This window comes from Panthera onca, chromosome Y, assembly GCF_046562875.1.
Source record: "Panthera onca isolate mPanOnc1 chromosome Y, mPanOnc1 haplotype 2, whole genome shotgun sequence".
NCBI lineage: Eukaryota > Metazoa > Chordata > Mammalia > Carnivora > Felidae > Panthera > Panthera onca.
Genome location: NC_138358.1, coordinates 8,035,512 through 8,101,905, shown reverse-complemented (window position 1 = coordinate 8,101,905; position 66,394 = coordinate 8,035,512). Strand labels below are relative to the sequence as shown.

General features: G+C 55.3%; 4 protein-coding genes across 4 annotated transcripts; all 4 read left to right on the top strand.

The window, feature by feature from the left end:
• The first annotated feature begins 19,000 nt into the window (after positions 1-19,000).
• LOC145715018 (testis-specific Y-encoded protein 2-like) lies at positions 19,001-19,746 on the top strand. Its single transcript, XM_081794605.1, has 2 exons — positions 19,001-19,698; positions 19,731-19,746. The coding sequence occupies exons 1-2, from the start codon at positions 19,001-19,003 to the stop codon at positions 19,744-19,746; spliced, it is 714 nt and encodes a 237-aa protein (XP_081650731.1).
• A 14,532-nt stretch (positions 19,747-34,278) lies between these two features.
• LOC145715017 (uncharacterized) lies at positions 34,279-43,335 on the top strand. Its single transcript, XM_081794604.1, has 3 exons — positions 34,279-35,530; positions 36,223-36,353; positions 43,269-43,335. Exons 1-3 carry the CDS (start codon positions 34,373-34,375, stop codon positions 43,333-43,335), a joined length of 1,356 nt encoding a protein of 451 aa, XP_081650730.1. The 5' UTR covers positions 34,279-34,372.
• Positions 43,336-43,768: 433 nt separating this feature from the next.
• Positions 43,769-44,514, top strand: LOC145715016 (uncharacterized). Its single transcript, XM_081794603.1, has 2 exons — positions 43,769-44,466; positions 44,499-44,514. Exons 1-2 carry the CDS (start codon positions 43,769-43,771, stop codon positions 44,512-44,514), a joined length of 714 nt encoding a protein of 237 aa, XP_081650729.1.
• Positions 44,515-59,143: 14,629 nt separating this feature from the next.
• Positions 59,144-61,568, top strand: LOC145715015 (testis-specific Y-encoded protein 1-like). Its single transcript, XM_081794602.1, has 5 exons — positions 59,144-59,434; positions 59,906-60,274; positions 60,967-61,044; positions 61,189-61,300; positions 61,393-61,568. Exons 1-5 carry the CDS (start codon positions 59,144-59,146, stop codon positions 61,566-61,568), a joined length of 1,026 nt encoding a protein of 341 aa, XP_081650728.1.
• The last annotated feature ends 4,826 nt before the right edge of the window (positions 61,569-66,394 follow it).

Here is a 66,394-nt window from a genome sequence, read left to right as displayed (position 1 = left end):
ACGCGGCCACCGTCCAGCATGAGAGGAAAGGCTTGACGGTGTCCCAGTACCGCTGGTCATGTGTTGGCTGCTGCCAGCTGACAGCATGGAGACCCCATGGCCCAGTGGAGGATGTCCGACCTGTCCTACAAGGAACTGGGGACGACTGTACGGATGCATCAGGTCCCATGCAGTAACCTAGGCCTGACTTTATCCGCCTAGGGGGTGATCGAAGAGCCTTGGGGTCCCAGGCCTGGCATATGTGTCGGTGTGCTCCCTCCTGGATGGCGCTGCCGACACAAGGCTGGCTGGTCAGGGGTCGCGTGTGAGGCCCGTTGGGTCCCGGCCTCTAGGTCCGATACTGCCGTAGGTGTTGTTGAAAAGACAGAGCACGATATGACCATCCCTTGGGTGTCGCTGCACCGGGCATCCCGTCGCTGCTCCCAGGTTCCCACTACCGAGTCTCCCCGGGAGGCCTGGGAGGTTGCCAGGCTCCTTTTGCAGGGACACAAAGGCTTGTGAGAGCCCATCCGCAGGGTCCGGTGCTCATTGCGGATGACTTGGGGGCAGTGCGAGATCTATTGCTCCCGTCCTTAGAGGAGATTGTGGTAGTCTTAAGGGACAAAGATGTGCCTGGAGAATAGAAGGATGTCCAGAGGAAGCATTGGAGGAGGAAGAGGACGAGGAGGAGTAGGAGGATGAGGAGGAGTTGGAGGAAGAGGATTGGGAGGAGTTAGAGCTGGAAGAGAAGGGTGAATGATTGGGTGCAGGAGAGGGAACAAGTGGAGGAGGAGGATGTCCAGGATGAGGAGGAGCACGAGCCAAAGGAGCAGGAGCAGCTGGGGGAGGATGTTGAGGAGGACGAGAGCAGAGGGAAGAGGGTGGGGAGAAAAGATAGAGCCAGGGCTCCAGAGCATGAGTAGAAGTGTAGGAGCAGAAGGAGGAAGAGCCCGAGGAGGAAGAGGTGGAGGGAGAGGAGGAGCAGGAGGAGTTGGAGGAAGAGGATTGGGTGGGGTTAGAAGAAGAGGAGGAGGAGAAGGAGCAGTGAATGACTGGGTGCAGGAGAAGGACAAATGGAAGAGGATGATGTCCAGCACCAGGAAGAGGCGGATTACGGGCCAGAGGAGCAGGAGCAGCTGGAGGACGGAGTCGACTAGGACGAGAGCAGAGGGAAGAAGAGGTGAAAGGTCAGAGGTAGGGCAGGAAGGGCGGTAGCAGGAGAGGACCTGGAGAAGGAGGAAGAGTCCTAGGAGGAAGAGTTGGAGGAGGAGGAAGAGGTGAAGGACGAGGAGGATCAGATGGAGGAAGAGGACTGGGAGGAGTAGGAGGAGGAGGAAGACGAGTGAATGATCGGGTGCAGGCGAGGGAAGAAGTGGAGGAGGAGGAAGTCCAGGACGAGCAAGAGGAGGAGCACGAGTCGAAGAGCAGTAGTAGCTGGGGAGGAAATTGAGGAGGACGTGAGCGGAGGGAAGAAGAGGAGGAGGAGGAAAGGTAGAGCCAGGGCTGGAAGAGCAGTAGCTGCAGAGGGGGAGCAGAAGGATGAAGAGGCCCGAGGCTAAGACTTCCAGTACTGTGTTGAATAACAGTGGAGGCGGTGGACATTCCTGTCTCGTTCGTGACTTGAGCTGAGAGCTTTTGCTCCTTGAGATGATATTCACGTTGGGTCGTTCATACATGGCTTTATGATCTCGATGTGTGCTCCTTCTATCCCTACTTTCTTGAGGGGTTTTACCAGGAAAGGATGCTGTATTTTGTCCATCACTCTGTCTGCATCGATTGAGAGGATCCTGTGGTTCTCGTCCTTTCTTTTATTGATGTGAGGAATCCCGTTGATTGTTTTGCAGATGTTGAACCAGCCCTGCGTCCCAGGTACAAATCCCACTGGGTCGTGGTGAATAACATTTTCATGTATTGTTGGATCCGAGGGTCTAATATCTTGTTGAGGAGTTTTGCATCCATGTGCATCAGGGAAATTGGCCTATAGTTCTCCTTTTCAGTGGGGTCTCTTTCCGGTTTTGGAATCAAGGTAACGCTGGCTTCATAGAAAGAGCTTGGAAGTTTTCCTTCCATTTCTATTGTGAGAACAGCTTCAAGAGAATAAGTGTTAACTCTTCCTTAAATGTTTGCTGGCACTCCCCTGGAAAGCCATCTGGCCCTGCAGTCTTCTTCCTTCGGCAGGTTTTGGATTACTAATTTGATTTCTTTACTGGTGATGGGTCTGTTCAAATTTTCCTTTTCTTCCTCTTTCAGCTTTGGTAGTGTATATGTTTCTAGGAATTTGTCCATTTCTTCCAGATTGCCCATTGTATTGGCAAATAATTGCTCCTAATATTCTCTTCTTATTGTTTGCCTTTCTGCTGTGTTGGTTGTGATGTCTCCTCTTTCATTCTTGCGTTTCTTTATTTGGGCCCTTTCCTTTTTCTTTTTCATCAAACTGATGACTGGCTTATCAATTTTGTTAATTCCTTCAAAGAAGCAGCTTCTGGGCTCATTGATCTGTTCTCCTATTTTGGTTTGTTTCTTTGTTTGTTTGTTTGTTTGAGGTTGTTTTTGTTTTTGTTTTGTTTGATTTTTGGTTTCAATAGCATTAATTTCCGTTAATCATTGTTATTTTCTGTCTCCTGAATGTTTTGGGTTTCGTATGGTGTTCTTTTTACAGCCTCTTAAGGCGTAAGGTGAGGTTGTGTCTCTGAGATCTTTCTTTCTTCTTTAGGAAGACCTGACTTGCTAGATAGGTCCTCTTATAACCGACCCTGGTGCGTCCCAGAGGTTTTGGGTTGTGGTGTTATCACTGACTTCCATATACATTTTCATTGACTTCCGTATACTTTTTATATTCTCTTTCAACCCTTGCTTAGCCCATTCAATCTTTAGTAGGATGTTCTTCAGTCTCCCAGTATTTGTTACCTTTCCAAATTGTTTCTTGTAGTTGATTTCGAGTCTCTTAGTGTTGTGGTCTGAAAATATGCACGGTGTGACCTCGATCTCTTTGAACTTCCTTAGGGATGACTGTTTTCCCCAGCATATGATCTATAGAGGAGAATATTCCATGAGCACCGGAGAAGAATGTATATTCTGCTGCTTTATTATGAAATGTTCTGAACATATCTGTGAAGCCCATCTTGTCCAGTGTGTCATTCAAAGCCCCCGTTTGCTTGTTGATTTTTCGTTTACATGATCTGTCTGTTGCAGTGAGTGAGTGCATAGAAGTCTCCTCCTATGATGGCATTACTAAGAATGAGGTTCCTTATGTTTGCGTTTAATTGGTTTGTATATTTGGTTGCTCTCAAATACGCCACATAAATGTATCCATTTGCTAGGTCTTCTTGGTGGATAGACCCCTGAATTATGACATCATGCCCTTGTGTATCACTTGACACAGTCTTAAATTAAAGTCTAGATTGTCTGATAGAAGTATGGCTACTTTGGCTTTGTTTTGTTGACGGGTAGCAGACAGATGATTCTCCATCCCCTTCTTTTCACTCTGAAGTTGTTTTCACATCTAAAGTGGGTCTCTGGTAAACAGCATATCGATGGAACTTGTTTTCTCATCCATTCTGTTCCCCTATGTTTTTTGATTGGAGCATTCAGTCCACTGACGTTTAAAGTAGTACTGAAAGACACGATTTTATGGCCATTATCTTGTTTGAAGAGTTGGAGGAAAACATATCTATATATCTTTATATCTATATCTACGTCTCCATCTCCATCTGTATGTGTATGTGTATGTGTATGTGTATGTGTATGTGTATGTGTATGTGTATGTATATGTATATGTATGCGTATGTATTGTATTAACTGTATCTATATATCAATATCTATATCGATATGTATATGTCTATATACATCTATATATATAATTCTATATCTATTTGTATATATAAATATAATTATAAAGATAGATAGATAGATAGATAGATAGATAGATAGATAGATAGATATCAATTTCCCTCTGAGTGTCCCCCCTTAAAATTGCGTGCAGGTGTGATTTAGCGGTCACAAACTCCTTTAAATTTTGTGTATCTGGGAACCTTTTTCCTCTGTTTCTATTTTGAATGACAGCCTTGCTGGATAAAGAATTCTTCACTGTGGATGTTTCTAATTCAGCACTTTGAACGTATCCTACCACTCCTTTCAGGCCTGCCAAGTTTCTCTGGATAGGTCTGCTGCAAACCTGATCTGTCTTCTCTTGTAGTTTAGGGACTTGTTTCCCTTGCTGCCTTCATGATTCTCTTTGCCTGAGTACTTTGTGAGTTTGAATATGATAGGCCTTGCTGAGGGTCAGTTTTTGTTGAATCTGATGGGGTCCTCGGTGCTTCCCGGATTTTGATGGTGTGTCTTTCCCCAGGTTAGCAACATTTCCCACTATGATTTGCTCACATAACCTTTCTACCCCTTTTTCTCTCTCTTCCTCTTCGGGACCCCTATGATTCTGATGTTGTTTTTCGTTCTGCATGAGTCACTGATTTCTCCAATTCTTCAATCGTGCTCTTTTCCTTAATCTCCCTCGATTTTGCTGCTTCCATAGTCTCCTTAAGTTGGTCCTCTGAATCGCTGATTCTCTGTTCTGTCTCATCCATCCTTGACACCGCTGCATCCATCCGTCATTGCAGCTCAGTTATATCATTTTTAATTTCATTCTGGCCAGTTTTTACTGCATTTTGTCTCTGCACAAAGGGACTCTAATCTACATTGGACTGCAGCTAGTATTCTCATAATCGTGCTTCTAAATGCTGCTTCAGACATCTTGCTTGTGTCTGTGTTGGTTGAATCCCTGGCTCTCGTTTCTTCAGGCTCTTTCTTTCTGGGTGAATTCCTTCCCTTTGTCATTTTGAATGGAGAAAAGGAACTCATGAGGTAGAAAATTCAATGAAATATTCAAATTATAAAATGTTAAAAGTAAAAACTTAAAAACACACATGTGAATAATGGAATGAATGATGCTAGATTCTAGGCATGTTTCACGTGGGTGTTGAAAGTGGTTTTGACACAGGAGAGAAAAAAACGTGGGAGTGGAGAAAAATTTAGAAAATACTAATAAAAAATATTAAAAAGGGAAATGTTGTGAGAATTTGAAAAATCAATACACTGAAGTAGACTAAAAGGAGAAGATGGGAGTAAAATAGAATCTGTGAATATAGACACAAAAGGAAAGAATAATGTAGAAGAGTATTAAAGAAAGTTAGTAAAATTTCCACCTGCCCAGTCTCCTTCGCCTCTCCGCGCACAAAAGCACCTCCCTTCCCATGCCTCCTCGCTCTCCAAGTTCACTTCTGCATGCCACGTACCTGCTGAATTCGGTGGTTCAGGATATGCAGATTGCTGTGCTAATCCTCCAGTCAGTTTCCTGGGTGGGTAGGATGGTTTAGTGTTGGTCGGGCTGTATCTCATGCACGCGAGACACTTAAGAAGCTTCCATGCTGTCTGCCATCCGGGCTCCTCCCCAAAGAGGTGAGATCTGTAGCACCAGTTCTCCGATATGAGACATCCCACAGGAAAGTTGCGGTCGGTGACAAAGCGGAAAAGGGCATGTACCAAACAGGGAGGTCACCCTGGAGGGGGAGGCAGAGAACCTGCTCCAGACCTGGGAGGGGAGGCAGGGGCTCAAATGCTGGAGCCACGCCCACTGCCCTCCAGCTGATTGTTCCTGAACAGCAGCCAACTGTCTGGGTCTGGCCTGGAGCGCCTTCACCCCAAGGACCCATGGTCAAAAAGTTCACTGCCTCTGCCTCTGCCTCTCCCCCACCTCCACCGCAGCCACAGCCACAGCCACAGCCACAGCCACTTCAGTGTCCGAAGGGCCACGGGGCCGTGGGCGTGCTTCCCAAATGCTGGTGGGCTCCAGAAGGAGGCGGCAGGCATTTAAAAACCTTGGGCCTTGACACTCCACCTGCTGGGCCTAGTCTGGAGCCTCATGCCTCAAGTTCCCACTCCTTCTGCCCTATGGCCCTAGCCTGAGGATGGGCTAGGGCCCCAAAGCAAGGGAGTCCTGTTCCGGAAAACGCTGAGATTCCTGACAATACCGGGCCTCCATTCTGCTGGAAGAGGGCGTTCGAGAGTCCAGGAATCGTGGCAACACCCCTGTCTCAGTCCCAGACAATTTCACTCGTTCATACGCACGCACACGCACACGCACGGGCACGGGCACACACACACACTCCCCCTCTGTGGCTGTCTCTAGTGGTGACTTACTCTCCTTCTTCGGCCTCCTTCCATGTCCCTCTGGCCTCTGTCTGTCTCTGAGTCCCTGTGATCATTTTCTTGAGGGAACGCTTCCTCCCTCCCGCACCTCCATCTCTCTTTCTCTGTCTCTGTGCTGTCCTTGCACAGTATCAGTGCATCTGGGTTTCCGTGAGCTGTGCGTGTCCATAGGGACGTAGTAGGCTGCTGATGGCACAGGGCTGCAGGGGAACACACAAAGGAACGCACAAGTACCAGGGGTCAGAGCACATCCAGACCTCCTAAGCCGTGACTGCCTCCAGGCAGCCCACACAAGCTGGGTATACATGTGAACTGAGAAAGGTCAGTCCCTTGGCCCTTGCCCTGTAGGTTGCAGCCAGCTGGGAGGTACTGAAACCCAAGGGACTGCCCAGTGTTGAGAGGGTCTGAAGAAAGGGCAGGAGCCGAGGAGGCAGGGAACCTAGTCGTAGCTGGTGTTTCTCCACATGCCATGTTCCGGTGCCATTGGTACTGGAAGGTTGGTATCAGTTGTGGCTCTCTTTCCTTGGCATCTCAATGCAAGCTTCCGTGACCCAATGGAGGTCCTGAATCTGCCCTAGTTTTCAGCCAGGTTGGGCCCCAGGACAAATGCACGTGCTGTGTGAGGGGGGAAAGCAAGTGTGAGTCGTGAGGAGGAGCTAGCCTCGTGAGTGGGATGTGGCAGAGGGCATGAGTGAGTGCACAGGTCCACTAGAGTGTGTCTGTGAATGTATTGTGGCTGGCGCCTGTGAGTACTTTTGCCTGAGACCTAGCGTTTGTGCTGGCAGCGTGCACGTGTCTGTGTCCACGTGCCGCGTGGCCGTGCATCTTTGTGCCCGAGTGAGTGTGTGTAGGCCGTTGGCAAGCGAAGGAAAGAGACTGGGGGCTTTCCTGACTTGGTGAGTAAGGGGGGGCTCCAGTGCCCAAGTGCAGCGAGTGCAATCCCTTCGCGCCTGGGATCGACACGGAGCTAGCTGATCACCTTTCATGACGGGAGGAAAGCCCGGACTTTGCCTGGGTCCGCTCGTCCTGTGTTGCCTTGGCCAGGGGCAAGTTGGGGTTGGGCCACCCATGGCGCAGTGGAGGAGGACCAAAGTTCCCTGCAAGGAAGTGGGCGTTAGTGGAGGGAGGCAGCAGAGAGCATGAGTAAGTCTGGCCCTGCTCCTGGAGCGGCCTAGGGGATCATCGCAAGGCCTTGTGGTCCCAGCCAGGGCATGTGTCTCGGTGAACATCCTCCTGGATGACCCTGCAGAGACAGGCCTGGCTGGTCTAGAGTCCCTTGCGAAGTTGGGGCCCGGCCCCTGGACCCCAATACTGTGGTAGGTGTTGTTCAAACTGAAAGGCATTGCCTGCTTGTCCCAGACAGTCCCTGCACCTGGGACCCAGATTTGTTCCCACGTTCCTGCCACGGGGTCTCCCGGCGATGCGTGGGAGTTTGACAGGCCCCATTTCTCTGGAGGGAGTGAGTTGCATAGGTCAGGTGCACCAGGGTCTGGGCCTGCTTTCCTGTCTTGCCCACCCGCTACGTCCTCTGCTGAGGGCAGCTTGAGGGCTCACCACTGGACCTGTTCCTCTCCCTTTCTGGGTAAGAGTTTGCCTCTCTGTCGGTCACACTGGCCACCCCCTCTCAGCCCCCTGCCACCTGTTCAGCCTCCCCCCATCCACCTGCGTTTCTATGCATTGCTGTCACCTGAAGCGGTGGTGTGCTGCCTCATATATCACAGCCACCCTGGAGCATTGCTGTACCCCGTTCGTATCCTGACATAGCCCAGCGAGTCTGGAGGAACCTCTTCTGTGTCACGGAAGCAACATGTTGGCCAGAGGGCCCGGCACACGAATTTGGAAATCCTAGAATCCCCCGCCTGCCTGGCAGCCTCCTGGTCCCATAAAGAGGTAGGGGAACACTGCATTCCACCAAAGGGAAAAGGCAATGCATGAGTGTGGTGCCTGGCCAGGCAATGCATCTCGAGCCTCCAATCCTGCAGTGGCTCTGTGTGGTGTGTGTGTGTGTAGCTTATGCTGTCTGACATAGACCGGCAGGGAGTCCACATCACCACTGCCCTGACAGGGAGGGAGACCACATCATCGCCCTCACTGCACACCGTCTGCAGCTTATTGCTTCCCCAAAGTGGTCATGTGGCTTCATGTAGACCCTGGGGCGTGTCCCTCACTTGGGTCCCAACACTGCATCCCCCAACCCCCCGATACCTCTCGGAGACCCTTGAAATCATGCTGCCTGTGGCACAGGGGGACAGTGTTTTGAGCCAGCGCCCACGCTCATGGCAGCCTGCCGCCTAAGTGAGTGGTAAAGGAAATGGGACCAGGATGAACAGACATACGGCCAACGAAGGCCTGGGGAGGGTCCCTGTGAGAAGATGGCCAAGCATTGTGGGAGGAAGGGGACCGCTGTCTGTGGGACAGACACAAGCTCCAGGAATCCCAGGGCCCACGGTCACGGGTCTTTCCTGTGCACTGCCACACACGGGAGCAATGGGCAGCCCGTCATGAGAGGGGGGGTGTGTGCTTGCCAGTGTGTCACTTTCCAGGCAACGGGGACAAACGGCAAGAGCGGCGCGCATGATACGCAGCCTCCCCTAGTGTGGCGTCCTCTCCACGTCACACACCTCTGGTCACCGACCTTCCCTAGCCGGTGCACTGCTAGACTGCTGTCATGACATACATGTCTTCTGGGAGCAAGGATGGACGTAGAGAGTATGCAAAGGAGGCTGAGCAGATGGAAAACCGGGGTGCACAGACAGCAGGCGCACAGCTGACATGCGTCTCCCGGACAGCCAAGGTGATCCGCTGAGTGGATTTGTCGGACTAGGGGCACAATGAACAAAGGTGGCGGTGTAAATGGGCAAAGCGGGGAGGTCCCCCTTTACCCGTGTGTGTAGATAGCCGCGTGCCCAGCGCAGCGTGGAATGCAAAGGTCGCTTTCGCATGGCCAGAAGCCAAACAGGGCACCCAGAGCGCACAGAGGGCCGGCTGCAAGCCCCCCGGAGGAGTTGCACTGCACGGGGCCCAGAGCCTTCCTGCCTATGCAACAGACGCGCCCCAGTTTCCGGGTGACCTAGGGGCGGGACCGCCGAAGCCACGCACGCCACCGTCCCTATGATTGGTCCTGAAGGCAGTGAAGCGGCCTGGGCGTGGCTTGGAGCTCCCTCAGCCTCAAAGCCGCAGGCGCACACCTCTCCCCACAAAGGCCTCCGAGGCAGCATCGGCATAGCGATAGCCACCGCCGAGGCATCCTGGGTACAGCACCATGCGCATGCGCATGCGCATGCGCATGCGCCCCCTCGACCTTTGGGCTCTGGGAGGAAGGGGGAGCGAGTTGCCAGCCATTGCCCTCAGGGCTCCGCTCACTGGGTCTGGGGAGGGGGGCCGTGCTTTCACCTCCCGCTTCGTCGTCGGTAGGAGCCACAGTTGGTGTCTCGGGCCGGGGCCGCATGTTGCGCGACTCGTGTTTCCGAAACACTGGGGATGCCCGGAGGCCCCATGCCGCCTTCGACCGGGAACGGGGCGGTCGAGAGACGAGGGCCCGTGGGGACACTGGGTCTCCGGCAGGGCCGGAGGTGCCGCAGGCCGAAGGCTTGCAGGCCACAAGCGAACAGCCTGTGCAGGAAGGCCAGGCCCGACCCGAGAGGCAGGTGGGCGGCCCCAGCGAGATATCGGTGCCGCTGGTGCATGACATAGTGGCGGTGGAGGCGCTGTGGGGCCTGGCGGAGGAGGAGGTTGAGGTGGCGGCCGCGGAAGAGGACGCGCCTGGGGAAGAGGGGCATGAGCAGAGGAAGAAGGGGGAGGAGGACGAGGAGCAGGAGCCGGGGAAGGAGAAGGTCCAAGTTCACGAGGAGGAGGACCTGAAGGGCGAGGGGGAGCAGCAGGACCAGAAGAGCAGAAGGAGGAGGAGGAGGAGGAAGAGGGGGAGAGGCAGCAGGAGTAAAAGATTAGAAGGAGGAGGAGCAGCAGAAGCCCAAGCAGAAGGAGGAAGAGCGGAAGGAGGAGGAGTTGGCGGAAATGAAAGGGGAGGAGCAGGAGCAGCAGGGTATACAAGCGGGCGCGGCGGCGGCGGCGGCGGCGGCGGCGGCCACGGCCACGGCGCCGGCCGCGGCGGTGGCGGTGGAGGCATTGGCGGCGGCAGTGGCAGGGGAAGGGGACCAGGAGGAGGAGCAGGAGGAGGAAGGGAAGGCGTGCGAGCCATTAAAGGGAGAGCAGAATTGCAAACGGAGGAGGAAGAGGAGCAGGAGAAGGAAGCGCTGGAGGAGCAGCAGCAGGGCGAGGAGGAGGTGGAGGGCAAGGAGGACAAGGAGGAGCGGGAGGAGGAGGAACAGAAGCCGAGTGAGCAGGAAGGCCGATGGGTGGAAGAAGCCCAGGAGCTGCAGGTGAAGCAGGATAAGAAGGAGCAGGTAGAGTCAGGCCTCCGTCCTTGCCCTTCCCCACTGGAGGCTCTGGAGGCTCTGGAGGCCCTTCAGATAGAGCTACAGCCGGTGAATAAACAAGCCAGCCGGGAGCACGCTCGACTCAAACTCAGGATGTGGCAGAGGCGGCAGCGACATCTGCAGCAGAGAGGTGCCCTTATCCAGGGCATCCGTGGTTTCTGGGCCAAGGCTGTATCCTTCCTGCTGCTGGTGGAGGGTCCAGAGGGGGCTGGGCTTGCGCAAGAGGAAGGAAAGGGAGGTGACATTTAGAGGAACCCAGGACAGGGACTGGAGCTACGCCACGCTCCAGTGGCCGGGAACGTGCAAACGTGATCCCATCCGGTGGTCCTGGCTCTGCAATGAGTGTGGGAGGAGGGCAGTGCCGGGGTGGGGGAGGCATGTGTGCTTTACGTCGCACCTGGCACGGAAACAGCGCTGGGAGAGTGGGGAGTGGCGGTGGAGGTCCAGGCCAGGTCGGGGAAATGACCGAGGGCTTCTTCCCACACAAAGCCGCGTGGGGGCACGTTTCTGGGTCCCGCTAAGCATCTTGCTGCGGGGAAGGCGATGTGAATGCCCACTGGTCGGCGCGAGACCGGATGTGTGCTGTCTGGCTGTGTGGAAGTAAGCGTCCTCAGTGTCCTCACGAGCACACAAAGCTAGGCGTGGTTGCGGGCGTCTGGGCATGCACAGCCTCCTGTGCGTGTCTAGCAGAGCCCTGCGCGATCCTGAGACCCCGTGGGCCTGGACGCAGCCTGCGGGGAGGGCTTGAGACCCTGGGGGAGGACGCCAGTCCCGGGGGGAGGACGCCTGGATGCTGTCCACACTGGTTCTCTGGTTCGAGCTCTCTCACGCCCAGCACCTGAAGGCTCTTTGACCTGCGGCAGTTTGTGAACCACCCTCAGATGTCAGCCCTGAGTAGTAAGCCCGATGAAAGCATGCTTCGCCACATGACCAATTTGAAGGTCGGCCTGGGAGTGGGAGGTGGTGTGGGTGGCTGGCTGTGTGGGGAGGGGAGGTGGTGGGGAGAAGTGATGTGTTCCTTCCTCAGGGGAGGGCGGGTCTCCTGGAACAAGATTTCACATTTCTGCCCCACTGTACCACGGCAGGTGGAGGAACACAAGTTTCCCAGGGAATGCCGGAAGATCCTGCTGTTTTTTGGCAAGAACTCCTACTTCCAGAATGAAGTCGTTACGAAGGAGTATGTCCTAGGCCTTGATGGTAAGTGTCCACTGACTGCATGGGCGGCAGTGGGTGGAGGGTTGAATGTGATAAGTTCTCTGGCGCCTTCTCACATACGCGTCTTCCTGCAGGGTATAGGGCGTCTCATTCCAGTCCCATCCAGTGGTACCCAAGGTACAGACAGGAGGCCTACAGACGCAGGCATGACAACAGCAGCCTCAACTTCTTCAACTGGTTCTCTGACCACAGCTTTGCCGGCTCTAGCAGGATTGCTGAGGTGGGGCCCTGTAACAAGGAAGGGAGGTGATTTTCATGGGTTCCCCCACTGCGTGGGATAGCTACCTGAGGCCTGGCCTGTCTCCCCTACCAGATAATCATAGAGGATCTTTGGCCCAACCCCCTGCCGTATTTCAAGATGAAGGAGGCCCCAGGAGAGAGAACTGAGAGGGAAAGAGGTGAGCAGCCAAGGGTGTGGGCACGGAAATGTGTGTCGTGGGGTCCAGGGCACAATTCTCTTCTGCATGGAGGCACCGAGACTCACAGCGGCACAGGAGGTGACCCCAGGTCAAAAGGGCATCAGCCTGAGACAGGGAGTCTTAAGAAGTAACGTGTCCCAGAGGCTTTGCCCCTTTGGGGAGCCTGAAGGTGGGAAGGGGGCTAGACAAAAAGAATGAGCAAAGCGGGACAACCAAAGCTGGCTCATCACATAGCACGGTGACAACTGTCATTCCCGGACCATGAACCCCACCCTCAGGCCTCCTACCACCATCCCACATGTTGTCTGGCTTCTGGATCCCCTTGTCAGCTTTGGCACAGCTTATCACACCCTCCCATCCTACTTTCCGTTTGGAAACATTCAAGCAACCTTACTCAGGGCCAAGATAAGACTCTCACCGTTCGTGTGTGTGTGTGTGTGTGTGTGTGTGTGTGTGTGTGTGTACACCCATATATCCCAGGGATATGCACGATCTTGAGAAGAGTATGAAGGAGCGTCGCACTTCATCGACCCCAGTGGAAACCCTTCCGATGCTCACCGATGGTCCACAAGATTCTCCTGGCCATGAAATAAGGACAAGGGTGGTGGTGACACGTGGCGCAGGGCGGGGGTCCAATACATTGGAAGAAATATAGAATGGGAGATAAACAGCATGAAGTGTTTGTGTGTGTCTTCCTCTCAGGTTCGCTCTGGGGCGTGTCCATGTATACATGCGGCTGTCCAGAGGTGTAAGTGTTCTGTGCCTGCACATTGGAGTTCCAAGGAAGGGCGGGACGTAGGACATTGTCCGTAGGGATGGGTCACACATTGGGATTGCATGTGAGGTCAGTAAGATTGAAGCAATGGGGACTTGGGTGAGGGAGGCCAGGGCACAAACCTGAGAGAAAGGCCAGTGCCCAGGTTCATAGCTTTCCTGTGAAAATGAGGAAATTCAAGGAAACGGAGAGGCCAGCACAGGCCAGGGATGTCCAATATTCAGGGTTTGGGCATGTCCATGATGGTGCCCCCAGAATCCCGCATGGGGACACCCTCAGTCATGTTGACTGAACCGCCACACAGGGAGGAATTCCCAGGGTTGATTACCCTCTGGTTTTCAGACGTCTACCAATGCAGACTGTCTTGTGGACAAGGTCAGGATCTCAGGACCAGCCACACATATTTGAGGGATTGTGAGCAGGTTGTAAGATTGGTGTCCAGGGGAAGGAACCGAGGGACCAGAGGCAGAGTGGGTGGGTAAGACCGAAGAAGTTCTGCTTCAGGCAGAGTTGACAGGGACAACATACACACTGCAGAGAAAACAGCCCACTACAGTCTCACGCAACTCCAAAATCACAGCCAACTTTTCTGGTTCCACTTCCTGAAGCTGAGCCTCCCAAACACCGCTTCACTTGTGTGAACTTTGCTGTTTCTGAAAAGACCTCTGGTTACGAATGGGTGGCCCAGATTGCAAGCCAACAGAGGGGAGGGTCGCGGGGAGGTGGGGCTCTTCAAGGGCACGAACACGCCAGCCTCTCCCGTGTGCCCTCTGCCCTCTCATCATCAGCCGTGATGAGTCGGGTGATGCTCTTCCTCTGTGTCCACAGGCTTAAGCCGTGTGTCCAACACGCCATGTGAGACTTGTGAGAAGACTCCCAAGTGCAAACACCAGCAGGCGCTCAGGGAGGTCGCCTCGTCCCAGGCAGCCTGTGTTCCTTTGCCTGAGTGCCAGGACAAAGGCTGCCTCGGCCACATAGGGAACGATGGACTTGTGAGGCCTTAGCATTCTGTGCAGAGGTCCCCGGCAGGCCTGGGGCTTAGAAAGGACTGGGACGAGCCTCACCTGCGAAGACGTGAGTGCTGGGATACTCCTTACACAGCAGATGGCTGCTTGCCAGAGATGTCTGTGCTAGGGATGGGGCAAAAGCTCCACCGTGCGAGCAGTGCAGTAGACAGAGTTCAGCCTTGTCCATCGCAGGCTCTTCTGTATCCCCATGTACCACGGCCCCCAGCACAGCGTGCCTGACACTGACCTCCCGACACTAATATTCCTGTCTCCCAAGCTGCCCAAGCTCCCCAGGATCCCCACTGCACAGCTCTGCAGTACAAGAGCCTTCTCTGCAGTGGGTCTATTCCAGAGAAGGCGTGGGCAGTCCCAATGCATGGAGGCCTCTTGCCCCTATCATATGCAGACAACATGGTCAGCGGGGTGTCAGCACGCTGTGGAGTTGAGGATCTGTGCGACCAAGCCTTACCTCTTCCAGGGCAGAGGCTGTCGCACTCTCTAGAAGGGAAGGCAGGCCTTTCTCTCGCTGCTGTCTGCACGCTGGCTGGAGAGGCACGTCTTCTCAGCTGCTTGATGGGTAAATGTCAGGGTACCCTGGAAAAGCTCCCAGTGCTGACCCGAGTCTTTGGGTGTGAACATCCAAAGAAAGTATGGCCAGTGATTGTGCAGTGGGAATACGGCCTCAGTGGTCATGAGGCTGGGCCCTTTGGGGCATCTTTCTGCACAAGCAGGCCGTTACTTGATAGGTCTTGCCGAGCAGGAACACTTTACGGGACAGGTGAACACAGGGTCCCCCACATGTTAATATCTCCAGCCAATACCTCCTTAGGGGCCAGGGTGACGTTTGCGCCCGGCCTGTCCCAAAGACAAGGTACGGACAAAGTGTGGGTGTGGAATACACTCACGGCACCCAGAGCCAAACCCTCAAGTGTGGACACTTGAGGTCCGTGGGCAGAGGCCTCGGTGCTCTGTGTCCGAGGGATTACAGCCCTCATGCTGCACACCCGGCATCCCCGGGTGTCCTCCCGTATCCGCAGCTCTCCCCGGGGAGCCCTAGGGTCCAGGAGCTGCTAAACCCCCTGCACAACTGTATCTGCTGCCCAGCGGCCTCTTCCACCCCAACATCAGCGTGTGTGGGCTCCAGAGTGCTGTCCCTCGAGAGAGGACACCCTCAGCAATTCAGGAGCCTTCTGACTTCCATGTCTCTGAACCACGCGTGTCTCATTGGCCTGTCGGGATCGTCCCGTTGTTCTCTGTTCACAGGAAATGTCTCGCATTGCCTGTGCTCCTCTGTCTCCCTGAGTGAGCCCTGGCGTGTTTGTGTCTTTTCCTGGCTTTGCCTGTGCCGACACCTCTCTGGTGATGCCTCCTTGCCTGGCCTAAGTGGGCACAGCTGTACCCGTGTAACCGCCTTCGTCTCTGCACACCTGTGTGTTGGGTCAGCTGTGGCTCTGGTGGCCTGTCTTGTCTTTGGTGTATGCTTCTGCGCTTGAGTGTGCTTCCCTCTGCATTCAAACCCTTTCTTCCACTGACAGATCCAATTGCTGTCCTGCTGTCAGGTGGAGGGGCTTCTGCGTGTTCTGTTCTATGTTCCAGGAGCCAGAAATCCTTCCGTGCCTGTAGGACCTTCGTCAGAGGATTGGCCATGCACTCACTGCCAGCCAGTTAATGTCCCCAAATGCAGCTGGCTTGCTGTGAGCATTCCGTCACACCTCTATTTTCTGTCCTTCTGTTTTCAAACCCTTTGCGCCCGAGGGGCTCAAACGTCACTGGCCTGCACGTTGCAGATGCAGGCGTAAATTGTGAAAAGCGGACCGGCAACGTTTTCCCACTTACTCTTTTGCCACGTGGCATGTTCCTGGCTGGGAGAGACTTCCCCCTGCCAGTGTGTGTCTCGTTTCCGTGTGCCTCCTGTGTGTTCTGGTCCCTAATTTGTCCATTACGTCCTACCTGGGAGTCTGATTCATGTCTGCAGGAACGAGGCTGACACCTTTGACTGCTGGGTTCTGAGCTCAGCTTAGTCCACCAGGACTAGTGCGTGCCTGAGGGACACAACGGGCAGTGACGGATGTGCCCGTATCCTTCACGTGCAAGCGCTCCGTCCAGCCACCTTCGCCGGGACATTTCTCAGCGACCCCTCTTTGTTTGTGGTGAGAGCACTTGCCTCTGAGAATTCTGACGAGGCGGTGAAGCATTGCTTACGGCTGCCCTGTGCAAGTTAGATCTCCAGAACTCATGCACATGGCATGACTGCATCTTCACACCCGAGCCCCGACACCTCCTCATCGCACCCTCCCCTGATTAGCACCACTCTACTCTCTGGTGGACTGCATGCCTTTAACTCCTTTAGTCTCCTCAGGAATCCATCAGGCAGGGCTCACCACCACTGTGCTTCTGTCAGGGGCTGGCTTCTTTCAGTGAGCCCAGTGCTTTCTGCACTGATGCTCAATGCACCCGCAGAAGGGTGAGCCACACTAAGCCCGGCGGCAAACCCTTTGGCCCTACATTTCCCACATGTGTGCCTGGTGGCAGAGGTGCACAAGGAGCCCGCCTGCATGCGTCTCCCAGGTCCTCCACAGGGTACAAAGTACCGCCTCAGGAGGCTGATCCGCATCACATGGGCATAGCTCTGCTTGCACGTGTTAGCCTTTCGTATCATACAGGCAGCCCAGACTTAGAAATCCTGCTACCTGCTTACAACGATCCAGCCCTCGTGCTTCTGCAGACGCTCTGTGTCTGTACAGACATTTGAGTCACGGTCTCGTGACCTTCCAATACAGCTTGATGGTCTGTCCTTAGCTTACAGCCTGGGATGCGGTTCTCACTCATTGTCCTCCCCTCGGGTGCGAGTTTCCTCCATCACTGTGGTGGAAGGTAACCTTTATCACCATACGTTGGCTTGAAATTACTGGGCGGATCACCTGTCTGCGTCCGGGGATCCGAAGGAGACCTTGGCTCTTTTGCTCACGGTCCACCCTTTCTCTGTGATGAGTCGCTTTGGATGAGAAGCTTGCCAGAGGCGAGGGGGCCTCAGAGTTGAGCACATTTCCTGGGCATCTGTGAGAACTTCGTTGGTTCCACTCGGAAAGCATTGACATTCATGGATGTGCAGCCTCTGCTTTTGCTTGAATTTGCCGAGCTTTGGGACGTGATTTCTTCCCGCATGTGCTGTGCCTAAATCTCTGCTGTGTCTTTCCGGCAGTCCCGTTTCCTGTCTCCTGCTGGTAAGTGCAGGGCTTCCAGCAGCCCTGTGGGGAACGGGTCCTTGTTTTCTTCCCTGCGGTGCCCTCTTCCTCACCCCGAATGACCTCATTGCAGCTTCCTTCTCGTTCAGCGATCGTTTCAGACTGCCCTTAAGGTCCAGGTGGGAGCGGTGCCTTTTGTGCTGAGGGCTGACCACTGTAGAGCATTCGTCTCTGTGCAAATTGCACAGGTGAATTTCACCAGGTGAAAGTGCACACTGCAGTTGCCCTGTCTTCAGAGTCAGCCCACCTGTCTCCGCCTCGGCTGCCCCTGCTCTCCTTCCTCCTACCCTCTCCTTACCTCCCCCTCCCTTGTCTTCTTCCTGTCCCTCCCTCCCACTTTCCTTCCAGCTCTCTTTGTCTTCGTCTCCCTCCTCTCCATCACTAATGCCTCCCCCTGTCTCCGCCTGTCTTCCTTGTAATAGGTGCCCCTCTGTCTCTTCTTGTCTTGCTCCTCCTCCCCGTCTCTCCCACCAATCTCCCCGGACTCTCCCTCTCCAGGCCGGTCTTCCCCTCCACTCGTCCTTCCTTCATCTGCTCTGCTTGCACGTGTCTCTCTCTCTCCCTCTATAGCTCTGTCTCTCTGTGTGTCTCTTTTTCGCTGTCTCTCTCAGTGGACCTTCTGTGTCTGGGTGCATGCTTCTTCAGAATTCTTGTTGGTGCCTGGGAAATGGGAAGGGAACTCGTCTGCTTTCGCGTGTACTAGTGAAAGCAGGCACAGGGCTTTCTCAGAGACAGACACAGACAAGTCTGCAATTCTCGGTGAAGGGCCCCTACGTGCCCTGCGTGGTTGGAGTCGTCCTCCTTTTAGTGGAAGGTTAGATTTCAGGACCGGAGCAAGCTGCTAAATCCTACTACTACCCCATCTCCCTGGCGCTCTGTACGGAGATCAGTAGGGCACCAGTGGCAGATGGTGCTCTGGGGGTTGTTCTTTGCTCTGAATTGCAGTGCAGTGAGGTCTACTGAGCTGTTTTCTTGCAAGGACATGGCGGTGGGGTGGGTCTAGGGTGGGTGTCACTGGTTCTGGGTGGGCACCCACCTTACCGCCGCCCTCAGCCTGACGGCCAAGGAGGAGATACCGTGCGGACGGCCATGTGGCCCCGGTAGGCGTGACACTAAGGACTTCTCCAGGCTTTGCCCCAGCTTCATGAAGAAGGGGCAAGGGACGGAGCAGGGAGTGGCTCACGGCGTGGACGATCCTGTGCTGAACGCTCTGGTGCCCGTAGTGAGGCCTCTGGGGAAAGGGTGTACAAGCGACCACACACTGCGCGATACCGGGGACCTCGCAAGTGAAGCCTGGAAGGTGACAGCGCTGAAGAGGACATGCGGCAAACGGGGGCCACGCTGGCACCTTGGCACTCGCTCCAGAGCCTGGACCGGCCATTGGCGCGCGCTTGCTGGCGGCCAGCACCCTGTCTTGCTGTCTTGCAACTGATTGCTCCCCGAACCTGGCCAGCTGGCCTGACCTGCCCTGGAACCACTTCGCCCCCAGGCCGCATGCGCACACTCTTCACTGCCTCTGTCTCGGCCCCTCCTCCACAGCAGCCACAGCCAATGCGGAGTCCTCAAATCCCAGAGCCTGTGCGCCTGCGCTCAACTTTGGCGGGCTGCGGCGGGAGGCTTCAGGGAGCTCATGGTCTTGCGGCCAAGGCTCCCCCCACCTGCTGCCGTTTCCTGTCCTTGTCCTGAGGCTGCCCTAGCTACACTGGGGCCGGGGCCGAGCGTCATGGCCAGCGTGTCGCGGTCCGGACAAAGCGGAGATTCCCGCCGACCCTGGGCCCTGATCGTCCCGGATGCGAAAGGTGGAGAGTCCCGGCCCCGCGGGAATGCAGGGGCGCTGGAGGGCGTGGGCTGGCCGCAGTCCCCAGGTTCAGGGGCGGCAAGCGCCCATCCTGTGCAGGAAGCCCAGGCCGGGTGTGAGATACAGGTGGCAAGCCCAGCGGAGGAATTGGTGCTGATATTGGATGACGGAATGGTGGCGGCTGAGGTGGTGATCGGGGAGGAGGAAGAGGACGGCGAGGCGACCAAGGATGAGGTGGCTGGAGAGGAGAATTCTGAGGAAGCCAAGCCAGAAGCAGAGGACATGCACGAGGAGGAGGAGGTGGAAGTTGAGAGACAGCAGCAGGAGGAGTTTCAGGAGCAAGAGGAGAAGCGCGAGGCAGATGCAGAGGCGGAGGAGGGGCCCCAGCTCTCCCAGCCGCTGCAGCAGCAAGAGCCAGCGCTGCGTCCTGCCTCAGCCCAGGACCCGCTGGCAGCACTGGAGCGTCTTCAGCTGGAGATCAGCGCTGGGAATGCCCAGGATTCCAGGGCCTTATGGCGGCTGAAGCGCAGGATTCTTCGGAGGCAGATTTCTTACCTGGATCACAGAAGGGCCATCATCAAGCACATCCCTGGCTTCTGGGCCCAGGCGGTATCCTTCCTTGTGCTGGTGGGTGATGGCGGGGGCTGTTGTGCAGGAGGGCTGGGCACTGAGAGCAGGGTGCCTCAGGGCGATGGCCCCCAGAGAGGAGAGCTGGGGAATGGTCCCTGGCCCTGGGTTGGTGTGGTCTGGGATCCAGTGTAAGGCCTTGGACAGGGGCGGTTGTTGGGGATGGGGGGACTTGGTGACTGGGTCTGTTTCCTCTAGGTCTCCGCCAACGTTGGCCTGCAGGCTGGTCTCAAATATTACTTGCAGACACGAGCCATGTGTCCCCATGCTACCAGAGCTAGGGTAGCACAAAGCAGCCTTCACTCAGAGCAGATAAGGCAAGGAAATATTTCGCTGCAAAATGGGAGAGTTACGCAGGCCGCACACCCACCTTCACATTCACAGGCTGTGCACGTTTCCTAGCAGTTCCTTCAAAAGAGAGCATTTCAGACACACACTCGTGACCTTTAGTGGAACCACGCCACGCCCCTTTGCCAGACAGTAGGACGACTGAGACCCACTCCGAATGGGGTACAAGCTGCCTCCTCAGACCCTGACACACACACACACACACACACACACACACACACACACACACAGAGGATTCTCTCCTGGTATCTCCACCCCTGCTTCCCTCTCTGTCCTCAGGCTCCGGCTCGGTCCCACCCATGTCTTTCTCTCCGGACTGGCCGTGTCACTGTGTCTAATCCTTTTCCCTCCTCGGCCCTCCTCGTCCGTGCTTCTCGATCTCTTTCTCCCTCCCACACCCTCTGCTTGCAGCGTAAGTGTGCAGTCGGGTTCCTGTAAGCCATGTTATTCCATCTGGACTCAGGAGGCTGGTGACAACATAGGTCTTCACGGGAATATGCCAAGAAACCCAGCCGTGAGGAGGGGTCAGAGCACATGCCGACATCACAAGCTATGATGGGCTGCTGGCAGCCCACACAGGTCAGATATAGGAAGGAACTGTGAGGCGTGCAGGCAGTGGAGTCTCTCCCTGCTGTGTGCAGACAGCGTGGGAGGTACAGGAAGCCAATGGACTGCCCAGTGTCGATGGGGTCTGATGCATCTGCAGAGGCTGAGGAGTGTGGGGACTAGTGTTTCCTGGTCTTTCTGCACATGCCGTGATCTAGTCCCTTGCTCTTAGCCTGGGAGGGTTGGAGGGGGGCTGTGTCTGTTTCCACAGCATCTGAAGGCACAGCTCCTTGACACAGCACAGATTCTGAATCACCCCCAGTTGTCGGCCATGATCGGTGCCCAGGACAAAGACGTGCTCAGCTACGTGGTCGACTTGGAGGTGAGACCGGGGAGGCTGTGGCTGGGGGCCGTCCCGTCGGGGGTGGGATTTGGGCAGGAGAGGGTGAGGCAAAGGTGCTCACCCTCACAGCCAGGCAAGTAGCTCAGGACCCCGAGGGAGGACACTTGCCCCCTCCTGTCCCATTGCTCACGGCAGGTGGAAGAAGTGGGCCATCCCAAGTACCGCTGCAGAGTGATGTTTTTCTTTGGGGCCAACCCGTACTTCCGGAACCCAGTGATCATTAAGGAGTATCAGCTGAGCTTTGCTGGTAGGGTGTGGGTCCCATGATGGTGCGGGGCAGGGGGATGAGGAGCATGAATCAGGGGCAGGAGGGAGGGGGAGGGGGAGGGGCAGGTGGGTGGGGAGGAGGCCATCAGCTTGCTCCTCAAATCCTCTCTTCCTGCAGGCTACAGGACATCGCGTTCCACTCCAGTCCAGTGGTTCTGGGATGATGAACGTGGAGCTCCCAGTCGCAGGCATGACCCCACCAGCCTTAACTTGTTCAACTGGCTGTGTGAGCACAGCTGCCCAGGGGCGAACAGGATTGCCGAGGTGGGGCCCCTGAGGCCTTCGTCAGCAGTGGGGATGTGGGTGGCCCCCGGCCAGAGAGGAGAGTGGGCTATGCCCAATGTGGCGCCGGCCTGTGTCCTCTTCCAGATCATCATCGAGGACCTGTGGCCCAATCCCCTGCAGTACTACCTGAGGGAGGAAGGGACCAGAAGACAGTGATCTGACGTGCTCACGTGTCGGTGAGAACCCCAGTATGCGGTGTGTTGACCTGCGTGTTGTATGGGCAAGGGAACGTGGGCCACACATTGGCTTGGAAATGGAAGGTCCGCCGACACAGGGACACAGGTAGCATGGGGAGAGGGTGGGAGGATGACAGGGGACCTGCAGAGACTCAGCTGCAAACACACAGAGGTTCGAAGCCTGCAAACCAAATGCAGTTGTGCTGTGGGCTGGGGCTTTGGAGAGCAACTCGGGAGGAGCAGTGCTTCACCCCAAATGCTCCCCGTGGATGTCCGCCCTGTCCCGGGCTTCCCCCTGCTCCTTCAGTCTGGATTTGCCTGCCAGTCTTTGGGTCAGGAGCTGCCGTGTCCCCAGGCGCCACTGTGGTGAGAATCTCGCACTTCCTTCCATGTGCCCCACCACGCCATGTCCTCCCGCACCCCGACAGCCATTCTTAGAACTGGTCCAAGGCCATTGGGGGCTGGAAATGAATCCCTGGGTGAGAAAGCAAGGGGGATCGCAAAAGGGCGAGGCACAAGAGTGACACCATCTGGGATGTATTTGCAAATATCCCGTATCATTCTTGGTGTCTGTTGCGTGGGGGCGCGTGTGTGCGCGTGTACGCAAATGTGTCTGCGTGTGCCCACATGCGTCAGGTGCTCTGCATCTGTGTGGGCGTGAATCGTGCAGAGCTTCTATCTTTGCCCATGCAGAAACAATGGAGGACGCCACCAGTGCTGGAAGAGATGGGTGGATGAGTCTCCTGTCTTCTACGTGCCCCGGAGAGAATTGAGGAAGAGATAACGTGTGGCAGCCTTGAAGAGTTTCCACGATGTTTATGTGGACACATACAGGAAGCTAAAAACCCTTCTGTTTTTGGTGTGTGTGTGTGTGTGTGTGTGTGTGTGTGTGTGTATGGGGACCTGAGGAGGGACGATGAGGAAGGGACCTGAGTGTGACTGTCCTGCCGCTGCCCGGGTGATTCTGTGTGTGCGGGAGAGGTGCAGTACTGGGGTGGGGCCGGTGTTGCCATGTGCACAGAGGCCTGCCTTCTTGGGCAGGAAGAGCCTGGAAGGAGGAGGAGGAAGAGACAGACCTGTTATTTGGAGATTTATTGTATAGGCCAGAGCCGAAAGGCAGGGAAGGGGATTGCACAGTGGGACCAAATTGGTCCATTGGGTCCTGGTACAGTGTGGCCAGGACTCGGGGGGTTTCAGCCAGGACCCTTGATCCCAGAGGGGTGCTGTGTCCTTGGTGAGATAGAATCCAGTCAGCAAAGCCTCCAGTCAGGATCAGAGCGAAGACCACATGTCCCCGGACAACTCAGGAGCAGGCAGGCTTCTCATAGTCGATGCCAGTATACCTTGCTGCTGCCTCCCACACCCGGGGCTCCTTTGACCCCGAGCCCTGTCCTCAGACAGTGGCTCAGGATGGGAGATGTGTCAGGGGGAGGGGCAGGTGTGGGTTGTGGGCAGCAGCGAGGCTTATGAGTGGGAATTCATGGAGAGAGTACGCACGAGGGCAGAGATCCAGCGTGAGTTCGTGCGAGTGTGTGTGGGCGTCTGTGGCAAACTGGGCCTGAGATCCGTGGTGGTGCCGGCAGTGTGAGCGTGCATATGTTTGTGCGATTGCGTAGCGGTGTGTCTCTGTCTGTGCAGGAGTGGGTGGTTAGGCCACTGGAGAGACAAGGAGAGACACAGCGGTCTGTGTGAATGAGGTGCTTATGTGGGACGGTCAGGTGCCAGAATACAAGAGTGCAGTCCCTTCCCTCCTGAGTCCTGATGGTAATCGCTGGGATGGGTGCAATCGTTGCTGTGCCAGGGGGCTCAAGTCAGGATTCAAAAGGGAGATTGGTGCAAGGTCAAGAGGGGGGCCGAGGGGAGGAAAGCCTGTGTCCAGTGGCCAGTGGACCACTTGTGAGTAAGTGTGCTTGTGTGTGTGTTAGTGTGTGTCTATGTGGGAGTGAGTGTGTGTGTGTGTGTGTGTGTGTGTGTGTGTGTGTTGAGTGGCTCTGGTGGGCCGACAGTAGCAAATACGTAGGGGCTACATGGTGTGCCCAGGCTTTGTGCACAGGGTAGCTAGGGAACCCAACCTGTCAGGCTACGTGGTGTGCAGAGGGCGTAGGTATTTCCCTGGAGGGAGCCGTCTAGCAAAAATCTCTGCTCTTGGCAGACGAGCCATGTTTTGTCACCAGTCAGCTCTTCCTTAGGGCTCTCCTCTCTGCTTCCTGTGCACCAGGCCCAGGGAAAGGGAGGAGCTGGGACCCTAGACCTCAGGTGACTTGAGTCCCCCAGGGGTGCCATAGCAGGGTGGTGTTGGTGATCCATGTGTGGATGGGCAGGTGAGCAGCCTGCCAGCTGCTCTCTGAGGGGACAGTTCCTTGCCAGCAACACCTCTCCCCGCAGCACAAGATCACCACTGTCGCTGCAGCTGGGCTGGGGACATGTCAAGGTGTGTCCCAGAACTGTGTTCCCCTTGCATGTAAGTGGTGCCAGAATGCGCCTCTCAGTCCCTGTGCGGGTGACCCTGATTAGCCTCAGGCTTAGTCGACTCCTGGCCTCATGTAAATGGGGAACTGGGTTCCTTTCTCAGTGTCTCAGCGGTTGCATGTCGACAGAGGATGCTGTGGACATTGTGGTCAGGATTCTGACCGGGCTCCCCCCGCCCTGCCCCAAACCACAGTGGGCAGCACATGGCCCACTGTGTGTGCGCTTTGGGGAGTCTAAAGCCGTACAGCCCCTCCAGTATTCTTCTCAGGTGGTGGAGGGTCAAAGGGGCCTAGGGAGGAACACTGGTCCCAGTCTGCTGCCGGCTGTGCCCACAGGTGTGTGTGCCCAGCTCCTTGACGCTGAAGCTGCAAGGCTTCTGCCCTGCCCCCAAAGCCCCATCCCTAGAATTTGCGTGTGGGCCAGATGGAAGTGAAGTCCCAGTGACCCTGCGGGATCACAGCGGGTGGTCTCGTCTGTGCCTGGCCACCCACCTACCTGCCTTCCCCGCAGCCCGTTGCCCCCATACAGGGCTTTCGGTAAACACGCGGCCACCGTCCAGCATGAGAGGAAAGGCTTGACGGTGTCCCAGTACCGCTGGTCATGTGTTGGCTGCTGCCAGCTGACAGCATGGAGACCCCATGGCCCAGTGGAGGATGTCCGACCTGTCCTACAAGGAACTGGGGACGACTGTACGGATGCATCAGGTCCCATGCAGTAACCTAGGCCTGACTTTATCCGCCTAGGGGGTGATCGAAGAGCCTTGGGGTCCCAGGCCTGGCATATGTGTCGGTGTGCTCCCTCCTGGATGGCGCTGCCGACACAAGGCTGGCTGGTCAGGGGTCGCGTGTGAGGCCCGTTGGGTCCCGGCCTCTAGGTCCGATACTGCCGTAGGTGTTGTTGAAAAGACAGAGCACGATATGACCATCCCTTGGGTGTCGCTGCACCGGGCATCCCGTCGCTGCTCCCAGGTTCCCACTACCGAGTCTCCCCGGGAGGCCTGGGAGGTTGCCAGGCTCCTTTTGCAGGGACACAAAGGCTTGTGAGAGCCCATCCGCAGGGTCCGGTGCTCATTGCGGATGACTTGGGGGCAGTGCGAGATCTATTGCTCCCGTCCTTAGAGGAGATTGTGGTAGTCTTAAGGGACAAAGATGTGCCTGGAGAATAGAAGGATGTCCAGAGGAAGCATTGGAGGAGGAAGAGGACGAGGAGGAGTAGGAGGATGAGGAGGAGTTGGAGGAAGAGGATTGGGAGGAGTTAGAGCTGGAAGAGAAGGGTGAATGATTGGGTGCAGGAGAGGGAACAAGTGGAGGAGGAGGATGTCCAGGATGAGGAGGAGCACGAGCCAAAGGAGCAGGAGCAGCTGGGGGAGGATGTTGAGGAGGACGAGAGCAGAGGGAAGAGGGTGGGGAGAAAAGATAGAGCCAGGGCTCCAGAGCATGAGTAGAAGTGTAGGAGCAGAAGGAGGAAGAGCCCGAGGAGGAAGAGGTGGAGGGAGAGGAGGAGCAGGAGGAGTTGGAGGAAGAGGATTGGGTGGGGTTAGAAGAAGAGGAGGAGGAGAAGGAGCAGTGAATGACTGGGTGCAGGAGAAGGACAAATGGAAGAGGATGATGTCCAGCACCAGGAAGAGGCGGATTACGGGCCAGAGGAGCAGGAGCAGCTGGAGGACGGAGTCGACTAGGACGAGAGCAGAGGGAAGAAGAGGTGAAAGGTCAGAGGTAGGGCAGGAAGGGCGGTAGCAGGAGAGGACCTGGAGAAGGAGGAAGAGTCCTAGGAGGAAGAGTTGGAGGAGGAGGAAGAGGTGAAGGACGAGGAGGATCAGATGGAGGAAGAGGACTGGGAGGAGTAGGAGGAGGAGGAAGACGAGTGAATGATCGGGTGCAGGCGAGGGAAGAAGTGGAGGAGGAGGAAGTCCAGGACGAGCAAGAGGAGGAGCACGAGTCGAAGAGCAGTAGTAGCTGGGGAGGAAATTGAGGAGGACGTGAGCGGAGGGAAGAAGAGGAGGAGGAGGAAAGGTAGAGCCAGGGCTGGAAGAGCAGTAGCTGCAGAGGGGGAGCAGAAGGATGAAGAGGCCCGAGGCTAAGACTTCCAGTACTGTGTTGAATAACAGTGGAGGCGGTGGACATTCCTGTCTCGTTCGTGACTTGAGCTGAGAGCTTTTGCTCCTTGAGATGATATTCACGTTGGGTCGTTCATACATGGCTTTATGATCTCGATGTGTGCTCCTTCTATCCCTACTTTCTTGAGGGGTTTTACCAGGAAAGGATGCTGTATTTTGTCCATCACTCTGTCTGCATCGATTGAGAGGATCCTGTGGTTCTCGTCCTTTCTTTTATTGATGTGAGGAATCCCGTTGATTGTTTTGCAGATGTTGAACCAGCCCTGCGTCCCAGGTACAAATCCCACTGGGTCGTGGTGAATAACATTTTCATGTATTGTTGGATCCGAGGGTCTAATATCTTGTTGAGGAGTTTTGCATCCATGTGCATCAGGGAAATTGGCCTATAGTTCTCCTTTTCAGTGGGGTCTCTTTCCGGTTTTGGAATCAAGGTAACGCTGGCTTCATAGAAAGAGCTTGGAAGTTTTCCTTCCATTTCTATTGTGAGAACAGCTTCAAGAGAATAAGTGTTAACTCTTCCTTAAATGTTTGCTGGCACTCCCCTGGAAAGCCATCTGGCCCTGCAGTCTTCTTCCTTCGGCAGGTTTTGGATTACTAATTTGATTTCTTTACTGGTGATGGGTCTGTTCAAATTTTCCTTTTCTTCCTCTTTCAGCTTTGGTAGTGTATATGTTTCTAGGAATTTGTCCATTTCTTCCAGATTGCCCATTGTATTGGCAAATAATTGCTCCTAATATTCTCTTCTTATTGTTTGCCTTTCTGCTGTGTTGGTTGTGATGTCTCCTCTTTCATTCTTGCGTTTCTTTATTTGGGCCCTTTCCTTTTTCTTTTTCATCAAACTGATGACTGGCTTATCAATTTTGTTAATTCCTTCAAAGAAGCAGCTTCTGGGCTCATTGATCTGTTCTCCTATTTTGGTTTGTTTCTTTGTTTGTTTGTGTGTTTGAGGTTGTTTTTGTTTTTGTTTTGTTTGATTTTTGGTTTCAATAGCATTGATTTCCGTTAATCATTGTTATTTTCTGTCTCCTGAATGTTTTGGGTTTCGTATGGTGTTCTTTTTACAGCCTCTTAAGGCGTAAGGTGAGGTTGTGTCTCTGAGATCTTTCTTTCTTCTTTAGGAAGACCTGACTTGCTAGATAGGTCCTCTTATAACCGACCCTGGTGCGTCCCAGAGGTTTTGGGTTGTGGTGTTATCACTGACTTCCATATACATTTTCATTGACTTCCGTATACTTTTTATATTCTCTTTCAACACTTGCTTAGCCCATTCAATCTTTAGTAGGATGTTCTTCAGTCTCCCAGTATTGGTTACCTTTCCAAATTGTTTCTTGTAGTTGATTTCGAGTCTCTTAGTGTTGTGGTCTGAAAATATGCACGGTGTGACCTCGATCTCTTTGAACTTCCTTAGGGATGACTGTTTTCCCCAGCATATGATCTATAGAGGAGAATATTCCATGAGCACCGGAGAAGAATATATATTCTGCTGCTTTATTATGAAATGTTCTGAACATATCTGTGAAGCCCATCTTGTCCAGTGTGTCATTCAAAGCCCCCGTTTGCTTGTTGATTTTTCGTTTACATGATCTGTCTGTTGCAGTGAGTGAGTGCATAGAAGTCTCCTCCTATGATGGCATTACTAAGAATGAGGTTCCTTATGTTTGCGTTTAATTGGTTTGTATATTTGGTTGCTCTCAAATACGCCACATAAATGTATCCATTTGCTAGGTCTTCTTGGTGGATAGACCCCTGAATTATGACATCATGCCCTTGTGTATCACTTGACACAGTCTTAAATTAAAGTCTAGATTGTCTGATAGAAGTATGGCTACTTTGGCTTTGTTTTGTTGACGGGTAGCATGACAGATGATTCTCCATCCCCTTCTTTTCACTCTGAAGTTGTTTTCACATCTAAAGTGGGTCTCTGGTAAACAGCATATCGATGGAACTTGTTTTCTCATCCATTCTGTGTCCCTATGTTTTTTGATTGGAGCATTCAGTCCACTTACGTTTAAAGTAGTACTGAAAGACACGATTTTATGGCCATTATCTTGTTTGAAGAGTTGGAGGAAAACATATCTATATATCTTTATATCTATATCTACGTCTCCATCTCCATCTGTATGTGTATGTGTATGTGTATGTGTATGTGTATGTGTATGTGTATGTGTATGTGTATGTATATGTATATGTATGCGTATGTATTGTATTAACTGTATCTATATATCAATATCTATATCGATATGTATATGTCTATATACATCTATATATATAATTCTATATCTATTTGTATATATAAATATAATTATAAAGATAGATAGATAGATAGATAGATAGATAGATAGATAGATATCAATTTCCCTCTGAGTGTCCCCCCTTAAAATTGCGTGCAGGTGTGATTTAGCGGTCACAAACTCCTTTAAATTTTGTGTATCTGGGAACCTTTTTCCTCTGTTTCTATTTTGAATGACAGCCTTGCTGGATAAAGAATTCTTCACTGTGGATGTTTCTAATTCAGCACTTTGAACGTATCCTACCACTCCTTTCAGGCCTGCCAAGTTTCTCTGGATAGGTCTGCTGCAAACCTGATCTGTCTTCTCTTGTAGTTTAGGGACTTGTTTCCCTTGCTGCCTTCATGATTCTCTTTGCCTGAGTACTTTGTGAGTTTGAATATGATAGGCCTTGCTGAGGGTCAGTTTTTGTTGAATCTGATGGGGTCCTCGGTGCTTCCCGGATTTTGATGGTGTGTCTTTCCCCAGGTTAGCAACATTTCCCACTATGATTTGCTCACATAACCTTTCTACCCCTTTTTCTCTCTCTTCCTCTTCGGGACCCCTATGATTCTGATGTTGTTTTTCGTTCTGCATGAGTCACTGATTTCTCCAATTCTTCAATCGTGCTCTTTTCCTTAATCTCCCTCGATTTTGCTGCTTCCATAGTCTCCTTAAGTTGGTCCTCTGAATCGCTGATTCTCTGTTCTGTCTCATCCATCCTTGACACCGCTGCATCCATCCGTCATTGCAGCTCAGTTATATCATTTTTAATTTCATTCTGGCCAGTTTTTACTGCATTTTGTCTCTGCACAAAGGGACTCTAATCTACATTGGACTGCAGCTAGTATTCTCATAATCGTGCTTCTAAATGCTGCTTCAGACATCTTGCTTGTGTCTGTGTTGGTTGAATCCCTGGCTCTCGTTTCTTCAGGCTCTTTCTTTCTGGGTGAATTCCTTCCCTTTGTCATTTTGAATGGAGAAAAGGAACTCATGAGGTAGAAAATTCAATGAAATATTCAAATTATAAAATGTTAAAAGTAAAAACTTAAAAACACACATGTGAATAATGGAATGAATGATGCTAGATTCTAGGCATGTTTCACGTGGGTGTTGAAAGTGGTTTTGACACAGGAGAGAAAAAAACGTGGGAGTGGAGAAAAATTTAGAAAATACTAATAAAAAATATTAAAAAGGGAAATGTTGTGAGAATTTGAAAAATCAATACACTGAAGTAGACTAAAAGGAGAAGATGGGAGTAAAATAGAATCTGTGAATATAGACACAAAAGGAAAGAATAATGTAGAAGAGTATTAAAGAAAGTTAGTAAAATTTCCACCTGCCCAGTCTCCTTCGCCTCTCCGCGCACAAAAGCACCTCCCTTCCCATGCCTCCTCGCTCTCCAAGTTCACTTCTGCATGCCACGTACCTGCTGAATTCGGTGGTTCAGGATATGCAGATTGCTGTGCTAATCCTCCAGTCAGTTTCCTGGGTGGGTAGGATGGTTTAGTGTTGGTCGGGCTGTATCTCATGCACGCGAGACACTTAAGAAGCTTCCATGCTGTCTGCCATCCGGGCTCCTCCCCAAAGAGGTGAGATCTGTAGCACCAGTTCTCCGATATGAGACATCCCACAGGAAAGTTGCGGTCGGTGACAAAGCGGAAAAGGGCATGTACCAAACAGGGAGGTCACCCTGGAGGGGGAGGCAGAGAACCTGCTCCAGACCTGGGAGGGGAGGCAGGGGCTCAAATGCTGGAGCCACGCCCACTGCCCTCCAGCTGATTGTTCCTGAACAGCAGCCAACTGTCTGGGTCTGGCCTGGAGCGCCTTCACCCCAAGGACCCATGGTCAAAAAGTTCACTGCCTCTGCCTCTGCCTCTCCCCCACCTCCACCGCAGCCACAGCCACAGCCACAGCCACAGCCACTTCAGTGTCCGAAGGGCCACGGGGCCGTGGGCGTGCTTCCCAAATGCTGGTGGGCTCCAGAAGGAGGCGGCAGGCATTTAAAAACCTTGGGCCTTGACACTCCACCTGCTGGGCCTAGTCTGGAGCCTCATGCCTCAAGTTCCCACTCCTTCTGCCCTATGGCCCTAGCCTGAGGATGGGCTAGGGCCCCAAAGAAGGGAGTCCTGTTCCGGAAAACGCTGAGATTCCTGACAATACCGGGCCTCCATTCTGCTGGAAGAGGGCGTTCGAGAGTCCAGGAATCGTGGCAACACCCCTGTCTCAGTCCCAGACAATTTCACTCATTCATACGCACTCACACGCACACGCACGGGCACGGGCACACACACACACTCCCCCTCTGTGGCTGTCTCTAGTGGTGACTTACTCTCCTTCTTCGGCCTCCTTCCATGTCCCTCTGGCCTCTGTCTGTCTCTGAGTCCCTGTGATCATTTTCTTGAGGGAACGCTTCCTCCCTCCCGCACCTCCATCTCTCTTTCTCTGTCTCTGTGCTGTCCTTGCACAGTATCAGTGCATCTGGGTTTCCGTGAGCTGTGCGTGTCCATAGGGACGTAGTAGGCTGCTGATGGCACAGGGCTGCAGGGGAACACACAAAGGAACGCACAAGTACCAGGGGTCAGAGCACATCCAGACCTCCTAAGCCGTGACTGCCTCCAGGCAGCCCACACAAGCTGGGTATACATGTGAACTGAGAAAGGTCAGTCCCTTGGCCCTTGCCCTGTAGGTTGCAGCCAGCTGGGAGGTACTGAAACCCAAGGGACTGCCCAGTGTTGAGAGGGTCTGAAGAAAGGGCAGGAGCCGAGGAGGCAGGGAACCTAGTCGTAGCTGGTGTTTCTCCACATGCCATGTTCCGGTGCCATTGGTACTGGAAGGTTGGTATCAGTTGTGGCTCTCTTTCCTTGGCATCTCAATGCAAGCTTCCGTGACCCAATGGAGGTCCTGAATCTGCCCTAGTTTTCAGCCAGGTTGGGCCCCAGGACAAATGCACGTGCTGTGTGAGGGGGGAAAGCAAGTGTGAGTCGTGAGGAGGAGCTAGCCTCGTGAGTGGGATGTGGCAGAGGGCATGAGTGAGTGCACAGGTCCACTAGAGTGTGTCTGTGAATGTATTGTGGCTGGCGCCTGTGAGTACTTTTGCCTGAGACCTAGCGTTTGTGCTGGCAGCGTGCACGTGTCTGTGTCCACGTGCCGCGTGGCCGTGCATCTTTGTGCCCGAGTGAGTGTGTGTAGGCCGTTGGCAAGCGAAGGAAAGAGACTGGGGGCTTTCCTGACTTGGTGAGTAAGGGGGGGCTCCAGTGCCCAAGTGCAGCGAGTGCAATCCCTTCGCGCCTGGGATCGACACGGAGCTAGCTGATCACCTTTCATGACGGGAGGAAAGCCCGGACTTTGCCTGGGTCCGCTCGTCCTGTGTTGCCTTGGCCAGGGGCAAGTTGGGGTTGGGCCACCCATGGCGCAGTGGAGGAGGACCAAAGTTCCCTGCAAGGAAGTGGGCGTTAGTGGAGGGAGGCAGCAGAGAGCATGAGTAAGTCTGGCCCTGCTCCTGGAGCGGCCTAGGGGATCATCGCAAGGCCTTGTGGTCCCAGCCAGGGTATGTGTCTGGGTGAACATCCTCCTGGATGACCCTGCAGAGACAGGCCTGGCTGGTCTAGAGTCCCTTGCGAAGTTGGGGCCCGGCCCCTGGACCCCAATACTGTGGTAGGTGTTGTTCAAACTGAAAGGCATTGCCTGCTTGTCCCAGACAGTCCCTGCACCTGGGACCCAGATTTGTTCCCACGTTCCTGCCACGGGGTCTCCCGGCGATGCGTGGGAGTTTGACAGGCCCCATTTCTCTGGAGGGAGTGAGTTGCATAGGTCAGGTGCACCAGGGTCTGGGCCTGCTTTCCTGTCTTGCCCACCCGCTACGTCCTCTGCTGAGGGCAGCTTGAGGGCTCACCACTGGACCTGTTCCTCTCCCTTTCTGGGTAAGAGTTTGCCTCTCTGTCGGTCACACTGGCCACCCCCTCTCAGCCCCCTGCCACCTGTTCAGCCTCCCCCCATCCACCTGCGTTTCTATGCATTGCTGTCACCTGAAGCGGTGGTGTGCTGCCTCATATATCACAGCCACCCTGGAGCATTGCTGTACCCCGTTCGTATCCTGACATAGCCCAGCGAGTCTGGAGGAACCTCTTCTGTGTCACGGAAGCAACATGTTGGCCAGAGGGCCCGGCACACGAATTTGGAAATCCTAGAATCCCCCGCCTGCCTGGCAGCCTCCTGGTCCCATAAAGAGGTAGGGGAACACTGCATTCCACCAAAGGGAAAAGGCAATGCATGAGTGTGGTGCCTGGCCAGGCAATGCATCTCGAGCCTCCAATCCTGCAGTGGCTCTGTGTGGTGTGTGTGTGTGTAGCTTATGCTGTCTGACATAGACCGGCAGGGAGTCCACATCACCACTGCCCTGACAGGGAGGGAGACCACATCATCGCCCTCACTGCACACCGTCTGCAGCTTATTGCTTCCCCAAAGTGGTCATGTGGCTTCATGTAGACCCTGGGGCGTGTCCCTCACTTGGGTCCCAACACTGCATCCCCCAACCCCCCGATACCTCTCGGAGACCCTTGAAATCATGCTGCCTGTGGCACAGGGGGACAGTGTTTTGAGCCAGCGCCCACGCTCATGGCAGCCTGCCGCCTAAGTGAGTGGTAAAGGAAATGGGACCAGGATGAACAGACATACGGCCAACGAAGGCCTGGGGAGGGTCCCTGTGAGAAGATGGCCAAGCATTGTGGGAGGAAGGGGACCGCTGTCTGTGGGACAGACACAAGCTCCAGGAATCCCAGGGCCCACGGTCACGGGTCTTTCCTGTGCACTGCCACACACGGGAGCAATGGGCAGCCCGTCATGAGAGGGGGGGTGTGTGCTTGCCAGTGTGTCACTTTCCAGGCAACGGGGACAAACGGCAAGAGCGGCGCGCATGATACGCAGCCTCCCCTAGTGTGGCGTCCTCTCCACGTCACACACCTCTGGTCACCGACCTTCCCTAGCCGGTGCACTGCTAGACTGCTGTCATGACATACATGTCTTCTGGGAGCAAGGATGGACGTAGAGAGTATGCAAAGGAGGCTGAGCAGATGGAAAACCGGGGTGCACAGACAGCAGGCGCACAGCTGACATGCGTCTCCCGGACAGCCAAGGTGATCCGCTGAGTGGATTTGTCGGACTAGGGGCACAATGAACAAAGGTGGCGGTGTAAATGGGCAAAGCGGGGAGGTCCCCCTTTACCCGTGTGTGTAGATAGCCGCGTGCCCAGCGCAGCGTGGAATGCAAAGGTCGCTTTCGCATGGCCAGAAGCCAAACAGGGCACCCAGAGCGCACAGAGGGCCGGCTGCAAGCCCCCCGGAGGAGTTGCACTGCACGGGGCCCAGAGCCTTCCTGCCTATGCAACAGACGCGCCCCAGTTTCCGGGTGACCTAGGGGCGGGACCGCCGAAGCCACGCACGCCACCGTCCCTATGATTGGTCCTGAAGGCAGTGAAGCGGCCTGGGCGTGGCTTGGAGCTCCCTCAGCCTCAAAGCCGCAGGCGCACACCTCTCCCCACAAAGGCCTCCGAGGCAGCATCGGCATAGCGATAGCCACCGCCGAGGCATCCTGGGTACAGCACCATGCGCATGCGCATGCGCATGCGCATGCGCATGCGCCCCCTCGACCTTTGGGCTCTGGGAGGAAGGGGGAGCGAGTTGCCAGCCATTGCCCTCAGGGCTCCGCTCACTGGGTCTGGGGAGGGGGGCCGTGCTTTCACCTCCCGCTTCGTCGTCGGTAGGAGCCACAGTTGGTGTCTCGGGCCGGGGCCGCATGTTGCGCGACTCGTGTTTCCGAAACACTGGGGATGCCCGGAGGCCCCATGCCGCCTTCGACCGGGAACGGGGCGGTCGAGAGACGAGGGCCCGTGGGGACACTGGGTCTCCGGCAGGGCCGGAGGTGCCGCAGGCCGAAGGCTTGCAGGCCACAAGCGAACAGCCTGTGCAGGAAGGCCAGGCCCGACCCGAGAGGCAGGTGGGCGGCCCCAGCGAGATATCGGTGCCGCTGGTGCATGACATAGTGGCGGTGGAGGCGCTGTGGGGCCTGGCGGAGGAGGAGGTTGAGGTGGCGGCCGCGGAAGAGGACGCGCCTGGGGAAGAGGGGCATGAGCAGAGGAAGAAGGGGGAGGAGGACGAGGAGCAGGAGCCGGGGAAGGAGAAGGTCCAAGTTCACGAGGAGGAGGACCTGAAGGGCGAGGGGGAGCAGCAGGACCAGAAGAGCAGAAGGAGGAGGAGGAGGAGGAAGAGGGGGAGAGGCAGCAGGAGTAAAAGATTAGAAGGAGGAGGAGCAGCAGAAGCCCAAGCAGAAGGAGGAAGAGCGGAAGGAGGAGGAGTTGGCGGAAATGAAAGGGGAGGAGCAGGAGCAGCAGGGTATACAAGCGGGCGCGGCGGCGGCGGCGGCGGCGGCGGCGGCGGCCACGGCGCCGGCCGCGGCGGTGGCGGTGGAGGCATTGGCGGCGGCAGTGGCAGGGGAAGGGGACCAGGAGGAGGAGCAGGAGGAGGAAGGGAAGGCGTGCGAGCCATTAAAGGGAGAGCAGAATTGCAAACGGAGGAGGAAGAGGAGCAGGAGAAGGAAGCGCTGGAGGAGCAGCAGCAGGGCGAGGAGGAGGTGGAGGGCAAGGAGGACAAGGAGGAGCGGGAGGAGGAGGAACAGAAGCCGAGTGAGCAGGAAGGCCGATGGGTGGAAGAAGCCCAGGAGCTGCAGGTGAAGCAGGATAAGAAGGAGCAGGTAGAGTCAGGCCTCCGTCCTTGCCCTTCCCCACTGGAGGCTCTGGAGGCTCTGGAGGCCCTTCAGATAGAGCTACAGCCGGTGAATAAACAAGCCAGCCGGGAGCACGCTCGACTCAAACTCAGGATGTGGCAGAGGCGGCAGCGACATCTGCAGCAGAGAGGTGCCCTTATCCAGGGCATCCGTGGTTTCTGGGCCAAGGCTGTATCCTTCCTGCTGCTGGTGGAGGGTCCAGAGGGGGCTGGGCTTGCGCAAGAGGAAGGAAAGGGAGGTGACATTTAGAGGAACCCAGGACAGGGACTGGAGCTACGCCACGCTCCAGTGGCCGGGAACGTGCAAACGTGATCCCATCCGGTGGTCCTGGCTCTGCAATGAGTGTGGGAGGAGGGCAGTGCCGGGGTGGGGGAGGCATGTGTGCTTTACGTCGCACCTGGCACGGAAACAGCGCTGGGAGAGTGGGGAGTGGCGGTGGAGGTCCAGGCCAGGTCGGGGAAATGACCGAGGGCTTCTTCCCACACAAAGCCGCGTGGGGGCACGTTTCTGGGTCCCGCTAAGCATCTTGCTGCGGGGAAGGCGATGTGAATGCCCACTGGTCGGCGCGAGACCGGATGTGTGCTGTCTGGCTGTGTGGAAGTAAGCGTCCTCAGTGTCCTCACGAGCACACAAAGCTAGGCGTGGTTGCGGGCGTCTGGGCATGCACAGCCTCCTGTGCGTGTCTAGCAGAGCCCTGCGCGATCCTGAGACCCCGTGGGCCTGGACGCAGCCTGCGGGGAGGGCTTGAGACCCTGGGGGAGGACGCCAGTCCCGGGGGGAGGACGCCTGGATGCTGTCCACACTGGTTCTCTGGTTCGAGCTCTCTCACGCCCAGCACCTGAAGGCTCTTTGACCTGCGGCAGTTTGTGAACCACCCTCAGATGTCAGCCCTGATTAGTAAGCCCGATGAAAGCATGCTTCGCCACATGACCAATTTGAAGGTCGGCCTGGGAGTGGGAGGTGGTGTGGGTGGCTGGCTGTGTGGGGAGGGGAGGTGGTGGGGAGAAGTGATGTGTTCCTTCCTCAGGGGAGGGCGGGTCTCCTGGAACAAGATTTCACATTTCTGCCCCACTGTACCACGGCAGGTGGAGGAACACAAGTTTCCCAGGGAATGCCGGAAGATCCTGCTGTTTTTTGGCAAGAACTCCTACTTCCAGAATGAAGTCGTTACGAAGGAGTATGTCCTAGGCCTTGATGGTAAGTGTCCACTGACTGCATGGGCGGCAGTGGGTGGAGGGTTGAATGTGATAAGTTCTCTGGCGCCTTCTCACATACGCGTCTTCCTGCAGGGTATAGGGCGTCTCATTCCAGTCCCATCCAGTGGTACCCAAGGTACAGACAGGAGGCCTACAGACGCAGGCATGACAACAGCAGCCTCAACTTCTTCAACTGGTTCTCTGACCACAGCTTTGCCGGCTCTAGCAGGATTGCTGAGGTGGGGCCCTGTAACAAGGAAGGGAGGTGATTTTCATGGGTTCCCCCACTGCGTGGGATAGCTACCTGAGGCCTGGCCTGTCTCCCCTACCAGATAATCATAGAGGATCTTTGGCCCAACCCCCTGCCGTATTTCAAGATGAAGGAGGCCCCAGGAGAGAGAACTGAGAGGGAAAGAGGTGAGCAGCCAAGGGTGTGGGCACGGAAATGTGTGTCGTGGGGTCCAGGGCACAATTCTCTTCTGCATGGAGGCACCGAGACTCACAGCGGCACAGGAGGTGACCCCAGATCAAAAGGGCATCAGCCTGAGACAGGGAGTCTTAAGAAGTAACGTGTCCCAGAGGCTTTGCCCCTTTGGGGAGCCTGAAGGTGGGAAGGGGGCTAGACAAAAAGAATGAGCAAAGCGGGACAACCAAAGCTGGCTCATCACATAGCACGGTGACAACTGTCATTCCCGGACCATGAACCCCACCCTCAGGCCTCCTACCACCATCCCACATGTTGTCTGGCTTCTGGATCCCCTTGTCAGCTTTGGCACAGCTTATCACACCCTCCCATCCTACTTTCCGTTTGGAAACATTCAAGCAACCTTACTCAGGGCCAAGATAAGACTCTCACCTGTCGTGTGTGTGTGTGTGTGTGTGTGTGTGTGTGTGTGTGTGTGTCTGTCTGTCTGTCTGTCTGTGTGTACCCATATATCCCAGGGATATGCACGATCTTGAGAAGAGTATGAAGGAGCGTCGCACTTCATCGACCCCAGTGGAAACCCTTCCGATGCTCACCGATGGTCCACAAGATTCTCCTGGCCATGAAATAAGGACAAGGGTGGTGGTGACACGTGGCGCAGGGCGGGGGTCCAATACATTGGAAGAAATATAGAATGGGAGATAAACAGCATGAAGTGTTTGTGTGTGTCTTCCTCTCAGGTTCGCTCTGGGGCGTGTCCATGTATACATGCGGCTGTCCAGAGGTGTAAGTGTTCTGTGCCTGCACATTGGAGTTCCAAGGAAGGGCGGGACGTAGGACATTGTCCGTAGGGATGGGTCACACATTGGGATTGCATGTGAGGTCAGTAAGATTGAAGCAATGGGGACTTGGGTGAGGGAGGCCAGGGCACAAACCTGAGAGAAAGGCCAGTGCCCAGGTTCATAGCTTTCCTGTGAAAATGAGGAAATTCAAGGAAACGGAGAGGCCAGCACAGGCCAGGGATGTCCAATATTCAGGGTTTGGGCATGTCCATGATGGTGCCCCCAGAATCCCGCATGGGGACACCCTCAGTCATGTTGACTGAACCGCCACACAGGGAGGAATTCCCAGGGTTGATTACCCTCTGGTTTTCAGACGTCTACCAATGCAGACTGTCTTGTGGACAAGGTCAGGATCTCAGGACCAGCCACACATATTTGAGGGATTGTGAGCAGGTTGTAAGATTGGTGTCCAGGGGAAGGAACCGAGGGACCAGAGGCAGAGTGGGTGGGTAAGACCGAAGAAGTTCTGCTTCAGGCAGAGTTGACAGGGACAACATACACACTGCAGAGAAAACAGCCCACTACAGTCTCACGCAACTCCAAAATCACAGCCAACTTTTCTGGTTCCACTTCCTGAAGCTGAGCCTCCCAAACACCGCTTCACTTGTGTGAACTTTGCTGTTTCTGAAAAGACCTCTGGTTACGAATGGGTGGCCCAGATTGCAAGCCAACAGAGGGGAGGGTCGCGGGGAGGTGGGGCTCTTCAAGGGCACGAACACGCCAGCCTCTCCCGTGTGCCCTCTGCCCTCTCATCATCAGCCGTGATGAGTCGGGTGATGCTCTTCCTCTGTGTCCACAGGCTTAAGCCGTGTGTCCAACACGCCATGTGAGACTTGTGAGAAGACTCCCAAGTGCAAACACCAGCAGGCGCTCAGGGAGGTCGCCTCGTCCCAGGCAGCCTGTGTTCCTTTGCCTGAGTGCCAGGACAAAGGCTGCCTCGGCCACATAGGGAACGATGGACTTGTGAGGCCTTAGCATTCTGTGCAGAGGTCCCCGGCAGGCCTGGGGCTTAGAAAGGACTGGGACGAGCCTCACCTGCGAAGACGTGAGTGCTGGGATACTCCTTACACAGCAGATGGCTGCTTGCCAGAGATGTCTGTGCTAGGGATGGGGCAAAAGCTCCACCGTGCGAGCAGTGCAGTAGACAGAGTTCAGCCTTGTCCATCGCAGGCTCTTCTGTATCCCCATGTACCACGGCCCCCAGCACAGCGTGCCTGACACTGACCTCCCGACACTAATATTCCTGTCTCCCAAGCTGCCCAAGCTCCCCAGGATCCCCACTGCACAGCTCTGCAGTACAAGAGCCTTCTCTGCAGTGGGTCTATTCCAGAGAAGGCGTGGGCAGTCCCAATGCATGGAGGCCTCTTGCCCCTATCATATGCAGACAACATGGTCAGCGGGGTGTCAGCACGCTGTGGAGTTGAGGATCTGTGCGACCAAGCCTTACCTCTTCCAGGGCAGAGGCTGTCGCACTCTCTAGAAGGGAAGGCAGGCCTTTCTCTCGCTGCTGTCTGCACGCTGGCTGGAGAGGCACGTCTTCTCAGCTGCTTGATGGGTAAATGTCAGGGTACCCTGGAAAAGCTCCCAGTGCTGACCCGAGTCTTTGGGTGTGAACATCCAAAGAAAGTATGGCCAGTGATTGTGCAGTGGGAATACGGCCTCAGTGGTCATGAGGCTGGGCCCTTTGGGGCATCTTTCTGCACAAGCAGGCCGTTACTTGATAGGTCTTGCCGAGCAGGAACACTTTACGGGACAGGTGAACACAGGGTCCCCCACATGTTAATATCTCCAGCCAATACCTCCTTAGGGGCCAGGGTGACGTTTGCGCCCGGCCTGTCCCAAAGACAAGGTACGGACAAAGTGTGGGTGTGGAATACACTCACGGCACCCAGAGCCAAACCCTCAAGTGTGGACACTTGAGGTCCGTGGGCAGAGGCCTCGGTGCTCTGTGTCCGAGGGATTACAGCCCTCATGCTGCACACCCGGCATCCCCGGGTGTCCTCCCGTATCCGCAGCTCTCCCCGGGGAGCCCTAGGGTCCAGGAGCTGCTAAACCCCCTGCACAACTGTATCTGCTGCCCAGCGGCCTCTTCCACCCCAACATCAGCGTGTGTGGGCTCCAGAGTGCTGTCCCTCGAGAGAGGACACCCTCAGCAATTCAGGAGCCTTCTGACTTCCATGTCTCTGAACCACGCGTGTCTCATTGGCCTGTCGGGATCGTCCCGTTGTTCTCTGTTCACAGGAAATGTCTCGCATTGCCTGTGCTCCTCTGTCTCCCTGAGTGAGCCCTGGCGTGTTTGTGTCTTTTCCTGGCTTTGCCTGTGCCGACACCTCTCTGGTGATGCCTCCTTGCCTGGCCTAAGTGGGCACAGCTGTACCCGTGTAACCGCCTTCGTCTCTGCACACCTGTGTGTTGGGTCAGCTGTGGCTCTGGTGGCCTGTCTTGTCTTTGGTGTATGCTTCTGCGCTTGAGTGTGCTTCCCTCTGCATTCAAACCCTTTCTTCCACTGACAGATCCAATTGCTGTCCTGCTGTCAGGTGGAGGGGCTTCTGCGTGTTCTGTTCTATGTTCCAGGAGCCAGAAATCCTTCCGTGCCTGTAGGACCTTCGTCAGAGGATTGGCCATGCACTCACTGCCAGCCAGTTAATGTCCCCAAATGCAGCTGGCTTGCTGTGAGCATTCCGTCACACCTCTATTTTCTGTCCTTCTGTTTTCAAACCCTTTGCGCCCGAGGGGCTCAAACGTCACTGGCCTGCACGTTGCAGATGCAGGCGTAAATTGTGAAAAGCGGACCGGCAACGTTTTCCCACTTACTCTTTTGCCACGTGGCATGTTCCTGGCTGGGAGAGACTTCCCCCTGCCAGTGTGTGTCTCGTTTCCGTGTGCCTCCTGTGTGTTCTGGTCCCTAATTTGTCCATTACGTCCTACCTGGGAGTCTGATTCATGTCTGCAGGAACGAGGCTGACACCTTTGACTGCTGGGTTCTGAGCTCAGCTTAGTCCACCAGGACTAGTGCGTGCCTGAGGGACACAACGGGCAGTGACGGATGTGCCCGTATCCTTCACGTGCAAGCGCTCCGTCCAGCCACCTTCGCCGGGACATTTCTCAGCGACCCCTCTTTGTTTGTGGTGAGAGCACTTGCCTCTGAGAAATCTGACGAGGCGGTGAAGCATTGCTTACGGCTGCCCTGTGCAAGTTAGATCTCCAGAACTCATGCACATGGCATGACTGCATCTTCACACCCGAGCCCCGACACCTCCTCATCGCACCCTCCCCTGATTAGCACCACTCTACTCTCTGGTGGACTGCATGCCTTTAACTCCTTTAGTCTCCTCAGGAATCCATCAGGCAGGGCTCACCACCACTGTGCTTCTGTCAGGGGCTGGCTTCTTTCAGTGAGCCCAGTGCTTTCTGCACTGATGCTCAATGCACCCGCAGAAGGGTGAGCCACACTAAGCCCGGCGGCAAACCCTTTGGCCCTACATTTCCCACATGGTGTGCCTGGTGGCAGAGGTGCACAAGGAGCCCGCCTGCATGCGTCTCCCAGGTCCTCCACAGGGTACAAAGTACCGCCTCAGGAGGCTGATCCGCATCACATGGGCATAGCTCTGCTTGCACGTGTTAGCCTTTCGTATCATACAGGCAGCCCAGACTTAGAAATCCTGCTACCTGCTTACAACTATCCAGCCCTCGTGCTTCTGCAGACGCTCTGTGTCTGTACAGACATTTGAGTCACGGTCTCGTGACCTTCCAATACAGCTTGATGGTCTGTCCTTAGCTTACAGCCTGGGATGCGGTTCTCACTCATTGTCCTCCCCTCGGGTGCGAGTTTCCTCCATCACTGTGGTGGAAGGTAACCTTTATCACCATACGTTGGCTTGAAATTACTGGGCGGATCACCTGTCTGCGTCCGGGGATCCGAAGGAGACCTTGGCTCTTTTGCTCACGGTCCACCCTTTCTCTGTGATGAGTCGCTTTGGATGAGAAGCTTGCCAGAGGCGAGGGGGCCTCAGAGTTGAGCACATTTCCTGGGCATCTGTGAGAACTTCGTTGGTTCCACTCGGAAAGCATTGACATTCATGGATGTGCAGCCTCTGCTTTTGCTTGAATTTGCCGAGCTTTGGGACGTGATTTCTTCCCGCATGTGCTGTGCCTAAATCTCTGCTGTGTCTTTCCGGCAGTCCCGTTTCCTGTCTCCTGCTGGTAAGTGCAGGGCTTCCAGCAGCCCTGTGGGGAACGGGTCCTTGTTTTCTTCCCTGCGGTGCCCTCTTCCTCACCCCGAATGACCTCATTGCAGCTTCCTTCTCGTTCAGCGATCGTTTCAGACTGCCCTTAAGGTCCAGGTGGGAGCGGTGCCTTTTGTGCTGAGGGCTGACCACTGTAGAGCATTCGTCTCTGTGCAAATTGCACAGGTGAATTTCACCAGGTGAAAGTGCACACTGCAGTTGCCCTGTCTTCAGAGTCAGCCCACCTGTCTCCGCCTCGGCTGCCCCTGCTCTCCTTCCTCCTACCCTCTCCTTACCTCCCCCTCCCTTGTCTTCTTCCTGTCCCTCCCTCCCACTTTCCTTCCAGCTCTCTTTGTCTTCGTCTCCCTCCTCTCCATCACTAATGCCTCCCCCTGTCTCCGCCTGTCTTCCTTGTAATAGGTGCCCCTCTGTCTCTTCTTGTCTTGCTCCTCCTCCCCGTCTCTCCCACCAATCTCCCCGGACTCTCCCTCTCCAGGCCGGTCTTCCCCTCCACTCGTCCTTCCTTCATCTGCTCTGCTTGCACGTGTCTCTCTCTCTCCCTCTATAGCTCTGTCTCTCTGTGTGTCTCTTTTTCGCTGTCTCTCTCAGTGGACCTTCTGTGTCTGGGTGCATGCTTCTTCAGAATTCTTGTTGGTGCCTGGGAAATGGGAAGGGAACTCGTCTGCTTTCGCGTGTACTAGTGAAAGCAGGCACAGGGCTTTCTCAGAGACAGACACAGACAAGTCTGCAATTCTCGGTGAAGGGCCCCTACGTGCCCTGCGTGGTTGGAGTCGTCCTCCTTTTAGTGGAAGGTTAGATTTCAGGACCGGAGCAAGCTGCTAAATCCTACTACTACCCCATCTCCCTGGCGCTCTGTACGGAGATCAGTAGGGCACCAGTGGCAGATGGTGCTCTGGGGGTTGTTCTTTGCTCTGAATTGCAGTGCAGTGAGGTCTACTGAGCTGTTTTCTTGCAAGGACATGGCGGTGGGGTGGGTCTAGGGTGGGTGTCACTGGTTCTGGGTGGGCACCCACCTTACCGCCGCCCTCAGCCTGACGGCCAAGGAGGAGATACCGTGCGGACGGCCATGTGGCCCCGGTAGGCGTGACACTAAGGACTTCTCCAGGCTTTGCCCCAGCTTCATGAAGAAGGGGCAAGGGACGGAGCAGGGAGTGGCTCACGGCGTGGACGATCCTGTGCTGAACGCTCTGGTGCCCGTAGTGAGGCCTCTGGGGAAAGGGTGTACAAGCGACCACACACTGCGCGATACCGGGGACCTCGCAAGTGAAGCCTGGAAGGTGACAGCGCTGAAGAGGACATGCGGCAAACGGGGGCCACGCTGGCACCTTGGCACTCGCTCCAGAGCCTGGACCGGCCATTGGCGCGCGCTTGCTGGCGGCCAGCACCCTGTCTTGCTGTCTTGCAACTGATTGCTCCCCGAACCTGGCCAGCTGGCCTGACCTGCCCTGGAACCACTTCGCCCCCAGGCCGCATGCGCACACTCTTCACTGCCTCTGTCTCGGCCCCTCCTCCACAGCAGCCACAGCCAATGCGGAGTCCTCAAATCCCAGAGCCTGTGCGCCTGCGCTCAACTTTGGCGGGCTGCGGCGGGAGGCTTCAGGGAGCTCATGGTCTTGCGGCCAAGGCTCCCCCCACCTGCTGCCGTTTCCTGTCCTTGTCCTGAGGCTGCCCTAGCTACACTGGGGCCGGGGCCGAGCGTCATGGCCAGCGTGTCGCGGTCCGGACAAAGCGGAGATTCCCGCCGACCCTGGGCCCTGATCGTCCCGGATGCGAAAGGTGGAGAGTCCCGGCCCCGCGGGAATGCAGGGGCGCTGGAGGGCGTGGGCTGGCCGCAGTCCCCAGGTTCAGGGGCGGCAAGCGCCCATCCTGTGCAGGAAGCCCAGGCCGGGTGTGAGATACAGGTGGCAAGCCCAGCGGAGGAATTGGTGCTGATATTGGATGACGGAATGGTGGCGGCTGAGGTGGTGATCGGGGAGGAGGAAGAGGACGGCGAGGCGACCAAGGATGAGGTGGCTGGAGAGGAGAATTCTGAGGAAGCCAAGCCAGAAGCAGAGGACATGCACGAGGAGGAGGAGGTGGAAGTTGAGAGACAGCAGCAGGAGGAGTTTCAGGAGCAAGAGGAGAAGCGCGAGGCAGATGCAGAGGCGGAGGAGGGGCCCCAGCTCTCCCAGCCGCTGCAGCAGCAAGAGCCAGCGCTGCGTCCTGCCTCAGCCCAGGACCCGCTGGCAGCACTGGAGCGTCTTCAGCTGGAGATCAGCGCTGGGAATGCCCAGGATTCCAGGGCCTTATGGCGGCTGAAGCGCAGGATTCTTTGGAGGCAGATTTCTTACCTGGATCACAGAAGGGCCATCATCAAGCACATCCCTGGCTTCTGGGCCCAGGCGGTATCCTTCCTTGTGCTGGTGGGTGATGGCGGGGGCTGTTGTGCAGGAGGGCTGGGCACTGAGAGCAGGGTGCCTCAGGGCGATGGCCCCCAGAGAGGAGAGCTGGGGAATGGTCCCTGGCCCTGGGTTGGTGTGGTCTGGGATCCAGTGTAAGGCCTTGGACAGGGGCGGTTGTTGGGGATGGGGGGACTTGGTGACTGGGTCTGTTTCCTCTAGGTCTCCGCCAACGTTGGCCTGCAGGCTGGTCTCAAATATTACTTGCAGACACGAGCCATGTGTCCCCATGCTACCAGAGCTAGGGTAGCACAAAGCAGCCTTCACTCAGAGCAGATAAGGCAAGGAAATATTTCGCTGCAAAATGGGAGAGTTACGCAGGCCGCACACCCACCTTCATATTCACAGGCTGTGCACGTTTCCTAGCAGTTCCTTCAAAAGAGAGCATTTCAGACACACACTCGTGACCTTTAGTGGAACCACGCCACGCCCCTTTGCCAGACAGTAGGACGACTGAGACCCACTCCGAATGGGGTACAAGCTGCCTCCTCAGACCCTGACACACACACACACACACACACACACACACACACACACACAGAGGATTCTCTCCTGGTATCTCCACCCCTGCTTCCCTCTCTGTCCTCAGGCTCCGGCTCGGTCCCACCCATGTCTTTCTCTCCGGACTGGCCGTGTCACTGTGTCTAATCCTTTTCCCTCCTCGGCCCTCCTCGTCCGTGCTTCTCGATCTCTTTCTCCCTCCCACACCCTCTGCTTGCAGCGTAAGTGTGCAGTCGGGTTCCTGTAAGCCATGTTATTCCATCTGGACTCAGGAGGCTGGTGACAACATAGGTCTTCACGGGAATATGCCAAGAAACCCAGCCGTGAGGAGGGGTCAGAGCACATGCCGACATCACAAGCTATGATGGGCTGCTGGCAGCCCACACAGGTCAGATATAGGAAGGAACTGTGAGGCGTGCAGGCAGTGGAGTCTCTCCCTGCTGTGTGCAGACAGCGTGGGAGGTACAGGAAGCCAACGGACTGCCCAGTGTCGATGGGGTCTGATGCATCTGCAGAGGCTGAGGAGTGTGGGGACTAGTGTTTCCTGGTCTTTCTGCACATGCCGTGATCTAGTCCCTTGCTCTTAGCCTGGGAGGGTTGGAGGGGGGCTGTGTCTGTTTCCACAGCATCTGAAGGCACAGCTCCTTGACACAGCACAGATTCTGAATCACCCCCAGTTGTCGGCCATGATCGGTGCCCAGGACAAAGACGTGCTCAGCTACGTGGTCGACTTGGAGGTGAGACCGGGGAGGCTGTGGCTGGGGGCCGTCCCGTCGGGGGTGGGATTTGGGCAGGAGAGGGTGAGGCAAAGGTGCTCACCCTCACAGCCAGGCAAGTAGCTCAGGACCCCGAGGGAGGACACTTGCCCCCTCCTGTCCCATTGCTCACGGCAGGTGGAAGAAGTGGGCCATCCCAAGTACCGCTGCAGAGTGATGTTTTTCTTTGGGGCCAACCCGTACTTCCGGAACCCAGTGATCATTAAGGAGTATCAGCTGAGCTTTGCTGGTAGGGTGTGGGTCCCATGATGGTGCGGGGCAGGGGGATGAGGAGCATGAATCAGGGGCAGGAGGGAGGGGGAGGGGGAGGGGCAGGTGGGTGGGGAGGAGGCCATCAGCTTGCTCCTCAAATCCTCTCTTCCTGCAGGCTACAGGACATCGCGTTCCACTCCAGTCCAGTGGTTCTGGGATGATGAACGTGGAGCTCCCAGTCGCAGGCATGACCCCACCAGCCTTAACTTGTTCAACTGGCTGTGTGAGCACAGCTGCCCAGGGGCGAACAGGATTGCCGAGGTGGGGCCCCTGAGGCCTTCGTCAGCAGTGGGGATGTGGGTGGCCCCCGGCCAGAGAGGAGAGTGGGCTATGCCCAATGTGGCGCCGGCCTGTGTCCTCTTCCAGATCATCATCGAGGACCTGTGGCCCAATCCCCTGCAGTACTACCTGAGGGAGGAAGGGACCAGAAGACAGTGATCTGACGTGCTCACGTGTCGGTGAGAACCCCAGTATGCGGTGTGTTGACCTGCGTGTTGTATGGGCAAGGGAACGTGGGCCACACATTGGCTTGGAAATGGAAGGTCCGCCGACACAGGGACACAGGTAGCATGGGGAGAGGGTGGGAGGATGACAGGGGACCTGCAGAGACTCAGCTGCAAACACACAGAGGGTCGAAGCCTGCAAACCAGATGCAGTTGTGCTGTGGGCTGGGGCTTTGGAGAGCAACTCGGGAGGAGCAGTGCTTCACCACAAATGCTCCCCGTGGATGTCCGCCCTGTCCCGGGCTTCCCCCTGCTCCTTCAGTCTGGATTTGCCTGCCAGTCTTTGGGTCAGGAGCTGCCGTGTCCCCAGGCGCCACTGTGGTGAGAATCTCGCACTTCCTTCCATGTGCCCCACCACGCCATGTCCTCCCGCACCCCGACAGCCATTCTTAGAACTGGTCCAAGGCCATTGGGGGCTGGAAATGAATCCCTGGGTGAGAAAGCAAGGGGGATCGCAAAAGGGCGAGGCACAAGAGTGACACCATCTGGGATGTATTTGCAAATATCCCGTATCATTCTTGGTGTCTGTTGCGTGGGGGCGCGTGTGTGCGCGTGTACGCAAATGTGTCTGCGTGTGCCCACATGCGTCAGGTGCTCTGCATCTGTGTGGGCGTGAATCGTGCAGAGCTTCTATCTTTGCCCATGCAGAAACAATGGAGGACGCCACCAGTGCTGGAAGAGATGGGTGGATGAGTCTCCTGTCTTCTACGTGCCCCGGAGAGAATTGAGGAAGAGATAACGTGTGGCAGCCTTGAAGAGTTTCCACGATGTTTATGTGGACACATACAGGAAGCTAAAAACCCTTCTGTTTTTGGTGTGTGTGTGTGTGTGTGTGTGTGTGTGTGTATGGGGACCTGAGGAGGGACGATGAGGAAGGGACCTGAGTGTGACTGTCCTGCCGCTGCCCGGGTGATTCTGTGTGTGCGGGAGAGGTGCAGTACTGGGGTGGGGCCGGTGTTGCCATGTGCACAGAGGCCTGCCTTCTTGGGCAGGAAGAGCCTGGAAGGAGGAGGAGGAAGAGACAGACCTGTTATTTGGAGATTTATTGTATAGGCCAGAGCCGAAAGGCAGGGAAGGGGATTGCACAGTGGGACCAAATTGGTCCATTGGGTCCTGGTACAGTGTGGCCAGGACTCGGGGGGTTTCAGCCAGGACCCTTGATCCCAGAGGGGTGCTGTGTCCTTGGTGAGATAGAATCCAGTCAGCAAAGCCTCCAGTCAGGATCAGAGCGAAGACCACATGTCCCCGGACAACTCAGGAGCAGGCAGGCTTCTCATAGTCGATGCCAGTATACCTTGCTGCTGCCTCCCACACCCGGGGCTCCTTTGACCCCGAGCCCTGTCCTCAGACAGTGGCTCAGGATGGGAGATGTGTCAGGGGGAGGGGCAGGTGTGGGTTGTGGGCAGCAGCGAGGCTTATGAGTGGGAATTCATGGAGAGAGTACGCACGAGGGCAGAGATCCAGCGTGAGTTCGTGCGAGTGTGTGTGGGCGTCTGTGGCAAACTGGGCCTGAGATCCGTGGTGGTGCCGGCAGTGTGAGCGTGCATATGTTTGTGCGATTGCGTAGCGGTGTGTCTCTGTCTGTGCAGGAGTGGGTGGTTAGGCCACTGGAGAGACAAGGAGAGACACAGCGGTCTGTGTGAATGAGGTGCTTATGTGGGACGGTCAGGTGCCAGAATACAAGAGTGCAGTCCCTTCCCTCCTGAGTCCTGATGGTAATCGCTGGGATGGGTGCAATCGTTGCTGTGCCAGGGGGCTCAAGTCAGGATGCAAAAGGGAGATTGGTGCAAGGTCAAGAGGGGGGCCGAGGGGAGGAAAGCCTGTGTCCAGTGGCCAGTGGACCACTTGTGAGTAAGTGTGCTTGTGTGTGTGTTAGTGTGTGTCTATGTGGGAGTGAGTGTGTGTGTGTGTGTGTGTGTGTGTGTGTGTGTGTGTGTGTGTTGAGTGGCTCTGGTGGGCCGACAGTAGCAAATACGTAGGGGCTACATGGTGTGCCCAGGCTTTGTGCACAGGGTAGCTAGGGAACCCAACCTGTCAGGCTACGTGGTGTGCAGAGGGCGTAGGTATTTCCCTGGAGGGAGCCGTCTAGCAAAAATCTCTGCTCTTGGCAGACGAGCCATGTTTTGTCACCAGTCAGCTCTTCCTTGGGGCTCTCCTCTCTGCTTCCTGTGCACCAGGCCCAGGGAAAGGGAGGAGCTGGGACCCTAGACCTCAGGTGACTTGAGTCCCCCAGGGGTGCCATAGCAGGGTGGTGTTGGTGATCCATGTGTGGATGGGCAGGTGAGCAGCCTGCCAGCTGCTCTCTGAGGGGACAGTTCCTTGCCAGCAACACCTCTCCCCGCAGCACAAGATCACCACTGTCGCTGCAGCTGGGCTGGGGACATGTCAAGGTGTGTCCCAGAACTGTGTTCCCCTTGCATGTAAGTGGTGCCAGAATGCGCCTCTCAGTCCCTGTGCGGGTGACCCTGATTAGCCTCAGGCTTAGTCGACTCCTGGCCTCATGTAAATGGGGAACTGGGTTCCTTTCTCAGTGTCTCAGCGGTTGCATGTCGACAGAGGATGCTGTGGACATTGTGGTCAGGATTCTGACCGGGCTCCCCCCGCCCTGCCCCAAACCACAGTGGGCAGCACATGGCCCACTGTGTGTGTGCTTTGGGGAGTCTAAAGCCGTACAGCCCCTCCAGTATTCTTCTCAGGTGGTGGAGGGTCAAAGGGGCCTAGGGAGGAACACTGGTCCCAGTCTGCTGCCGGCTGTGCCCACAGGTGTGTGTGCCCAGCTCCTTGACGCTGAAGCTGCAAGGCTTCTGCCCTGCCCCCAAAGCCCCATCCCTAGAATTTGCGTGTGGGCCAGATGGAAGTGAAGTCCCAGTGACCCTGCGGGATCACAGCGGGTGGTCTCGTCTGTGCCTGGTCACCCACCTACCTGCCTTCCCCGCAGCCCGTTGCCCCCATACAGGGCTTTCGGTAAACACGCGGCCACCGTCCAGCATGAGAGGAAAGGCTTGACGGTGTCCCAGTACCGCTGGTCATGTGTTGGCTGCTGCCAGCTGACAGCATGGAGACCCCATGGCCCAGTGGAGGATGTCCGACCTGTCCTACAAGGAACTGGGGACGACTGTACGGATGCATCAGGTCCCATGCAGTAACCTAGGCCTGACTTTATCCGCCTAGGGGGTGATCGAAGAGCCTTGGGGTCCCAGGCCTGGCATATGTGTCGGTGTGCTCCCTCCTGGATGGCGCTGCCTACACAAGGCTGGCTGGTCAGGGGTCGCGTGTGAGGCCCGTTGGGTCCCGGCCTCTAGGTCCGATACTGCCGTAGGTGTTGTTGAAAAGACAGAGCACGATATGACCATCCCTTGGGTGTTGCTGCACCGGGCATCCCGTCGCTGCTCCCAGGTTCCCACTACCGAGTCTCCCCGGGAGGCCTGGGAGGTTGCCAGGCTCCTTTTGCAGGGACACAAAGGCTTGTGAGAGCCCATCCGCAGGGTCCGGTGCTCATTGCGGATGACTTGGGGGCAGTGCGAGATCTATTGCTCCCGTCCTTAAGGAGATTGTGGTAGTCTTAAGGGACAAAGATGTGCCTGGAGAATAGAAGGATGTCCAGAGGAAGCATTGGAGGAGGAAGAGGACGAGGAGGAGTAGGAGGATGAGGAGGAGTTGGAGGAAGAGGATTGGGAGGAGTTAGAGCTGGAAGAGAAGGGTGAATGATTGGGTGCAGGAGAGGGAACAAGTGGAGGAGGAGGATGTCCAGGATGAGGAGGAGCACGAGCCAAAGGAGCAGGAGCAGCTGGGGGAGGATGTTGAGGAGGACGAGAGCAGAGGGAAGAGGGTGGGGAGAAAAGATAGAGCCAGGGCTCCAGAGCATGAGTAGAAGTGTAGGAGCAGAAGGAGGAAGAGCCCGAGGAGGAAGAGGTGGAGGGAGAGGAGGAGCAGGAGGAGTTGGAGGAAGAGGATTGGGTGGGGTTAGAAGAAGAGGAGGAGGAGAAGGAGCAGTGAATGACTGGGTGCAGGAGAAGGACAAATGGAAGAGGATGATGTCCAGCACCAGGAAGAGGCGGATTACGGGCCAGAGGAGCAGGAGCAGCTGGAGGACGGAGTCGACTAGGACGAGAGCAGAGGGAAGAAGAGGTGAAAGGTCAGAGGTAGGGCAGGAAGGGCGGTAGCAGGAGAGGACCTGGAGAAGGAGGAAGAGTCCTAGGAGGAAGAGTTGGAGGAGGAGGAAGAGGTGAAGGACGAGGAGGATCAGATGGAGGAAGAGGACTGGGAGGAGTAGGAGGAGGAGGAAGACGAGTGAATGATCGGGTGCAGGCGAGGGAAGAAGTGGAGGAGGAGGAAGTCCAGGACGAGCAAGAGGAGGAGCACGAGTCGAAGAGCAGTAGTAGCTGGGGAGGAAATTGAGGAGGACGTGAGCGGAGGGAAGAAGAGGAGGAGGAGGAAAGGTAGAGCCAGGGCTGGAAGAGCAGTAGCTGCAGAGGGGGAGCAGAAGGATGAAGAGGCCCGAGGCTAAGACTTCCAGTACTGTGTTGAATAACAGTGGAGGCGGTGGACATTCCTGTCTCGTTCGTGACTTGAGCTGAGAGCTTTTGCTCCTTGAGATGATATTCACGTTGGGTCGTTCATACATGGCTTTATGATCTCGATGTGTGCTCCTTCTATCCCTACTTTCTTGAGGGGTTTTACCAGGAAAGGATGCTGTATTTTGTCCATCACTCTGTCTGCATCGATTGAGAGGATCCTGTGGTTCTCGTCCTTTCTTTTATTGATGTGAGGAATCCCGTTGATTGTTTTGCAGATGTTGAACCAGCCCTGCGTCCCAGGTACAAATCCCACTGGGTCGTGGTGAATAACATTTTCATGTATTGTTGGATCCGAGGGTCTAATATCTTGTTGAGGAGTTTTGCATCCATGTGCATCAGGGAAATTGGCCTATAGTTCTCCTTTTCAGTGGGGTCTCTTTCCGGTTTTGGAATCAAGGTAACGCTGGCTTCATAGAAAGAGCTTGGAAGTTTTCCTTCCATTTCTATTGTGAGAACAGCTTCAAGAGAATAAGTGTTAACTCTTCCTTAAATGTTTGCTGGCACTCCCCTGGAAAGCCATCTGGCCCTGCAGTCTTCTTCCTTCGGCAGGTTTTGGATTACTAATTTGATTTCTTTACTGGTGATGGGTCTGTTCAAATTTTCCTTTTCTTCCTCTTTCAGCTTTGGTAGTGTATATGTTTCTAGGAATTTGTCCATTTCTTCCAGATTGCCCATTGTATTGGCAAATAATTGCTCCTAATATTCTCTTCTTATTGTTTGCCTTTCTGCTGTGTTGGTTGTGATGTCTCCTCTTTCATTCTTGCGTTTCTTTATTTGGGCCCTTTCCTTTTTCTTTTTCATCAAACTGATGACTGGCTTATCAATTTTGTTAATTCCTTCAAAGAAGCAGCTTCTGGGCTCATTGATCTGTTCTCCTATTTTGGTTTGTTTCTTTGTTTGTTTGTTTGTTTGAGGTTGTTTTTGTTTTTGTTTTGTTTGATTTTTGGTTTCAATAGCATTAATTTCCGTTAATCATTGTTATTTTCTGTCTCCTGAATGTTTTGGGTTTCGTATGGTGTTCTTTTTACAGCCTCTTAAGGCGTAAGGTGAGGTTGTGTCTCTGAGATCTTTCTTTCTTCTTTAGGAAGACCTGACTTGCTAGATAGGTCCTCTTATAACCGACCCTGGTGCGTCCCAGAGGTTTTGGGTTGTGGTGTTATCACTGACTTCCATATACATTTTCATTGACTTCCGTATACTTTTTATATTCTCTTTCAACCCTTGCTTAGTCCATTCAATCTTTAGTAGGATGTTCTTCAGTCTCCCAGTATTTGTTACCTTTCCAAATTGTTTCTTGTAGTTGATTTCGAGTCTCTTAGTGTTGTGGTCTGAAAATATGCACGGTGTGACCTCAATCTCTTTGAACTTCCTTAGGGATGACTGTTTTCCCCAGCATATGATCTATAGAGGAGAATATTCCATGAGCACCGGAGAAGAATGTATATTCTGCTGCTTTATTATGAAATGTTCTGAACATATCTGTGAAGCCCATCTTGTCCAGTGTGTCATTCAAAGCCCCCGTTTGCTTGTTGATTTTTCGTTTACATGATCTGTCTGTTGCAGTGAGTGAGTGCATAGAAGTCTCCTCCTATGATGGCATTACTAAGAATGAGGTTCCTTATGTTTGCGTTTAATTGGTTTGTATATTTGGTTGCTCTCAAATACGCCACATAAATGTATCCATTTGCTAGGTCTTCTTGGTGGATAGACCCCTGAATTATGACATCATGCCCTTGTGTATCACTTGACACAGTCTTAAATTAAAGTCTAGATTGTCTGATAGAAGTATGGCTACTTTGGCTTTGTTTTGTTGACGGGTAGCATGACAGATGATTCTCCATCCCCTTCTTTTCACTCTGAAGTTGTTTTCACATCTAAAGTGGGTCTCTGGTAAACAGCATATCGATGGAACTTGTTTTCTCATCCATTCTGTTCCCCTATGTTTTTTGATTGGAGCATTCAGTCCACTGACGTTTAAAGTAGTACTGAAAGACACGATTTTATGGCCATTATCTTGTTTGAAGAGTTGGAGGAAAACATATCTATATATCTTTATATCTATATCTACGTCTCCATCTCCATCTGTATGTGTATGTGTATGTGTATGTGTATGTGTATGTGTATGTGTATGTGTATGTATATGTATATGTATGCGTATGTATTGTATTAACTGTATCTATATATCAATATCTATATCGATATGTATATGTCTATATACATCTATATATATAATTCTATATCTATTTGTATATATAAATATAATTATAAAGATAGATAGATAGATAGATAGATAGATAGATAGATAGATAGATAGATATCAATTTCCCTCTGAGTGTCCCCCCTTAAAATTGCGTGCAGGTGTGATTTAGCGGTCACAAACTCCTTTAAATTTTGTGTATCTGGGAACCTTTTTCCTCTGTTTCTATTTTGAATGACAGCCTTGCTGGATAAAGAATTCTTCACTGTGGATGTTTCTAATTCAGCACTTTGAACGTATCCTACCACTCCTTTCAGGCCTGCCAAGTTTCTCTGGATAGGTCTGCTGCAAACCTGATCTGTCTTCTCTTGTAGTTTAGGGACTTGTTTCCCTTGCTGCCTTCATGATTCTCTTTGCCTGAGTACTTTGTGAGTTTGAATATGATAGGCCTTGCTGAGGGTCAGTTTTTGTTGAATCTGATGGGGTCCTCGGTGCTTCCCGGATTTTGATGGTGTGTCTTTCCCCAGGTTAGCAACATTTCCCACTATGATTTGCTCACATAACCTTTCTACCCCTTTTTCTCTCTCTTCCTCTTCGGGACCCCTATGATTCTGATGTTGTTTTTCGTTCTGCATGAGTCACTGATTTCTCCAATTCTTCAATCGTGCTCTTTTCCTTAATCTCCCTCGATTTTGCTGCTTCCATAGTCTCCTTAAGTTGGTCCTCTGAATCGCTGATTCTCTGTTCTGTCTCATCCATCCTTGACACCGCTGCATCCATCCGTCATTGCAGCTCAGTTATATCATTTTTAATTTCATTCTGGCCAGTTTTTACTGCATTTTGTCTCTGCACAAAGGGACTCTAATCTACATTGGACTGCAGCTAGTATTCTCATAATCGTGCTTCTAAATGCTGCTTCAGACATCTTGCTTGTGTCTGTGTTGGTTGAATCCCTGGCTCTCGTTTCTTCAGGCTCTTTCTTTCTGGGTGAATTCCTTCCCTTTGTCATTTTGAATGGAGAAAAGGAACTCATGAGGTAGAAAATTCAATGAAATATTCAAATTATAAAATGTTAAAAGTAAAAACTTAAAAACACACATGTGAATAATGGAATGAATGATGCTAGATTCTAGGCATGTTTCACGTGGGTGTTGAAAGTGGTTTTGACACAGGAGAGAAAAAAACGTGGGAGTGGAGAAAAATTTAGAAAATACTAATAAAAATATTAAAAAGGGAAATGTTGTGAGAATTTGAAAAATCAATACACTGAAGTAGACTAAAAGGAGAAGATGGGAGTAAAATAGAATCTGTGAATATAGACACAAAAGGAAAGAATAATGTAGAAGAGTATTAAAGAAAGTTAGTAAAATTTCCACCTGCCCAGTCTCCTTCGCCTCTCCGCGCACAAAAGCACCTCCCTTCCCATGCCTCCTCGCTCTCCAAGTTCACTTCTGCATGCCACGTACCTGCTGAATTCGGTGGTTCAGGATATGCAGATTGCTGTGCTAATCCTCCAGTCAGTTTCCTGGGTGGGTAGGATGGTTTAGTGTTGGTCGGGCTGTATCTCATGCACGCGAGACACTTAAGAAGCTTCCATGCTGTCTGCCATCCGGGCTCCTCCCCAAAGAGGTGAGATCTGTAGCACCAGTTCTCCGATATGAGACATCCCACAGGAAAGTTGCGGTCGGTGACAAAGCGGAAAAGGGCATGTACCAAACAGGGAGGTCACCCTGGAGGGGGAGGCAGAGAACCTGCTCCAGACCTGGGAGGGGAGGCAGGGGCTCAAATGCTGGAGCCACGCCCACTGCCCTCCAGCTGATTGTTCCTGAACAGCAGCCAACTGTCTGGGTCTGGCCTGGAGCGCCTTCACCCCAAGGACCCATGGTCAAAAAGTTCACTGCCTCTGCCTCTGCCTCTCCCCCACCTCCACCGCAGCCACAGCCACAGCCACAGCCACAGCCACAGCCACTTCAGTGTCCGAAGGGCCACGGGGCCGTGGGCGTGCTTCCCAAATGCTGGTGGGCTCCAGAAGGAGGCGGCAGGCATTTAAAAACCTTGGGCCTTGACACTCCACCTGCTGGGCCTAGTCTGGAGCCTCATGCCTCAAGTTCCCACTCCTTCTGCCCTATGGCCCTAGCCTGAGGATGGGCTAGGGCCCCAAAGCAAGGGAGTCCTGTTCCGGAAAACGCTGAGATTCCTGACAATACCGGGCCTCCATTCTGCTGGAAGAGGGCGTTCGAGAGTCCAGGAATCGTGGCAACACCCCTGTCTCAGTCCCAGACAATTTCACTCGTTCATACGCACTCACACGCACACGCACGGGCACGGGCACACACACACACTCCCCCTCTGTGGCTGTCTCTAGTGGTGACTTACTCTCCTTCTTCGGCCTCCTTCCATGTCCCTCTGGCCTCTGTCTGTCTCTGAGTCCCTGTGATCATTTTCTTGAGGGAACGCTTCCTCCCTCCCGCACCTCCATCTCTCTTTCTCTGTCTCTGTGCTGTCCTTGCACAGTATCAGTGCATCTGGGTTTCCGTGAGCTGTGCGTGTCCATAGGGACGTAGTAGGCTGCTGATGGCACAGGGCTGCAGGGGAACACACAAAGGAACGCACAAGTACCAGGGGTCAGAGCACATCCAGACCTCCTAAGCCGTGACTGCCTCCAGGCAGCCCACACAAGCTGGGTATACATGTGAACTGAGAAAGGTCAGTCCCTTGGCCCTTGCCCTGTAGGTTGCAGCCAGCTGGGAGGTACTGAAACCCAAGGGACTGCCCAGTGTTGAGAGGGTCTGAAGAAAGGGCAGGAGCCGAGGAGGCAGGGAACCTAGTCGTAGCTGGTGTTTCTCCACATGCCATGTTCCGGTGCCATTGGTACTGGAAGGTTGGTATCAGTTGTGGCTCTCTTTCCTTGGCATCTCAATGCAAGCTTCCGTGACCCAATGGAGGTCCTGAATCTGCCCTAGTTTTCAGCCAGGTTGGGCCCCAGGACAAATGCACGTGCTGTGTGAGGGGGGAAAGCAAGTGTGAGTCGTGAGGAGGAGCTAGCCTCGTGAGTGGGATGTGGCAGAGGGCATGAGTGAGTGCACAGGTCCACTAGAGTGTGTCTGTGAATGTATTGTGGCTGGCGCCTGTGAGTACTTTTGCCTGAGACCTAGCGTTTGTGCTGGCAGCGTGCACGTGTCTGTGTCCACGTGCCGCGTGGCCGTGCATCTTTGTGCCCGAGTGAGTGTGTGTAGGCCGTTGGCAAGCGAAGGAAAGAGACTGGGGGCTTTCCTGACTTGGTGAGTAAGGGGGGGCTCCAGTGCCCAAGTGCAGCGAGTGCAATCCCTTCGCGCCTGGGATCGACACGGAGCTAGCTGATCACCTTTCATGACGGGAGGAAAGCCCGGACTTTGCCTGGGTCCGCTCGTCCTGTGTTGCCTTGGCCAGGGGCAAGTTGGGGTTGGGCCACCCATGGCGCAGTGGAGGAGGACCAAAGTTCCCTGCAAGGAAGTGGGCGTTAGTGGAGGGAGGCAGCAGAGAGCATGAGTAAGTCTGGCCCTGCTCCTGGAGCGGCCTAGGGGATCATCGCAAGGCCTTGTGGTCCCAGCCAGGGTATGTGTCTGGGTGAACATCCTCCTGGATGACCCTGCAGAGACAGGCCTGGCTGGTCTAGAGTCCCTTGCGAAGTTGGGGCCCGGCCCCTGGACCCCAATACTGTGGTAGGTGTTGTTCAAACTGAAAGGCATTGCCTGCTTGTCCCAGACAGTCCCTGCACCTGGGACCCAGATTTGTTCCCACGTTCCTGCCACGGGGTCTCCCGGCGATGCGTGGGAGTTTGACAGGCCCCATTTCTCTGGAGGGAGTGAGTTGCATAGGTCAGGTGCACCAGGGTCTGGGCCTGCTTTCCTGTCTTGCCCACCCGCTACGTCCTCTGCTGAGGGCAGCTTGAGGGCTCACCACTGGACCTGTTCCTCTCCCTTTCTGGGTAAGAGTTTGCCTCTCTGTCGGTCACACTGGCCACCCCCTCTCAGCCCCCTGCCACCTGTTCAGCCTCCCCCCATCCACCTGCGTTTCTATGCATTGCTGTCACCTGAAGCGGTGGTGTGCTGCCTCATATATCACAGCCACCCTGGAGCATTGCTGTACCCCGTTCGTATCCTGACATAGCCCAGCGAGTCTGGAGGAACCTCTTCTGTGTCACGGAAGCAACATGTTGGCCAGAGGGCCCGGCACACGAATTTGGAAATCCTAGAATCCCCCGCCTGCCTGGCAGCCTCCTGGTCCCATAAAGAGGTAGGGGAACACTGCATTCCACCAAAGGGAAAAGGCAATGCATGAGTGTGGTGCCTGGCCAGGCAATGCATCTCGAGCCTCCAATCCTGCAGTGGCTCTGTGTGGTGTGTGTGTGTGTAGCTTATGCTGTCTGACATAGACCGGCAGGGAGTCCACATCACCACTGCCCTGACAGGGAGGGAGACCACATCATCGCCCTCACTGCACACCGTCTGCAGCTTATTGCTTCCCCAAAGTGGTCATGTGGCTTCATGTAGACCCTGGGGCGTGTCCCTCACTTGGGTCCCAACACTGCATCCCCCAACCCCCCGATACCTCTCGGAGACCCTTGAAATCATGCTGCCTGTGGCACAGGGGGACAGTGTTTTGAGCCAGCGCCCACGCTCATGGCAGCCTGCCGCCTAAGTGAGTGGTAAAGGAAATGGGACCAGGATGAACAGACATACGGCCAACGAAGGCCTGGGGAGGGTCCCTGTGAGAAGATGGCCAAGCATTGTGGGAGGAAGGGGACCGCTGTCTGTGGGACAGACACAAGCTCCAGGAATCCCAGGGCCCACGGTCACGGGTCTTTCCTGTGCACTGCCACACACGGGAGCAATGGGCAGCCCGTCATGAGAGGGGGGGTGTGTGCTTGCCAGTGTGTCACTTTCCAGGCAACGGGGACAAACGGCAAGAGCGGCGCGCATGATACGCAGCCTCCCCTAGTGTGGCGTCCTCTCCACGTCACACACCTCTGGTCACCGACCTTCCCTAGCCGGTGCACTGCTAGACTGCTGTCATGACATACATGTCTTCTGGGAGCAAGGATGGACGTAGAGAGTATGCAAAGGAGGCTGAGCAGATGGAAAACCGGGGTGCACAGACAGCAGGCGCACAGCTGACATGCGTCTCCCGGACAGCCAAGGTGATCCGCTGAGTGGATTTGTCGGACTAGGGGCACAATGAACAAAGGTGGCGGTGTAAATGGGCAAAGCGGGGAGGTCCCCCTTTACCCGTGTGTGTAGATAGCCGCGTGCCCAGCGCAGCGTGGAATGCAAAGGTCGCTTTCGCATGGCCAGAAGCCAAACAGGGCACCCAGAGCGCACAGAGGGCCGGCTGCAAGCCCCCCGGAGGAGTTGCACTGCACGGGGCCCAGAGCCTTCCTGCCTATGCAACAGACGCGCCCCAGTTTCCGGGTGACCTAGGGGCGGGACCGCCGAAGCCACGCACGCCACCGTCCCTATGATTGGTCCTGAAGGCAGTGAAGCGGCCTGGGCGTGGCTTGGAGCTCCCTCAGCCTCAAAGCCGCAGGCGCACACCTCTCCCCACAAAGGCCTCCGAGGCAGCATCGGCATAGCGATAGCCACCGCCGAGGCATCCTGGGTACAGCACCATGCGCATGCGCATGCGCATGCGCATGCGCCCCCTCGACCTTTGGGCTCTGGGAGGAAGGGGGAGCGAGTTGCCAGCCATTGCCCTCAGGGCTCCGCTCACTGGGTCTGGGGAGGGGGGCCGTGCTTTCACCTCCCGCTTCGTCGTCGGTAGGAGCCACAGTTGGTGTCTCGGGCCGGGGCCGCATGTTGCGCGACTCGTGTTTCCGAAACACTGGGGATGCCCGGAGGCCCCATGCCGCCTTCGACCGGGAACGGGGCGGTCGAGAGACGAGGGCCCGTGGGGACACTGGGTCTCCGGCAGGGCCGGAGGTGCCGCAGGCCGAAGGCTTGCAGGCCACAAGCGAACAGCCTGTGCAGGAAGGCCAGGCCCGACCCGAGAGGCAGGTGGGCGGCCCCAGCGAGATATCGGTGCCGCTGGTGCATGACATAGTGGCGGTGGAGGCGCTGTGGGGCCTGGCGGAGGAGGAGGTTGAGGTGGCGGCCGCGGAAGAGGACGCGCCTGGGGAAGAGGGGCATGAGCAGAGGAAGAAGGGGGAGGACGAGGAGCAGGAGCCGGGGAAGGAGAAGGTCCAAGTTCACGAGGAGGAGGACCTGAAGGGCGAGGGGGAGCAGCAGGACCAGAAGAGCAGAAGGAGGAGGAGGAGGAGGAAGAGGGGGAGAGGCAGCAGGAGTAAAAGATTAGAAGGAGGAGGAGCAGCAGAAGCCCAAGCAGAAGGAGGAAGAGCGGAAGGAGGAGGAGTTGGCGGAAATGAAAGGGGAGGAGCAGGAGCAGCAGGGTATACAAGCGGGCGCGGCGGCGGCGGCGGCCACGGCGCCGGCCGCGGCGTTGGCGGTGGAGGCATTGGCGGCGGCAGTGGCAGGGGAAGGGGACCAGGAGGAGGAGCAGGAGGAGGAAGGGAAGGCGTGCGAGCCATTAAAGGGAGAGCAGAATTGCAAACGGAGGAGGAAGAGGAGCAGGAGAAGGAAGCGCTGGAGGAGCAGCAGCAGGGCGAGGAGGAGGTGGAGGGCAAGGAGGACAAGGAGGAGCGGGAGGAGGAGGAACAGAAGCCGAGTGAGCAGGAAGGCCGATGGGTGGAAGAAGCCCAGGAGCTGCAGGTGAAGCAGGATAAGAAGGAGCAGGTAGAGTCAGGCCTCCGTCCTTGCCCTTCCCCACTGGAGGCTCTGGAGGCCCTTCAGATAGAGCTACAGCCGGTGAATAAACAAGCCAGGCGGGAGCACGCTCGACTCAAACTCAGGATGTGGCAGAGGCGGCAGCGACATCTGCAGCAGAGAGGTGCCCTTATCCAGGGCATCCGTGGTTTCTGGGCCAAGGCTGTATCCTTCCTGCTGCTGGTGGAGGGTCCAGAGGGGGCTGGGCTTGCGCAAGAGGAAGGAAAGGGAGGTGACATTTAGAGGAACCCAGGACAGGGACTGGAGCTACGCCACGCTCCAGTGGCCGGGAACGTGCAAACGTGATCCCATCCGGTGGTCCTGGCTCTGCAATGAGTGTGGGAGGAGGGCAGTGCCGGGGTGGGGGAGGCATGTGTGCTTTACGTCGCACCTGGCACGGAAACAGCGCTGGGAGAGTGGGGAGTGGCGGTGGAGGTCCAGGCCAGGTCGGGGAAATGACCGAGGGCTTCTTCCCACACAAAGCCGCGTGGGGGCACGTTTCTGGGTCCCGCTAAGCATCTTGCTGCGGGGAAGGCGATGTGAATGCCCACTGGTCGGCGCGAGACCGGATGTGTGCTGTCTGGCTGTGTGGAAGTAAGCGTCCTCAGTGTCCTCACGAGCACACAAAGCTAGGCGTGGTTGCGGGCGTCTGGGCATGCACAGCCTCCTGTGCGTGTCTAGCAGAGCCCTGCGCGATCCTGAGACCCCGTGGGCCTGGACGCAGCCTGCGGGGAGGGCTTGAGACCCTGGGGGAGGACGCCAGTCCCGGGGGGAGGACGCCTGGATGCTGTCCACACTGGTTCTCTGGTTCGAGCTCTCTCACGCCCAGCACCTGAAGGCTCTTTGACCTGCGGCAGTTTGTGAACCACCCTCAGATGTCAGCCCTGATTAGTAAGCCCGATGAAAGCATGCTTCGCCACATGACCAATTTGAAGGTCGGCCTGGGAGTGGGAGGTGGTGTGGGTGGCTGGCTGTGTGGGGAGGGGAGGTGGTGGGGAGAAGTGATGTGTTCCTTCCTCAGGGGAGGGCGGGTCTCCTGGAACAAGATTTCACATTTCTGCCCCACTGTACCACGGCAGGTGGAGGAACACAAGTTTCCCAGGGAATGCCGGAAGATCCTGCTGTTTTTTGGCAAGAACTCCTACTTCCAGAATGAAGTCGTTACGAAGGAGTATGTCCTAGGCCTTGATGGTAAGTGTCCACTGACTGCATGGGCGGCAGTGGGTGGAGGGTTGAATGTGATAAGTTCTCTGGCGCCTTCTCACATACGCGTCTTCCTGCAGGGTATAGGGCGTCTCATTCCAGTCCCATCCAGTGGTACCCAAGGTACAGACAGGAGGCCTACAGACGCAGGCATGACAACAGCAGCCTCAACTTCTTCAACTGGTTCTCTGACCACAGCTTTGCCGGCTCTAGCAGGATTGCTGAGGTGGGGCCCTGTAACAAGGAAGGGAGGTGATTTTCATGGGTTCCCCCACTGCGTGGGATAGCTACCTGAGGCCTGGCCTGTCTCCCCTACCAGATAATCATAGAGGATCTTTGGCCCAACCCCCTGCCGTATTTCAAGATGAAGGAGGCCCCAGGAGAGAGAACTGAGAGGGAAAGAGGTGAGCAGCCAAGGGTGTGGGCACGGAAATGTGTGTCGTGGGGTCCAGGGCACAATTCTCTTCTGCATGGAGGCACCGAGACTCACAGCGGCACAGGAGGTGACCCCAGGTCAAAAGGGCATCAGCCTGAGACAGGGAGTCTTAAGAAGTAACGTGTCCCAGAGGCTTTGCCCCTTTGGGGAGCCTGAAGGTGGGAAGGGGGCTAGACAAAAAGAATGAGCAAAGCGGGACAACCAAAGCTGGCTCATCACATAGCACGGTGACAACTGTCATTCCCGGACCATGAACCCCACCCTCAGGCCTCCTACCACCATCCCACATGTTGTCTGGCTTCTGGATCCCCTTGTCAGCTTTGGCACAGCTTATCACACCCTCCCATCCTACTTTCCGTTTGGAAACATTCAAGCAACCTTACTCAGGGCCAAGATAAGACTCTCACCTGTCCTGTGTGTGTGTGTGTGTGTGTGTGTGTGTCTGTCTGTCTGTGTGTACCCATATATCCCAGGGATATGCACGATCTTGAGAAGAGTATGAAGGAGCGTCGCACTACATCGACCCCAGTGGAAACCCTTCCGATGCTCACCGATGGTCCACAAGATTCTCCTGGCCATGAAATAAGGACAAGGGTGGTGGTGACACGTGGCGCAGGGCGGGGGTCCAATACATTGGAAGAAATATAGAATGGGAGATAAACAGCATGAAGTGTTTGTGTGTGTCTTCCTCTCAGGTTCGCCCTGGGGCGTGTCCATGTATACATGCGGCTGTCCAGAGGTGTAAGTGTTCTGTGCCTGCACATTGGAGTTCCAAGGAAGGGCGGGACGTAGGACATTGTCCGTAGGGATGGGTCACACATTGGGATTGCATGTGAGGTCAGTAAGATTGAAGCAATGGGGACTTGGGTGAGGGAGGCCAGGGCACAAACCTGAGAGAAAGGCCAGTGCCCAGGTTCATAGCTTTCCTGTGAAAATGAGGAAATTCAAGGAAACGGAGAGGCCAGCACAGGCCAGGGATGTCCAATATTCAGGGTTTGGGCATGTCCATGATGGTGCCCCCAGAATCCCGCATGGGGACACCCTCAGTCATGTTGACTGAACCGCCACACAGGGAGGAATTCCCAGGGTTGATTACCCTCTGGTTTTCAGACGTCTACCAATGCAGACTGTCTTGTGGACAAGGTCAGGATCTCAGGACCAGCCACACACATTTGAGGGATTGTGAGCAGGTTGTAAGATTGGTGTCCAGGGGAAGGAACCGAGGGACCAGAGGCAGAGTGGGTGGGTAAGACCGATGAAGTTCTGCTTCAGGCAGAGTTGACAGGGACAACATACACACTGCAGAGAAAACAGCCCACTACAGTCTCACGCAACTCCAAAATCACAGCCAACTTTTCTGGTTCCACTTCCTGAAGCTGAGCCTCCCAAACACCGCTTCACTTATTCTCACACACACACACACACACACACACACACACACACACAAGACTCCTGAAGGAGTCCTAGTGCTGATGCCCTTGTGTGAACTTTGCTGTTTCTGAAAAGACCTCTGGTTACGAATGGGTGGCCCAGATTGCAAGCCAACAGAGGGGAGGGTCGCGGGGAGGTGGGGCTCTTCAAGGGCACGAACACGCCAGCCTCTCCCGTGTGCCCTCTGCCCTCTCATCATCAGCCGTGATGAGTCGGGTGATGCTCTTCCTCTGTGTCCACAGGCTTAAGCCGTGTGTCCAACACGCCATGTGAGACTTGTGAGAAGACTCCCAAGTGCAAACACCAGCAGGCGCTCAGGGAGGTCGCCTTGTCCCAGGCAGCCTGTGTTCCTTTGCCTGAGTGCCAGGACAAAGGCTGCCTCAGCCACATAGGGAACGATGGACTTGTGAGGCCTTAGCATTCTGTGCAGAGGTCCCCGGCAGGCCTGGGGCTTAGAAAGGACTGGGACGAGCCTCACCTGCGAAGACGTGAGTGCTGGGATACTCCTTACACAGCAGATGGCTGCTTGCCAGAGATGTCTGTGCTAGGGATGGGGCAAAAGCTCCACCGTGCGAGCAGTGCAGTAGACAGAGTTCAGCCTTGTCCATCGCAGGCTCTTCTGTATCCCCATGTACCACGGCCCCCAGCACAGCGTGCCTGAGACTGACCTCCCGACACTAATATTCCTGTCTCCCAAGCTGCCCAAGCTCCCCAGGATCCCCACTGCACAGCTCTGCAGTACAAGAGCCTTCTCTGCAGTGGGTCTATTCCAGAGAAGGCGTGGGCAGTCCCAATGCATGGAGGCCTCTTGCCCCTATCATATGCAGACAACATGGTCAGCGGGGTGTGAGCACGCTGTGGAGTTGAGGATCTGTGCGACCAAGCCTTACCTCTTCCAGGGCAGAGGCTGTCGCACTCTCTAGAAGGGAAGGCAGGCCTTTCTCTCGCTGCTGTCTGCACGCTGGCTGGAGAGGCACGTCTTCTCAGCTGCTTGATGGGTAAATGTCAGGGTACCCTGGAAAAGCTCCCAGTGCTGACCCGAGTCTTTGGGTGTGAACATCCAAAGAAAGTATGGCCAGTGATTGTGCAGTGGGAATACGGCCTCAGTGGTCATGAGGCTGGGCCCTTTGGGGCATCTTTCTGCACAAGCAGGCCGTTACTTGATAGGTCTTGCCGAGCAGGAACACTTTACGGGACAGGTGAACACAGGGTCCCCCACATGTTAATATCTCCAGCCAATACCTCCTTAGGGGCCAGGGTGACGTTTGCGCCCGGCCTGTCCCAAAGACAAGGTACGGACAAAGTGTGGGTGTGGAATACACTCACGGCACCCAGAGCCAAACCCTCAAGTGTGGACACTTGAGGTCCGTGGGCAGAGGCCTCGGTGCTCTGTGTCCGAGGGATTACAGCCCTCATGCTGCACACCCGGCATCCCCGGGTGTCCTCCCGTATCCGCAGCTCTCCCCGGGGAGCCCTAGGGTCCAGGAGCTGCTAAACCCCCTGCACAACTGTATCTGCTGCCCAGCGGCCTCTTCCACCCCAACATCAGCGTGTGTGGGCTCCAGAGTGCTGTCTCTGTCTCGAGTGGGCTCGAGAGAGGACACCCTCAGCAATTCAGGAGCCTTCTGACTTCCATGTCTCTGAACCACGCGTGTCTCATTGGCCTGTCGGGATCGTCCCGTTGTTCTCTGTTCACAGGAAATGTCTCGCATTGCCTGTGCTCCTCTGTCTCCCTGAGTGAGCCCTGGCGTGTTTGTGTCTTTTCCTGGCTTTGCCTGTGCCGACACCTCTCTGGTGATGCCTCCTTGCCTGGCCTAAGTGGGCACAGCTGTACCCGTGTAACCGCCTTCGTCTCTGCACACCTGTGTGTTGGGTCAGCTGTGGCTCTGGTGGCCTGTCTTGTCTTTGGTGTATGCTTCTGCGCTTGAGTGTGCTTCCCTCTGCATTCAAACCCTTTCTTCCACTGACAGATCCAATTGCTGTCCTGCTGTCAGGTGGAGGGGCTTCTGCGTGTTCTGTTCTATGTTCCAGGAGCCAGAAATCCTTCCGTGCCTGTAGGACCTTCGTCAGAGGATTGGCCATGCACTCACTGCCAGCCAGTTAATGTCCCCAAATGCAGCTGGCTTGCTGTGAGCATTCCGTCACACCTCTATTTTCTGTCCTTCTGTTTTCAAACCCTTTGCGCCCGAGGGGCTCAAACGTCACTGGCCTGCACGTTGCAGATGCAGGCGTAAATTGTGAAAAGCGGACCGGCAACGTTTTCCCACTTACTCTTTTGCCACGTGGCATGTTCCTGGCTGGGAGAGACTTCCCCCTGCCAGTGTGTGTCTCGTTTCCGTGTGCCTCCTGTGTGTTCTGGTCCCTAATTTGTCCATTACGTCCTACCTGGGAGTCTGATTCATGTCTGCAGGAACGAGGCTGACACCTTTGACTGCTGGGTTCTGAGCTCAGCTTAGTCCACCAGGACTAGTGCGTGCCTGAGGGACACAACGGGCAGTGACGGATGTGCCCGTATCCTTCACGTGCAAGCGCTCCGTCCAGCCACCTTCGCCGGGACATTTCTCAGCGACCCCTCTTTGTTTGTGGTGAGAGCACTTGCCTCTGAGAATTCTGACGAGGCAGTGAAGCATTGCTTACGGCTGCCCTGTGCAAGTTAGATCTCCAGAACTCATGCACATGGCATGACTGCATCTTCACACCCGAGCCCCGACACCTCCTCATCGCACCCTCCCCTGATTAGCACCACTCTACTCTCTGGTGGACTGCATGCCTTTAACTCCTTTAGTCTCCTCAGGAATCCATCAGGCAGGGCTCACCACCACTGTGCTTCTGTCAGGGGCTGGCTTCTTTCAGTGAGCCCAGTGCTTTCTGCACTGATGCTCAATGCACCCGCAGAAGGGTGAGCCACACTAAGCCCGGCGGCAAACCCTTTGGCCCTACATTTCCCACATGTGTGCCTGGTGGCAGAGGTGCACAAGGAGCCCGCCTGCATGCGTCTCCCAGGTCCTCCACAGGGTACAAAGTACCGCCTCAGGAGGCTGATCCGCATCACATGGGCATAGCTCTGCTTGCACGTGTTAGCCTTTCGTATCATACAGGCAGCCCAGACTTAGAAATCCTGCTACCTGCTTACAACTATCCAGCCCTCGTGCTTCTGCAGACGCTCTGTGTCTGTACAGACATTTGAGTCACGGTCTCGTGACCTTCCAATACAG

Coding starts and splice junctions, on each gene's coding strand:
- LOC145715018 (XM_081794605.1), top strand. CDS start 19,001: ATGGCCAGCGTGTCGCGGTCCGGACAAAGCGGAGATTCCCGCCGACCC.
- LOC145715017 (XM_081794604.1), top strand. CDS start 34,373: ATGTTGCGCGACTCGTGTTTCCGAAACACTGGGGATGCCCGGAGGCCC. Junction 35,531..36,222: donor GTGGTTTCTGGGCCAAGGCT/GTATCCTTCCTG, acceptor GACCTGCGGCAG/TTTGTGAACCACCCTCAGAT. Junction 36,354..43,268: donor TGGCTGTGTGGGGAGGGGAG/GTGGTGGGGAGA, acceptor TGGTGCCCGTAG/TGAGGCCTCTGGGGAAAGGG.
- LOC145715016 (XM_081794603.1), top strand. CDS start 43,769: ATGGCCAGCGTGTCGCGGTCCGGACAAAGCGGAGATTCCCGCCGACCC.
- LOC145715015 (XM_081794602.1), top strand. CDS start 59,144: ATGTTGCGCGACTCGTGTTTCCGAAACACTGGGGATGCCCGGAGGCCC. Junction 61,045..61,188: donor GCCACATGACCAATTTGAAG/GTCGGCCTGGGA, acceptor GTACCACGGCAG/GTGGAGGAACACAAGTTTCC. Junction 61,301..61,392: donor GTATGTCCTAGGCCTTGATG/GTAAGTGTCCAC, acceptor GTCTTCCTGCAG/GGTATAGGGCGTCTCATTCC.